General features: G+C 35.1%; 1 protein-coding gene and 1 long non-coding RNA gene across 3 annotated transcripts in view; one reads left to right on the forward strand and one right to left on the reverse strand.

Annotated features, from left to right (window-relative positions):
• Nucleotides 1–31,711: 31,711 nt before the first annotated feature.
• On the forward strand, nt 31,712–32,362 carry LOC110726141. The gene has a single exon (XM_021905607.1). It carries the CDS (start codon nt 31,712–31,714, stop codon nt 32,360–32,362), a length of 651 nt encoding a protein of 216 aa, XP_021761299.1.
• A 37,859-nt stretch (nt 32,363–70,221) lies between these two features.
• Nucleotides 70,222–72,089, reverse strand: part of LOC110726064 — an 11,180-nt gene continuing 9,312 nt past the window's right edge. For both annotated transcript variants that reach the window (XR_002512304.1, XR_002512303.1), the window contains one exon: nt 70,222–70,406. This is a non-coding gene — a long non-coding RNA (uncharacterized LOC110726064). The remainder of the gene's footprint in view (nt 70,407–72,089) is intronic.

Here is a 72,089-nt window from a genome sequence, read left to right on the forward strand (position 1 = left end):
GTCTCATAAATAATAAAATCATAAAATAATAAAAGCATTAACTCATCATAACTAATAGAAACTAGCAAGATTCGCTCTTCACTCATGCCCCGTCATGCATATGCTTCAATCACCTAAAAAGCTTCTCTCTACTTGATTCCACTACTCTCCATTAAAAATGAGTCATCATAGGGCCATGGTAAAGACAAAGCCAACAACCACGCAAAACACATAATCAGCAAAGCTGAGTACATCAGCATAATTAACACAATAACATACATTTACCTATCAACACACAACTTACCTTGTTGCGTCTGTTTACAAGCACACACAATATTCGGCAAGACTTCTCAACTAGACCACTAAATAATTTATTTAGTGTTGATTACGCATCGAACGGGTTTCCCACTCAACCTCCCCCAAATAAATTGAGGTTACTGACACGGGAGCTAACCGTGCCAGCATCAAAACCACACATAGGTGGCGGAATTCCTGCGTATAATAATAATAAAAGGAATGTACATCGACATGTACTCCAGTAGAAGTTATGATCAAATATAATGTCACATAACTCCCCTCCCCCCATATGTTCATACTCAAGGTATATACGTTCCAAGAGTTTTGCTGCTTAATCTCTTTCACTTTACGTTATTTACATATTATTAGACTTGGTGATGACTCTCAAACCATAATCATTTAATCAACAATAATTATTCAATCAATCAAATATACCAATTTAATTCTTGATTAATTAGTGACCACATAATATTTAATATTGAATCCTTTTTAATTCTACCTCGGTGTCAATGACACCTTAAACGCATAAAGCGCCACAAATCCTATCCCTCGGTGTTAAAAACACCTTAAGTGCACTAAGGCACCAACATAAAATTTATTCCTCGTGTACATAGACGCTTATATAGCTCTTTCCTCATGCTTATAACATCAATAAAAATTATATGAATCATAATAAAATTCCTTTTCAATATTCCAAACCAAATTAAACATTTAGTTTAATTAAACATGCTCTAACATGCTATAAATAAATATGTGGTTCATAAATAATATTCCAAACTATTAATTTTCATTCAATAATCCATCACAAATAAATCATATTTCATAATCCAATCACCAATAACATCCAAATCAAAATTTCTAATCCAAACCTAGCATGATACTACTTGTAATCAATCAAACACATTTATCATGCTATTATATTAACATAATTATGCTAAGTATGCGAACGTACCTCAAATAAGTCCTTAAAGTAGCTGATTACACTACACCAATTCCCGAATTAAGTCTCCTACATAAAGGGACATTAATACTATATTAATTCTCCTTGTATACACAATTTCTAGCAACTTAAATTTACTTTAGACTACTTAAAATAATCTGAAAATTATTTAAAAATCCCTAATTAAACTCCTTTTTAATGGGTAATCACACCCTTTTATTAAAATCACAATTATAGTACTTTAAATAAAATTCCAGCATTTTAAACTAATCAAAAACCCTTTAAAACTTCATCAAAATACATCTTTATACTTAAATTATCCATAGAAACATTAAATTATCTCTTACCCTTTAAACTCAAGGATAAAATTTAAAGCATAAAAAAAAATTTCGTTAAAATCAAAAACTGTCCGAAAATCATATTTAGAGGCTGGATTTGGCCACGAGAGGGTGGTGCTCACTACCATAGGTAGTTAGTCTTTCTTAAAACGTTGTTTCCACATGGAAAACACTACCATTTTTTTTATCAAAATTGGATGATTTCAGGACCTAATCGAGATTAAAACGGGATTAACATTAACGAACGAAATCTAAAAATTAAAACACGAATTTACGTGTTCAAAATAATCTGGAATTAAGTTAAACTAATCAGTAGTTATAATCACCAAAATTTCAAAACATTCATGATTGTCAATAATTAAAAACCCTAGGTTATAAAATTTACAAAATCTGAAAATTATGACATTTATAAAATCTGAAATTATAAATTTTAATCATCAAAATACAATTTGATACTAATTAAATTACTTTCAAACAATTAAATCAAAACCCATAAATCAATAATTATAATTACGCAAATTAATAAAAATAAAGAAATTAAAATAAGACTAACCTTTTTGTGTGGGAAATTTTTGGGGATTCATGGGGTATTTATAGAGTAGAGAGTTTAGGGTTAAATTTGGGCTTATAAAAATGTGGGCTTAAGTAATGTGATAGGGCTTAAGTTATGGGTTTTGGAATGGGTTATTCCAATAAGAGTATGGAGGAATAATTTAATTGCCCAATAATTAATAAAAGTTTGGCCCAAAATATATTTTACTTTTATAAAACCTTATATTTAAAATACATTAACCCTTTAAAATATTTTATTAAAATACTTGAGCCCTTAACAATACATTTTATTAATACTTACATACTTTATAAAAATACATAAAAATACGGGGTATTACAATTAGCTATTAAATAATAAATATGCAGAGTAATACAAAAATAATTTCATTTTAGTAAAAATAAAATGAAGAGAACAAGCGCTAACTATAGTACTTCCTCTGTTTTTTTAGTTGCATCCCTTTACAAACTGTAGACATTTAGGCAGTTTTTGGACAGAGAGAGATTTTTTTTTTTTCATAAAAAATAAAAATAAAAATAAAGCTCAATAATTATAAAGATAAAGAGAGTTTATCAATAACTATATACTAAACCACACACCTGCAATAACAAAGGTTAATTTCTGGTGTGTCCTTAAAATTTTTTTTTAAGTAAGTTATGTATTTTTTTTTTTGTTTTTATCAACTATATAAACAGTGTAGAAATTTTATACTATACACGCTTACTCTTCTCTTAGCTTGTGCAATATAAAGTCGGAGTAGAAAAATTATTTATACAAACCGGTTTATTTTGAAGAACCATTTTCATGCATATTTTCCTTTATCATTTTTGGCAGGTTGAATATCATAAAATCTAATCATTCTAACATTTGAAGCAGGATTTAAATAATGGAAAAGAGCATGTGAATTTGACATTCTGTAATATAAAATAAATTATTTATATTGGTTTATATAAATTAGGAATGAGGTTTATCCTAAAACATTATCCTAATTGTAATCACAAAATATAATATCAGGCGGATTAGAAATTTAGAATCACCATTTTTTTATTATCATCAAACAAACCATATAATCCATGGATTAATGGCAGATAAATTTATTTTTAAAATTGAAAGTAAAAAAGATTATTCGCCTTTTGAAGATAATGTCACTCGAAAAATAATTGAATGTCCTTGATTTTGTATTCTTTGTTGAGTCTGATGTAGTCAACCAACCAAAAAGTCAATAATTCCAGCAAATTCAACTAATTCACCTTTTTGAAGATAATGTCACTCGAAAAAGAAGCAAATGTTCATCATTTTGTGTTCTTGGTTGAGTCTGATGTAGTCAACCAATCAATAATTCCTACAAATTCAACTTATACCATCATCATCATAATCAAAATAGTGAAAATAATCAAATTAACCCAATATAAATGTATACTTGAAATAAAAGATGGCTTCTTGAAAGTGACAATTAACTTATATGGTTTATAATTAAACGAAATAATGTTTATTGGGGTTAACCTAAGGTTTTTCTTGAAACGTTAATGAGGCCAATATAATTAAGAAGTACATATGATATTATAGATTTTGAGGATTGAAGCTTATGAGATTTGTTTAGAGGGAAAAAAAACTGGGATAACATGCATATTTTAGCAGTAAGCATATATGCTTGATGAGATTTTTCTTTTTTCTTTTTTTATTTTTTTTTTTTATTTTGTTAAAAAAGAATTGAAAAGAATAACGGGTTGTATAACGTGGAAGAGTATATGATAGAGAATTTTTTTAATAGAGCAGTATTTTTCTCTTTAATGTGGAATAGAACAATTTTTTTTTAACCAATGATAGAGTAGTTTTTCTTATTTAAAATAAAATTTAATTTTTATTTTTTATTTATAAATTTTGAATATGTAAGGTAATTATGTAAATTGAGAAGGGCAATTTGGGGATAGTGAAATTTATAACCCAAGATCTAATTGTTATGCTTCCACAAATAATTGAAATTCAATTTCTTGGTCTGTATCCTCCATTTTTTGAAACTCATAAAGTTCTCCGTTAAACCCTGATCAATGAACCTCCAAAATCCTTCAAATTGTATCTGATTAAACCTAGGGATTGTAGACATTCCCCCATTTCCATCCCGTAGTATTTGCACGCAATTCCCCATTTATTGCAAAATCCTATTTTTGGCTCATTTTTCTTTGAATTATATAGACCGAGCTATCTATGATGCAATTTAAATTATGTTTACTAAATCACATAGTATTTGACACAAAAACTATTCCATTTAATTCCCTTTTCCAACTCTTTTTTTTCTCCCCCTAATGTTGGGAAAAGTGACTCATTAAAATGACAATCTACAAAACGAGCCGTAAATAAATCCCCTATTGTAGGCTCAAGATATTTAATTATTGATTGGGATTCAAATCCAACATATATTCCCAACCTCCTTTGAGGACCCATCTTAGAGCGTTGTGGTGGAGCTATTGGAACATAAACCGCACATTCAAAAATACTTAGATGGGAAATATTGGGTTCCTTACCAGAAATCGATTGTTATGGGAATAACTTGTGATAACTTGTTGGTGTAATGCAAATTAGTGTTGCTGCATGTAATATATCATGTCCCCAAGCAGAAATTAGGAGATTGGATTTCATAAGCAATGGTCTAGCAATGAACTGAAGACATTTAATTAATGACTATGCCAGACCGTTTTGTGTATGAACATGCTCTACAACATTTATCCCAATGAACATGCAATAATCATTGAAAGCTTGAGATGTAAATTCACCATCATTATCAAGCCGAATAATCTGAATAGAAGTATCTGGAAAATGTGCCCGTAACTTAATCAATTAGGCAAGTAATCTCGCAAACGCCAGGTTACGAGTTGATAACATACAAGGATACATGTGACTATGTTGTTGATGCATCATTTAAAACCAAAAAATATCTGAATGGTCCACATGGAGGATGTATGGCCCCACAAATATCTCCTTGTATGCGTTCTAGAAAACTAATTGATTCAAAATTAATTTTAGTTGGTAATGGGCGAATTATCAACTTGGCTTCTGAGCAAGCAACACATGAAAAATTATATTATGAAGAATCTGCTAGCTCTTCAAAGAATGTCCACATGAATTTGTAATTTTTTTCGCATCATTATTGAACCAGTATGGCAGTATGGCCTAACTGGTCATACCAAACAACAAAGTTATTAGTTTTTTAGTTTACTATAGCATGAGGTTCAATAGCATTGATTTTTGTGTAGTATAAACCAGTGGAGAATGTAGAAAGTTTCTCCAAAACATGTTTTGTGCCTTGAGTTATATTCGTAATTTGAAGGAATTCATTATTTTCATCATTGATTGTCTCAAGATGATAACCATTGTTGCGAATATCCTTGAAACTTAATAAATTTCTTTGAGATAGTGGGGATATAATGCATCAATCATTTTAATTTCAGTTCCCTAAGGCAATTTTATAATGGCTCTTCCAGAGCCTTCAATGATATTTGTACTACCCGATATGGTACTCACATTAATCCTTTTCATCATCAAATGAGTTTTTTTTTTTTATTATTTATTATTTTTATTTTAAAGTATTGTATGAGTAGTTACATTGTCAGCAATACATAATTCTTCACCATTCATAGCAAATTGAACTTGAGTAGTATCCATGTTTTTCATTAAATGAAATATATGTCAAAATATTAAGCATAAAAAAATAATGATGATAAAATAATAAATCTATAAAAACATTCAAATAGTTCATAAATTCATAAAACATATAAAGCCCTTATTACAACCATAGAAATTAACATAAGTAATTTACTAGATAAAGTCTAATACATAAAGCTGACACAAAACAATATAAATTTATAGAAATTTTGAATTTTGGTACCTCAAAAATGGACCTTATTGAATATTTGCACCCGTTTTAATTTTTTTTTTTGGTACCCATCAAAGTGTAAAATTATAGGTTTTGGTACCTCCATCTATGTTCTATTAACTTTTCCGTTAGTGGGCCCATTATATAATATTTATTAATTTAATTTATTAAAAAAAAATTAAAAAAAACCCAACCAGCCAGTGCCACCCCTTCCCCCTCCCCGTCTCGGCTGTCGGCGCCCAAACATTCCACCGGTGCCGGCGATCCTTCCTATCTTTTAAACCACTGCACACCGCCACACAACTGCCTTCTAAAACAACCATCGTTTGCCGAAAACAACACCCTCCCCTGTTCGCCGGCCACCTCCTGAAACAACCATCCTCCCCTTTTCGCCGTCCCTTGAAACCCTAAAACCAAAAAAAAGACGAAAAACAAAACCTGTTTAGGGTTTATAAACAAACAACAAACGAGTGGTTTTTTAGTTTGTTTTTGGTGGCTTTGCGGGGGATGTTTCGTGCAAGGGGTAATTTTGGTGGTGGTGGTGTGATGGAGCGGCGAATTGGAGGTTAATTAGGGAGTTTTGAGTTGTGGTGGTGGCGGCTAAAGTGTGTTCAACGGATTTGGTGACTGTGAGCCTAGCCGCGGCGGTAGGCTGATGTGGCTGGGCTTCGGCCTGGCCGCGGTGACATGTTGCTGTCGTGGTTGCTTGCGCACCTAATAATTGTTGTTTTTGTGGTTGGAAGGTGGTTATCGGGGTTGTCGGCAGCCGCAGAGGGAGGCGGAGAGGGGACAAGGGTGGCTGGGAGGTGGCAGGACTATGTCAAGGTCCCACTAACTGAACATGGACGAAGGGCTTGTTCTCAATGATTGAAATGAGCTAAACTGAACTTATTGATTACTGATTTTTAACTACGGATTAATGATCTTTGATTATTTATTATTATATATATATCTATATATACAAATATACATATTAAAATATTTATGAAAAATATACTATATAATTTAAATATTTATGAAAAATATATTAAAAACATGGAATCTCAAAACATTTTAAAAACATGTTATTATTATTATTATTATTATTATTATTATTATTATTATTATTATTATTATTATTATTATTATTATTATTATTATTATTATTATTATTATTATTATTATTATTATTATCTTTATCTTTATCATTATTATTATCATTATCATTATTATCGTCGTTGTTGTAATATAAGCTGAAAAGTATGAAATTTGACTTTAAATCATTAGCAATATCATTAGACATAAACTTATTAGAGCTGAACTGAACTGAATTGAACTGAAAATAATCTAATGAGAATAGGCCCGGAGGTACCAAAACATATAATTTAACACTTTGACAGGGTACCAATATAAAAATAAATTTTAAACGGGTGCGAAAATTCAATTAGGTCTATTTTCGAGGTACCAAAATTCAAAATATCCTTAATTTAATTATTTCCTTTCAGGGCAGTAAAAAAATCAACAACTTCTAAATGAGTTGTATTAAATATTTTATTTAATTATTCCTTTCGAGGGAAGTATAAAAATATGGAGTATATTAAATCTTTTATTTTAACTAATTACTATATTAATGATAATAATCATGTCATTTTAGTATAAGATATTTTTAAAATATAATAATAAAGTTTTTTTTCACACCAGGAGTGTGTCCTTGATGGTCTGTCTTTTAGTATATAGTTATTGATTGATGATTTATAAATAAATGCACATGTGACACATGCATCATCGTTAGTGCATTATATTGACCATGATGTTTATATTTGATGGTTCAATAATAAAAGCTATGGGTACAAGCCTAAAACAAGTTGATATTTTAAAAAGTACTTGTATATATATACATGGAAAAATTGATTTTATGGTCCCAACTTTCGACTATTTGCTAAAAATAGTCTCACCTTTTGATTATTCCATAATGGACCCAACTTTGGAAAATTCTTCCCAAAATGGTCCTAAACCTCAAATGACGAGGCTAAGCAGTTACTAATGTCATGTGTCGCAATAATATTGATTTTTTTTAATTAAAAAAATGAGACAAACTCCTATCCCATATTGGCAGTCGGCGTGGAGAGGAAGAAAAAAAAAAAGAGAATGTGATGCTCGTGGTGGAGAAAAAAAGGAGATAAAAGGCGGCGGTCATGGTAGCTTTACAAGCTAGGGTGGCGGATGGTTTAAGATCATGAGAGAAAAGGATAGAATGATGTGATTTGCTGATTGTGGTCAGGTAGCTAAAAGGATCAATGGTTAAGGGGTTTTTGGGAGGCAATTGGAATTGAGGGTGGCTTAGTAGGCTTAGTGGTGAAAAAGGGTGAAGGTGGGTAGAGATAAGGTACGTTCTCATTTTAGAAAAGGGAAAATTCACAAAACTTTTCAACATTTCACCTTACTCGATAATCAATGACGTGAAAGGTACTCATCACTGGGTTTGGTTTTTGGGGAGATACAATTAGGTGTCTACAATTACCATATCAGCGTTACAGAAGTTGTGGGTCACCGTTGAGAATTTCCCTTATTTAAAATGTCAGTTCGATTTAATTGACTCTAACATATGGTATTCTATATTTCATTTTCGCAAATACGTGAAGTAACAAGAAAACATATTTCTCTTAAATTGTCCACATTAAATTTAAACAATTTTTTATATTAATAATTAAATATAGATAAAAATTATAGATGGTGCGTGGTACAAAACTTAAACTAGTTTTGAACAATGTTGATGATAGAAATACATGGCTAAGTCATGCTCATCAAGAGTATATCCAATTTTATATTCAATTCCCTCATTAGATTGTTACCAAATATATTCAAATTAAATTTTGCTCTAGCATATCCTAAGAAAATCAAATCCATTTTTGTATGTGGTATCCAAAAATGATAAAAGATCAGATAAATCCTAATAGAGTAGTTAAACTAGAAAACAATGCAACATTGACAACCTCATCCAAACTAATAATTCACTTAGTTATAGCAAAGCTCATTATCGTAACGTCGTTGCCAAGGCAGAAATTCTTTATAAATACGCAACCGCGTCTATCAACAATATAGATGGATTAGTCAAAGATGTTTCGGTGTCAAACACCATATATAGTCATAGGGTGACTTTATTATGTACCACCAAATGTCGTTTATTTGACACATATATGTTAGTTAGGATATCTTGTAGTTTGTTGATCTCTTATTTTAGGTGAAGATAGGGAGGGTTTGAGAATGTGACAAAGTAGCTCTAAAAAATGTTAGGAAGATGAGGAGGGGGAGAGCGGGCTAAGTCATGGGTTACATTTGAGATTATTTTTATGTGTATATATATATAATTTGGAGCAATAAATGTTTGATATTTAGATTACAAAGCTAAGTATACAATATTACAAACAACATATAGGACCACTTCACAAAAAAAAAAAAAAAAAAAAAAAAAAAAAACCTCTTTTTGTATAGTATCATGTATCTTATTATACACGCTAAGAGTCCTATATATATTTTTAATCATAGAATGTTAAACAAATTTATATTATATGTCATATATTATATATTATATTACATATAAATATTAAGTGTAAATATATTTGACATATATAATTATACTAGTAGTTTTTTTTTTTTTTTTTGAATTATGCAGTGCAACCAGGTTCTACAACCGCCCTTAAAGCCTTCTACTCCGAAGAAAATCCAACGAAAGAGTTGGGGACGTACCTATATCAAGGGGTACTAACTCCATGAATTCTAACCCAAACAAAGACGATAATTAGTTAGAGTAATAAAATTTCATTGATCCTAAATATGACACCACTCATGTTACATTGATCAAGATATTCTATATAGTAGGAACAAGGAGGCCAGTTTTACTCTTATCAAAATCATGACTTGGCACCACATTGAGTAGAAACATCACTTAGTGTTGTTCCACATGTCACTTCTTTGACAATAAACATGATCAAAGGATTAGGAAACAAAGCGATTATAGTATGGGAAGTCACCTAGATCAAAGTAAGAGTTACAATGAAGAACTTTGGAGCCAAGGAAGGCTAATACTGGCGTCAACTAAGAGTTTAGTTGTGAGCGTGTATGGGTGAAAATGTGTTGTTTCTACCTACTCATACCACCATCATTAGTGAGTGATGGGAGATTGTGTATATATCAAGATGGATTTTTGGGGGAAAATATGTTGAAATGTATATATATGAGTTGGAACCATAAATTATTGATACTTAGATTACAAAGCTAAGAATATTATTTCAAAAAACAAATAGGACCACTTCACACACACACACAAAAAAAAAAAGACTTTTGGTGTGGTGTGTATACTATCGTGTAACTTATACACACAAGGAGTTTTGTATATTTTTAATCATAGATTAATTTATATTATATATTATATTACATATAAATATTATGTGTATATATATTTGACACATATAGATGTGTGTAATTTAAACTGATACAATTTTTTTAATCATGCAGCGCAACGAGTTTACATAACCGCGCTTGAAGCATGCTACTCTCGGAGGAGATCCAATGAAGGAGTTGGAGCATACCTACACTAAAAGGGTACGAGCTCTATGAATTCTAACCCAAACAAAGACAGTGATTAGTCACAGAAATAAAATTTCATTAATTCTATATCAGACACCTCTCATGCTACATTGATCAAGCTAGAAATTTAATATAATAAGAACAAGGAGGTCCGGTTAACTCTCATGAAAACCATTACTTGGAACCACATTGAGCAGAAGCATTAGCTATTAAATAATAAATATGAAGAGTAATACAAAAATAATTTTATTTTAGTAAAAATAAAATGAAGAGAACAAGCGCTAACTATAGTACTTCCTCTGTTTTTTTAGTTGCATCCCTTTACAAACTGTAGACATTTAGGTAGTTTTTGGATAGAGAGAGATTTTTTTTATAAAAAAAAAATAAATAAATAAATAATTCAGGTAATTATAGAGATAAAGAGAGTTTATCAATAACTATATACTAAAAGACACACCAGCAATGACATAGGCTAATTTCTGGTGTGTTCTTAATATATATTTTTAATTATTAATTACTTTTTTTTAAAGTAAGTTATGTTAAAAAAAAAGTTTGTTTTTATCAACTATATAAACTGTATATAAATTTTATATTGTACACGCGTACTCTTCTCCTAGCTTGTGCAATATAAAGTGGGAGTAGAAAAATTATTTATACATACCGGTTTATTTTGAAGAACCATTTTCATGCATATTTTCCTTTATCATTTTTGGCAGGTTGAATATCATAAAATTTGATCATTCTAATATGAGAAGCAGGATTTAAATAGTGGAAAGGAGAATGTGAATTTGACATTCTGTAATATAAAACAATTTATTTATATTGGTTTATATAAATTAGGAATGAGGTTTATATATCTTAAAACATTATCCTAATTGTAATCACAAAATATAATATCAGGCTATTAGAAATTTAGAATCACCGTTTTCTTTTATTATCATCAAACAAACAATAAAACCCGTGGATTAATGGCAGATAAATTTATTTTTAAAATTAAAAGTAAAAAAGATTATTCACCTTTTGAAGATAATGTTACTCAAAAAATAATCGAATGTTCGTGATTTTGTATTCTTTGTTGAGTCTGATGTAGTCAACCAACCAAAAAGTCAATAATTCCTACAAATTCAACTAATTCACCTTTTTGAAGATTATGTCACTCGAAAAATAAGCGAATGTTTGTCATTTTGTGTTCTTGGTGGAGTCTGATGTAGTCAACCAATCAATAATTCCTACAAATTCAACTTATACCATCGTCATCATAAACAAAATAGTGAGAATAATCAAATTAACCTAATATAAATGTATACTTGAAATAAAAGATGGCTTCTTGAAAGTGACAATTGACTTATATGGTTTATAATTAAACGAAATAATGAATTTTGGGGTTAACCTAAGGTTTTTCTAGAAACTTTAATGAGGCCAATATAATTAAGAAGTACATATGATATTATAGATTTTGAGGATTGAAGCTTATGAGACTTATTTAGAGGGAAAAAAATCTGGGATAACATGCATATTTTAGCAATTAGCATATAAGCTTGATGAGAATTTTTTTTTTTGTTAAAAAAGAATTGAAAAGAATAACGGGTTGTTTAACGTTGAAGAGTATATGATGGAGCATTTTTTTTAATAGAGCAGTATTTTTCTCTTTAATGTGGAATAGAGCAGTTATTTTTTATTTATTTATTTTTTAACCAATGATAGAGTAGTTTTTGTTATTTAAAATAAAATTTAATTTTTTATTTATAAATTTGGAATACGTAAGGTAATTTTGTAAATTGAGAAGGGCAATTTGGGGATAGTGAAATTTATCACCCAAGATCTAATTGATATGCTTCCACAAATAATGGCAAATTTGTCAAAAAAAACTTTTAAATGCACTATTTTGCGAAAAAAACCTTTTAAAAGCTTTTTTGTAAAAGAAAACCCAAACTCATCTAATTTTTGTTGAAGACAACCTAATACCTCTAATTCACCTAATTAACCACTAATTACTTCTAATTACTCTCTAAATATTTAATAATAAAATTAGTTTTTAAATAAAGAAAAAAAATACAAACCACCATGTCCACCACCAACCAGCCACCTACTCCCTTTCCCCCTCCCCTAGCAGCAGCCCCACCACCCACCTAATTCACCAGAATCGTAGCCCCATCCAAGCTAACCACAAAACCACCCCAGCCACAACCTACTACTAGCTAGCCCACTCCCGTCGTCAACCACCACCAAGAAACACACCGCCTTACTCCCATCGCCAGCCCACCACGAAAAATACCCACACCCAAGAAACCGCCTTGGAGGTTGAAGTGCTCCTCGCGAAAGAAGTCGGGGCAGGCAAAGCTTCTGCAAGGGCCCTCCTCTTCCCGTGGAAGGAGGAGAGAGAAATTCATGGTGAAATTAAAGTTTTCAATTGATAAATTAGGGTTTTTGTGAGATAATTTAAAGAAATTGAGATGAAGAAGCCATTGATAACCATTATTGAGCTAGGAGAGAGAATGATGAAATTAGGAATTTTTGGAGGAAATTGATGAAGAAGAAAGGAGGGGGTAAGGGGAAAGGGATGTAGGGCCGCCGGCCGGCGGTATGGGTTCAAGCCGGCGGCTCAAATGGGGGGAGGGGGCTGCTGTCAAGGGAGGGGTGGTTGGATGGCTGGTGGTGGGCTAGTGGTGGTGGGTTTTCTTTTTTAATTTATAAATTAATTTAATTATTAAGTAGTAAAATGAGAATTAGAGGTTAATTAGAAGAGATTAGAGGTTAATTAAGTGTATTAATAGGACAAAGTTGTTTTAAACAAAAGAAATAATTAAGTTTGGGTTTTCTTTTACAAAAAAGCTTTTAAAAGGTTTTTTTCGCAAAACACTGCATTTAAAAGGTTTTTTTGACAAATTTGCCACAAATAATTGAAATTCAATCTCTTGGTCTGTATCTTCCATTTTTTGAAACTTATAAAGTTCTTTCGTTTAACCCGATCAATGAACCTCCAAAATCCTTCAAATTGTATTTGATTAAACCTAGGGATTGTAGACATTCCCCCATTTCCATCCCGTAGCATTTGCAGGCAATTCCCCATTTATTGAAAAATCCTATTTTTGGCTCATTCTTCGTTGAATTATATATTTATTGACCAAGCTATCTCTGATGCAATTTAAATTTTGTTTACTAAGTCCCAAAGAACTTGACACAAAAATTGTTCCATTTAATTCCCTTTTCCAACTCTCTTTTTTCTCCCCCTAATGTTGGGAAAAGTGACTCATTAAAATGAGAATCTACAAAACTAGCCGTAAATAAATCCCCTATTGTAGGCTCAAGATATTAAATTATTAATTGGGATTCAAATCCAACATATATTCCCAACCTCCTTTGAGGACCCATCTTAGAGCGTTGTGGTGGAGCTATTGGAACATACACCGCACATCCAAAAATTCTTAGATGGGAAATATTTGGTTCCTAACCATAAACCAATTGGAATGGGGAGAACTTGTGATAACTTGTTGGCGTAATGCGAATTAGTGTTGTTGCATGTAATATAGCATGTCCCCAAGCAGAAATGAGGAGATTGGATTTCATAAGCAATGGTCTAGCAATTAACTGAAGACATTTAATTAATTACTCTGCCATACCATTTTGTGTATGAACATGTGCTATAAGGATTTTCAACATTTATCCCAATGAACATGCAATAATCATTGAAAGCTTGAGATGTAAATTCACCAACATTATCAAGTCGAATAGTCTGAATAGAAGTATCTGGAAAATGTGCCCGTAACTGAATCAATTGGGCTAGTAATCTCGCAAACGCCAGGTTACGAGTTGATAACATACAAGGATACATGTAACCATCTAGTTGATGCATCATTTAAAACCAAAAAATATCTGAATGGTCCACATAGAGGATGTATGGCCACATAAATATCTCCTTGTATGCGTTCTAGAAAACTAATTGATTCAAAATTAATTTTAGTTGGTGATGGGTGAATTATCAACTTGCCTTCTGAGCAAGCAGCACATTGAAAAATTATTATGAAGAATCTGCTAGCTCTTCAAAGAATGTCCACATGAATTTGTAATTTTTTTTCGCATCATTATTGAACCAGTATGGCCTAACCGGTCATACCAAACAACTAAGTTATTAGTTTTTAGTTTAAAATAGCATGAGGTTCAATAGCATTGATTTTTGTGTAGTATAAACCAGTGGAGAATGTAGAAAGTTTCTCTAAAACATGTTTTTTGCCTTGAGTTATATTCGTAAATTTGAAGGAATTCATTATTTTCATCATTGATTGTCTCAATATGTTACCATTGTTGCGAATATATTTGAAGCTTAATAAATTTCTTTTAGATAGTGGGGAGTATAATGCATCAATTATTTTAATTTCAGTTCCCCAAGGCAATTTTATAATGGCTCTTCTAGAGCCTTCAATGAAATTTGTACTACCCGATATGGTACTCGCGTTAATCCTTTTCATCATCAAATGAGATTTTTTTTTTTATTTTAAAGTATTGTATGAGTAGTTACATTGTCAGCAATACATAATTCTTCACCATTCATAGCAAATTGAACTTGAGTATCCATATTCTTCAAGAAATGAAATATATGTCAAAATAATAAGCATAAAAAAATGATGATAAAATAATAAATCAATAAAAACATTCAAATAGTTCATAAATTCATAAAACATATAAAGTCCTTATTACAACCATAAAAATTAACATAATTAAATTACTAGATAAAGTCTAATTCTTAAAGCTGACACAAAACAATATAAATTTAAGGAAATTTTGAATTTTGGCCCCTCAAAAATGGTCGTAATTGAATTTTTGCACTTGTTTAAAACTTTTTTTTTTTTATTTTTTATTTTGGTCTCCATCAAAGTGTAAAATTATAGGTTTTGGTACCTCCGTCTATGTTCTATTAACTTTTTCATTAGTGGGGCCCATTATATAATATTTTATAATTTAATTTATTAAAAAAACTTTACAAAAAAAAACCCCAACCTGCCACTGCCACCCTTCCCTAGGGGTGAAAGTTCGGTTTTCGGTTTGATTTTTTGCCCAAACTAAAACCGAACCACTCTAATTTGGTTTCTGGATTTTGATAACCACACCGCACACTTTACTTTAGAAAACGAACCAAACCAATCCATATTTATTTCGGTTTCATAAAAAAAAAAAAAACCAAACCAAACCGAATTTTCATATCAAGCACCATAAACATCAAATTTTGCAAAAAAGATGAACCAAACAAAACCGAACCAAACCAATCCCTACAAACATAATTAAACAAGTTTTCTAACATGATCAGAAAAAATTGGAATAAAAAGTACAGAAATATCAGAAAAAATTGGACATAAATTAGAAGTTTAGCATAAATTAGTAGAAAAAAGAAAAACTCAAACCAAATTAAAAGAAAGAAAAAGAGGACATACCTCACATTCCATCGATTAGAAGTTTAGCATAAATTAGTAGAAAAAAGAAAAACTCAAACCAAATTAAAAGAAAGAAAAAGAGGACATACCTCACATTCCATCGAAAAAACATCAAATTTGGCTTTTAAAGGTCAAATTCAACCATGAAAACTCTAGATCTAGAGTTTTCATTGTTGAATTTCTAGAGTTTTCATGGTTGAATTTGACATGAAAAACCTTTAGTTGATGGTAATCTAAATCAAAACCTCGAATTTAGTTGATGGTGTTCATAGATGGTGAAGGGGGCGAATTTGAAAGCAGATTTTGTTAATGTGTTCGTTAATGGTGGAGAGGAGAAAGACAAGAAAAAGGAAAAGATAAGAGGAGAGTGAAGGCGTGAAGCGAAGAAGAGGAAATGAGAGAGAAAGGGTGGAGAGAGAGAAAGAGAGAGAAGCTGAGAGTGATTAGGGTTTTTTTTTGCATTATATACCTAGGGTAATTCAGAGTTGGGATAGGGTTTAATTATATTGGGCCTATATTTCGGTGTGGTTCGATTTTTTTCGGTTTTTAATTTTCGCAAACCAAAACCAAACCACACTCCGATTTTTTTTTAAAAAAAAACCGAAACCGAACCACTTCCGAAAAAAACCGAACCAATTTTCTTATTCGGTTCAGTTTTCGATTTGGTTCGGTTTTAAACCGAGTTTGTTTCACCCCTACCCTTCCCCCTCCCTGTCTTGTCTACTGGTGCCCAAACATTCCCCCAGCGCCGGCGAGCCCACCTAGCCGTTAAACCACTGCACACCTCCACACAACTGCCTTCTAAAACAACCACCGTTCGCCGAAAACAACCCCCTCCCCTGTTCGTCGGCCTTCTCCTGAAACAAACACCCTCCTCTTTTCGTTGCCCCTCGAAACCCTAAAACCCACTGTAGGGAATATTTCAAGAATCTCACACTTGAGCCCCACTGTGATCAGACACTTAAGAATGGTGGCGTCCAAAGGGAAGGAAGCTAGAGTAAAAGATTCTCTAACAAGTTTTAGGAACTTGTAAACCGTTCACGGGGTGAAGGTTACACCCCTTCACGATCCATGAGGTCGCTAACTCCATAATGGTCTGGAACCATGACTGGATATTCGGTGATGAAGGTACAAATCCAACCTAAAAGAGATTGAACTTGCCCTAATCTTCTCATATTCATGTGTGTTTTTTTACTAACATACAATCAATATATTAATCCTAAACTTGTTTATCTATGTTGGTTGAATATTAATGCACAAATAAATCTATTATTGGAGATCACTTGAATTATAATCATATTAGCCCTAATAAGATTATTAATTGTCTTATAAAGCGTGATTACAAGTACAAATTCCCTTTAAGCATGCATAAAAGGCGTGATCAAGCAATAACAACAATAAATCAAGCAACATAATCATAACAATCATCATCATCACAATAATAATCCCAATAAATCATAATAATATTATCAAGATCCTAGGCATGATACTAACAAGATTAATAACAAATCCTAGCATGTCACTAAACAATAAAAATCAAAGTTTTATCCCTAACATGATATTTAGAAATAGGAAGCAACCTAAACATGATATTAGAAAGCAATAAATAACATCCTAACATGATACTAGAAATAATAAAGACATCCTAACGTGATACTAGGAATAATTAAAGCATGAATTCTATATAAAAATAATAACAAAGTAATCAAATTAGTTACTTGGATTCCTCGTATCTCTTTCTGATAACAAAATACACGCGTTAGTAACTTCAAGGAAAATATTAAATAAAACAATTAAGTTAAATAATTGAAATAGGGATTTGGGACCAAACCCTCAGAAATTAGCAACCTTTCACGTCTAAGGCGGAGGAAATTTCGAACTTGGCTAGGTGTGTTTAGAACTTGTTAATGCGGAATTTTGTAAAAGGGAGGGTTTAGAAAGAGGGAGAAGAATAAGCTTCTAGCTTAAAGACAAGAATTAGAATGAGATGATTGTTGATTAATAAAAACGAGAAAATACGACCCCTATTTATAAGAAAATAGTCCGGAATCGATAGAAAAGAATCAGAATTTGAATCGGAATAAAAATGACCCCTGTCGCCAGCAACAGAGCCCAGCGAGAGACGACAAGGATCACGCATGGAGACAGGCGTTGTCGTTTGGCGACAAGCTTGTCGTTTGATGCTGGTTAAAAGATAAAACGTGCTTTGTACGGAATCCTCTTCTTAATATAATTAAGCGATTTAAATTCCTTTTTAATTAATTCTAAATCAGATTTTATCATAATAAAACACTTGTTTTATTTCAAATCAAAGTCTTTATTTTTCTAAAAGATAATTGTCAATCCTAATGCCATTGGAACTCAAAATAACCTTCTAGACTATTCTAGAAGAATATAATCAATCCCAATAATTTTATGAATAATAATTAATTGGCCCTCCACTAGATCATTGGGCCATAAAACTATTTCAGACCCAATTTAGTATTTGGACCATAACTTCCTCATTATTCATCGGAATTGGGCTTATAATATATCATTGGAAAGCTCTTTGCGAGCTCGACCCAATTACACTATTAGTGGAATTTTATCATGGACCAAGATAATTTGGACGTGATATTTTCATAAATAGAGTAGATTTTTAAAAACAGAAATAAAGTCGTTTTATTAAAATGACCGCATCACAAGACTTTTCACACTTTCAATTCGTTCGATAATCAAGTGATGTGAAAAGTATTCATCAATGGGTTTGTTTTTTGGAGACGCATTTGGTTGTCTACACCCACCTGAAAAAAACGGAAAAATAAAACCCATTTAGGGTTTATAAACAACCTAGAAACGAGTGGTTTTCTGGTTTGTTTTAGGTGGTTTGGGGGGATGTTTCGTTGCTAGGGGTAATTTTAGTGGTGGTGGTGGTGTGATGGAGAGGCAAATCAGAGGTGAATTAGGGAGTTTCGGGTGGTGGTGGTGGCGGCAGAATTATGTTCAACGGCTTTGGTGACTGTGGGCTTCGTCCCTAGCCGCGACGGCAGGCTGCTGTGGCTAGGCTTCAGCCTGGCCGTGGCGGCTTGCTGCTGTCGTGGTTGCTTGTGCACTGGATAATTGGTGTTTTGGTGGCTAACAGGTGGTTATCGGGGTTGCCCGCAACCGCCCAGGGAGAGGGGCCAAGGGTGGCTGGGAAGTGGCAGGACTATGCCTAGGTCCCACTAACTGAACATGGACGGAGGGCTTGTTCTCAATGATTGAAATGAGCTAAACTGAACTTATTGATTACTGATTTTTAACTACGGATTAATGATCTTTGATTATTTATTATTATATATATATATACAAATATACATATTAAGATATTTCTGAAAAATATACTATATAATTAAAATATTTATGAAAAATATATTAAAAACATGGAACCTAAAAACATTTTAAAAACATATTATTATTATTCTTATTATTATTCTTCTTCTTATTATTATTATTATTATTATTATTATTATTATTATTATTATTATTATTATTATTATTATTATTATTATTATTATTATTATTATTATTATTATTTATTATTATTATTTTATTATTTTTTATTATTATTATTATTATTATTATTATTATTATTATTATTATTATCGTTGTTGTAATATAAGCTTAAAAGTATGAAATTTGGTTTTAAATCATTTGCAATGTCATTAGACATAAACTTATTAGAGCTGAACTGAACCGAGAATCACTTTATTATTATTATTAGACATATAATTTAACACTTTATTTGACGGGTATCAAAATAAAAATAAATTTTAAACGGGTGCTGTAACATCCTAGAAATTCCTTTCTTTTAAAATACATATTTTGTCATGATTAAAACTAGGAGTGAAAGTTCGGTATTTTGTTTGGATTTTACTCCAAACTGAATCCAAACCGAATTATTTCGGTTTCAGATTTTTGAAACCGAATCCAAACCGAATTTGGATTCAATCCAATCCAATCCAAACCGAAATAATTCGGTTTTGAAAAATGAATCCAATCCAAACCGAACTTAAATTTGGGCTGTTATTTGGGCCTTAAATTTGGGCATTTATTTGGGCCTATTGTTTTAGTCATTTTAAAGGCCTAAATTTTGTACGTTTCCTGAACAAATTTTTAAGAAAAAACTAAAGTCTTTAAGACTAATATTTGTCACATTAAGTAATAGCATAATAATAATAAAAAACATTCCAGCCATTAGAATAAAATTACAGACATAATAGAAATCTTAAAAATGAATTAACAGTCCAACTAGCAGCAACTTAATTCAATTGGCAGCAGCTTAATGAAACAATGTCAACAGCTTAATTGGTTGGCAGCTTCAACTCTTCAACCGTTCAATCAAGCTCAACCAAGTCTTGGTTATTTTGACCACCACCAATTGTGTCAAATTTCTCAAGTCTAACAACAGAAACAAAAAAACAAGTTACATAATATATATGAAATAATGAAAAAAAATATCATATAATAATTGTTGTTATTAAAACATATCAAACAGAGGCTATGGGTGAACATCAATTATCACCAAACAATCAATCTATCACCAATTCGAACATCAAATATCACCAAACAATCAATCTATCACCAATTCGAAGTTTTCGAACAAAATAAAGGAAATCTAGGGACAATTAGACAAAGGAAAATTCACCAATTCGAACTATAAAACATCAAATTCACCAATTCACAAAGGAATATTACCATTTCGAACATAGCAAAACATCAAATTCGCAAAATCGAAGAGAAGCAGGAAAAGAGAAGTGAAATCTGAAAAGAGAAGGTATTCTTACCTTTGACTAAATCATAACGTGGCGGTGACTGGTGTGCTTTGAGCGGCGGTGAGATACCGAAGTACCGGACTGGTGGTGGACAGACGGAGTGAGGTGGTGAGGGAGAGAAGAGGAAAAATCTAGGGTTTTGGTGAGGGAAAGTGAAACCGTGAAAGGGAAATGGGAAAAGAGGGGACGAAAAGATCTAGGGTTTTGGATATATATATGTCATAAAATGGGCTGGATTAGTGGGCTTATAAATTTCGGTTCGGTGTTCGGTTTTCGGTTTTTCTAATTCCAAAACCGAATCCACACCGAAATATTTCGGTTTCTATTTTTTCAAACCGATCCAATCCGAAAATCGAAAAAAACCAAACCGAATTGCTTATTCGGTTTGGATTGGTTCGGTTTTCGGTTTTTATCCAATTTACTTTCACCCCTAATTAAAACTTTAAATAGGAATATCTAAGATATTATCGCCACCGTGAAAACGGCTAAGGCAACTATCAAAGACACACAGCGGAAGACTATATTCAAAAACATTCAAAACAAGTCAACCAAACGAAAGTAAAGTCAAACCAAAGTCAAACGAAGTAAAATAAAACCAACCTACAACTTGGAACCAACATAGGCCCTTATTAAAAACCAAACCAAATTCAAAACTTTGTGTTATTCATGCACAATAATAAAATCATAAATAATTAAAGCATTAAACACATCATATACTTATGAAAACTAGCATGATTCGCTCTTCACTCATGCCCATTCATGAATATGCTCCATCACCTAAAAAGCTTCTCTCCACTTGTTTTCACTACTCTCCATTAAAAATGGGTCATCATAAGGCAAAGATAAGACAAGGCCAACAAACACACAATCAACAAAGCTGAGTACATAAGCGTAATTAAAACACTAACATGCATTTATCTATCAACACATAACTTACCTTGTTGCATCTGTTATTCAAGCATATAACATTCCACAAAACTTCTCAACTAGACAACCACATAATTTATTTAGCGTTGATTACGCATCGAACGAGTTTCCCACTCAACCTCCCCCAAATAAATTTGAGGTTACAGAAACGGGAGCTAACCGTGCCAGCATCAAAACGACTCATAGGTGGTAGAATTCCTGCGCATAATAATAATAAAAAGGAATGTATAGCATCCTGTACTCCAGTAGAAGTGATGGTTAAATATAAAACCCCATAACTCCCCCCATATGTTCATACTCAAGGTGTATACGCTCCAAGAGTTTTGGTGTGTAATCTCTTTCACTTTACGTTATTTACATATTATTAAACTTGGTGATGACTCTCAAACCATAATCATTCAATCAACAATAATTATTCAATCAATCAAATATACCAATTTAATTCTTGAATAATTAGTGACCACATAATATTTAAATGTTGAATCCCTTTTAATTCTACCTTGGTGCCAATGACACCTTAAACGCATAAGCGCCACAAATCCTATCCCTCGGTGTTAAAAACACCTTAAGTGCACTAAGGCACCAACATACAATTTATTCCTCATGTACATTAACACTTATATAGCTCTTTCCTCATGCTTATAGTATCAATAAAAACTATATGAACCATAAATAAAATTCCTTTTCAATATTACAAACCAAATTAAACATTTAGTTTAATTAAACATGCTCTCTAACATGCCATAAATAAATATGTGGTTCATAAATAATATTCCAATCAATTAATTTCCATTCAATAATCCATCACAATTAAATCATGCTTCATAATCCAATCACCAATAACATCCAAATCATAAATTCCTTTCCAAACCTAGCATAATGCTACTTGTAATCAATCAAACACATTTAGACTGCTATTATATTAACATAGTTATGCTAAGTACGCGAAGGTACCTCAAACAAGCCCTTAAAGTAGTCGATTACACTACAACAATCCCCGAATCAAGTCTCCTAAATAAAGGGACAATAATACTATATTAATTACCCTTTTATACACAATTTCCAGCAACTTAAATTCACTTTAGACTACTTAAAATAATCTGAAAATTATTTAAAAACCCCTAATTAAACTTTTCTTAATGGGTAATTAAACCCTTTCAATAAAATCATAATTCTACTACTTAAAATAAAATTCTAACAACATTACTTTGTTTAAAACTCCTTAAAAACTGATCAAAACCATATTTTTATACTTGGTTAATTAATCAAAATCAATGGGTATTCAAAACCTCAAAATAAATTGATAAAAGAACTTTAAAAATCAATACTTAAATTAACACCATAACTTTTAATACTTTATGAAAATTTTAAATTAAACACTTTATTATTTAAAATTTACAATATTTAATCATCAAAACATCACTTTTATGCTTAATTAATCAATAGAAATGCAATAGGAACAAAAGCCCCAATTTTATTAATCATAAGAACCTTAAAATCCCAATTTTAAATAAATTGAAACCTTAGGTTTTAAAATCTGAAATTTATACCAACCTTAATAATCTGAAATATTAGCTTAAAACATCAAAAACATAGTTTTGATACTAATTTAATCAATTTCAAACAATAAAAATAACAATTTAACAAGCATTAAAATTAAATAAAATAAAACTAAGGAGAGAGAGAGTGTAGGGCAGCCACGGTGGGCCGCGGCTGCTGGTGGGTTGTCAGCTGGCTAGGCGGCGCCACCGGTGGGTCGTGGGCTCCGGTGGTATCCATGGTTTAAACAACAACAAAACAACTCCAACCATGAACATTGTAGGAAGGAGGAAAAAGAAAGAAAAGAAAAGGAGAAAAAAAAAAGGGAAAAGAAAAAGAAAGGGGTGGGTTTTTACCATTTAACTCTTGGGTGGCAAATTTTAGGGATTCAATAAGTATTTATAGAGTAGGGTAAGTTAAAATTATTTGGGCCTTATAGGAAATATGATAGATGGAGAAATAACTGGCCCAAATAGATAAGTAAATAGGATGATTGATCACATTGTGAAAATGGCTACTTTTGGAATAGATATATATATCGACCCAAATATTAAGACATTTTTACTTGTAATCAATAATTAAAATAGTTTGAATCCAAAATATATTTTATAATTAAATAAGTAATTTATAAAATACATAAAAATACGGGGTATTACAGGTGCGAAAATTCAATCAGGTCCATTTTCGAAGTACCAAAATTCAAAATTTCCATAATTTAATTGTTTCCTTTCGGGGCAGTAAAGAAATCAACAACTTCTAAATGAGTTGTATTGCCAAAATCAAATTATTCCCTTCGAGGGAAGTATAAAAATATGGAGTATATTAAATCTTTTATTTTAATTAACTACTATATTAATGAAAATAATCATATCATTTTAGTATAAAGATCTTTTTAAAATATAATAAAGTGTTTTTTTTCACACCAGGAGATAACATGTGTCCTTGCTGTGTGTCTTTTAGTATATAGTTATTGATTGATGATTTATAAATAAATGCACATGTGACACATGCATCATCGTAAGTGCATAATATTAACCATGATATTTATATTGATGGTTCAATAATAAAAGCTATGGGTAAAAGCCTATAACAAGTTGATATTTTAAAAAGTACTTGTATATATATAAATGGAAAAATTGATTTTAATGGTCCCAACTTTCGACCATCCGGTAAAAACAGTCTCACCATTTTGTTTATCCCATAATTGAACACAACTTTTGGAAAATTCTTCCCAAAATGGTGAAAGGAATGGTGTCCTTCAACAAGTGCATTATTCCGATAGAGGGTTCAGAATTATTAGAAAGCTAATTATTTAGTGAGGTCAAATGATTGGAATTGTAACACCCTACAAATTCCTTTCTTTTAAAATACCTGTTTCTGCTCTGTTTAAAACTTTAAATATGAACATCTAAGATATTACCGCCACCGTGAAAACGGCTAAGACAACTATCAAAGACACACAGTGGAAGACTCTCCTTTAAAATATTTTAAAACGGCTCAACTTAAAAAGTCAACTCACGAAAGTAAAGTCAAACCAAAGTAAAATAAAGTCAAACCTACAACTTGGAACCATTGTAGGCCCTTAACAAAACAATCCAATTTAAAAACCTTCACGTTAGTCTCAGCAATAGAAATAGCATAGAATAAATAAAATCAATAACACATCATATACTTATGGAAACTAGCATGATTCGCTCTTCACTCATGCCCATTATGAATATGGTTCATCACCTGAAAAGGTTCTCTCTACTTGTTTCACTACTATCCATTAAAAATGGGTCATCATAGGGCCAAGGTAAAGACAAGGCCAACAAACATACAAACACACAATCAGCAAAGCTGAGTACATAAGCGTACTTAAACACACTAACACGCATCTACCTATCAACACACAACTTACCTTGATGCACTTGTTTTTCAAGCGTACAACATTCAACAAAACTTTTCAACTAAGTAAATAAATAATTTATTTAGTTTTAATTACGCATCGAACGAGTTTCCCCCCTAACCTGCCCCAATAAAGGGGTACTAACGCGGGAGCTAACCATGCCAGTATAAAAGAACTACTCGTAAGTAGGGGAATTCCTGCACATAATAATAAAAAGAATGTACATCGTCCTGTACTCCCGTAGAAGTTATGGTCAAATATAAAGTCACATAAATCCCCCATATGTTCATACTCAAGGTATATACATTCCAAGAGTTTTAGTGCGTAATCTCCTCCACTTTACTTTCTTTACAATTTATTAACTTGGTGATGACTCTCGAATCATAACAACATCAAACATCATGATTATTTAAACAATTAAACACTTTAATTAAATTCTTGAAGAACTATTGACCACATAATATTTAATGTTGAACCACTTTTAAATCTACCTCGATGTCAAAGACACCTTAAACGCTTAATGCGCCTAAAATCCTATCTCTCGTTGTTAAAAACACCTTAAGTGCACTAAGGCACCAACATACAATTTATTTCCTCGTGTACCTAGACACTTACATAGTTCATTTCTCATGCTTAAAGCATTAATAAAAATAATATGAACCAGAATAAAATTCTCTTTTAATATTCCAATCCAAATTAAACATTTAGTTTAATTGAACATGTTTTCTATCATGCCACAAATAAAAGTGTGGTTCATATTCAACATTCCAAACTATTATTCTCCAACCATTAATCCATCACAAATAAATCATGCTTCATAATTCAATCTTCAATAACAACCAAATCAAAATTTCCATTCCAAATCTAGCATGATAATACTTGTAATCAATTAATCACATTTAGCATGCTACTACATCATCAAAATTATGCTAAGTACACAAATGTACCTTAAATACAATCTTAATATCGCCACGACTAATAGAAATCAATCACTTCGAAGTCTCTTACAATTTAAAATAATAGAAGAGTATTAAAATCCTCTCTACACAAATTTCAAGAAATATATACTATTATTAAACCCCTCATAATTTAATTAAAATAAGTTGAAATTATATTTAAAACATCATATTTTAATCCCAATTAATGGGTAATTAAAATTCCTTTCCTTAAAGAAACTTGATTTTTAATGTACTACCAAAATTTCCAGCATTATATATTAATGAAAACTTGTTGTAATTGCTTTAAAACACTTAAATCAAAGGTTTAAACCATCCTAAATCATAATCCTTCAATAATTAATAATTTATGAATCTAGGGTTTCAAAATTGGGGATTTTTAATTAGAATTAAAATCTAAAAATTAAATTACATACTACTTATAACCAATCATAATATTAATCACAAAACCCATAATTAAAAATGAGATCTAAGGTTTCACAATAATTAAAACAAATTTTTTTTTCGAAGAAGAGGAGCAGTCAGACAGCAGGCCGACGCCATTCTCGGCTGCTGCCAACGCCGGTGGCTGCCGCTGGTGCCGGCTGGTGTTGCTGGTGGCCCACTGGTGGTGGTGGTGGTCGGCGGTGGTGAAGGTCGAAAAAGAGGAAGGGGAAAAGGAAAAGAAAAATAAAGGAGAAGAGAGAGAAAGTTTACCTCGGGTTTTCTCCACTCTGGGCAAAGTTTGATTTGCCCCAAGTGTTGAATATTTATACCCTTTCTCTAGAAAAACTTCTTCATAAACTTTCCCTTTTTAATCTTTCCTAATATCTTTCCTAATAAAAATTTACTGAAATAAAACTTCCGTAAATTAAACCCTAACTTAAATAAAATAATTAGTTAAACAAACTTTCCTTTTATAAAATATTTTCAAACTTATTATAATAAATAATTAAAATACAATAAATAAAACATTTCAAATTATTTAAATACTTCACAAAATACTTATTTTAAATAAAATACGTATAAAAATACGATGTATTATAGACTACCTTCCTCCCCCTTAAAAGAAGTTTCGTCCCAAAACTTGGGAAACGAACATAATTTTTCCTCACTTTGTATAATATTGATGTACTTTTGTCATACCTTTACCTTTTTGTATCTCTTTGAGAACACAATAACTTAAAATACTCATTAAAATTGTGCAAAAAGGACAAATAACTAAAAATATAGGGAAAAAGCGTGAAGTTCTACAACATTCTACCCGCTTAAAGAAAACAAGTTACGTCCCCGTAACTCAACAAACCTGAAACAACTCTGGGTATTTCTTTTTCATTTCATCTTCCGCCTCCCAAGTGGCATCCTCATATTCTTGGTTAGCCCATAGCACTTTTACGATCTTAACATTCTTATTGCATGTACTACGCACTTTACTGTCAAGAAATTTGACAGGCCTCTCTTCATAGGTTAAACTTTGGTATAATTCAATGGTTTCAGGTTGTAAAACATGAAACTTATCAGGGATATATCTTCTTAATTGGGACACATGAAATACATCATGCACTTTGCTTAGTTCCATGAGTAATGCCAACCTATAGGCTACCTTGCCTATCTTTTGTAGTATCTCATATGGGCCAATATACTTTGGACTAAGCTTTCCCTTCTTTCCAAACCTCATCACCCCTTTCATTAGTGACACCTTTAACAACACCTTGTCACCAACTTCAAATTCTTCTTCTCTACGCTTCAAATCCGCGTAGCTCTTTTGGCGATCTTGAGCTGCTTGAATCTTGGCTTGAATTTCCCTCACTTGTTTCACTGTATATTCAATCATTTGAGGCCCTAGAATCATTGTTTCACTTATGTCATTCCAAAAGATTGGACTACGACACTTCCTCCCATATAATTCCTCAAATGGATCCATTCCTATGCTCGCATGATAACTATTATTATAGGAAAATCCAATCAAATCCAAGCTATCCTCCCATCCTGCTTGAAAATCTATAACACAAGCTCTCAACATGTCCTCCAAGGTTTGAATGGTTCTCTAAGTTTGTCCATTTATGGCAGGGTGAAACGCTATACTCATCTTAAGTGTCGTACCAAAGTTTTCTTATACACTTTTCCAGAATTTTGAAAGAAACTTGGAATCTCTGTCAGATACAATATCCTTTGGAACTCCATGTAACCTCACAACATTTTTTATGTAAGCTTTTGCAAGTTGCTCCATCTTCCAAGTCTCCTTCATTGGTATGAACACCGTAGATTTTGTAAGTCTGTCCACCACTACCCAAATGGTGTCATTTCCACTCTTTGATTTTAGAAGGCAAGTCATAAAATCCATTGAAATGCAATCCCACTTCCATCTAGGGATTTTCAATGATTGCATAATCCCTTGGGGTCTTTTGTGCTCTATTTTCACCTTTTGGCAAGTAAGACACTTTGCTACAAATTTCGCAACTTCATTCTTCATTCTAGGCCACCAAATACACCTTTCTCAAGTCTTTGTATAGTTTATCCCCTCCTGGGTGCACTGAATAGGGTGTATTGTGTCCCTCTTCCATTAGCTTCCTCTTCACTTCCTCACACTTTTGGGGTACACACCATGTACCTCAAACTTCCACCTTCATGAATTTTGAAATCTGTAGCTTTGCCTTGTTTTATTTTCTCACGAATCCTATCCAATTTTACGTCTCCTGGTTTTCCCTTATCTCATCGAATATGGTTGGTTGGATAGTCAAATTCGCAAGAATGCTAGCTGGTACTCCCCATTCTACAACTTCTAACTTCATTTTCCTCATTTCTCTACATAACTCATCAGCCACTACTAAAGTATTTAATCCATGACTGATTATACGACTTAGAGCATCCGTGACTACATTTGTTTTTTCCCTCATGATACTGCATGTCCAAGTCATAATCCGTCGTATACTATAACCATCTCCTTTGGAGAGAGTTCAAATCCTTTTGAGTGAAAATATACTTCAAGCTCTTATAGTTTGTGTACATTCTACATTTCACTCCATACAAGTAATGACGCTAGATCTTTAGTGCAAATATAATTGCAGCAAGCTCTAAATCATGGGTTGGGTAATATACTTCATATAGGGCACCGATTTTGGACTAGAATTAAAACAAAAATTAATTTTTTTTCGAAGAAGAGGAGCAACCGGACAGCAAGTCGACGCCAGTGCCGACTGCTACCAGCGCCGGTGGCTCCTGGTGTTGATGGTGGCTGGCGGCCCACCGGTGGTGGTGGTGGCCGGCGGTGGTGAAGGCTGCAAAAGAAGAAAGGGAAAAAGAAAGAAAAAGAAAAGAAAAATAAAGGAGAAGAGATAGAAAGTTTACCTTGGGTTTTCTCCACTCTAGGCAAAATTAGATTTGCCCCAACTGTTTAATATTTATATCCTTTCTCTAGAAACCCTTCTTCATAAACTTTCCCTTTTTAATCTTTACTAATCCTTCTCCTAATAAAACTTTACTAAAATAAAACTTCCTTAAATTATACCCCAACTTAAATAAAATAATTAATTAAATAAACTTTCCTTTTATAAAATATTTCCAAACTTATTAAAATACTATATACTACCTCCGGTTCATTTTAGTTGCAACAAAGTACAACTTTACGCAAACCTAGGCAAAAATTTTAAGGGGCTTAATGCATGTGAAGATTAAGTAATTAAGGGAGTTAAAAAGGAGGGAAACCATGTGGTCCCCTTTTTTAAGAAAGTAGAACAAGTGGGAAAGTTTGGTGAGGTGGAGTTTTCCCACCCAAAAAAAAATCTGACTTTTTACATGGGTGGGAATTCCCTCCCATTTTTCCAGCCAATTTTAAGAGGGATTTCCCTTTTTTTAGTTTCCCACAAAATTCCCTCCCAAATTTTCAAGGGAAATTCAAAATTTTTGCCAAATACCCCAAAATCTGTTTTTTCTTAACATTCAAATCAATTCCCCTTATAAAAAGAGGACTTTCCAAACCACATAACAATTTGTTTTTCAAGCAAAAGGCAGATCAGGGAGGGATTGGGGGGGGGGGGTTTAGGGTGAATAATTTAATATTTACAAAACACAAGCCTACAAATTACAAAAGCCTACAATTAGTTTAAAATTAGCCTAAATTCACAGTGCTAAGTTAAACAAAAGCAGCATCCATGATCAGTTCTTCTAGGCTCCGTTGAAGACCATCCAAAAAGTTCCAGCCACCACTTCATCACCTTTAGACAGCCTAAAAAAAAGGTAAAGGACTCATGGCAGAGTTCTTTCAAGAACTCTTTTTTAATGAAAATCAACTGTACAATGAGGAGCAGACAATGGAAGCATGACATCATTTCACAGAAGAAGAAAGTGAAGAAGACAATAGCAACTCAGAAGAAGAAGCTGGTTATGATGCAGATGATGATGGTGAGCAACATGGTCCACTGCATATGTATGGAAGACAAAGCAGAGAAATGACAGTGGAAGAAAAGAGCCAACTAGTTGATGAGATCATGCTTAATATGGAGGGGGACTCTTTGCCAAGAGGATTTTTATCCAGTTTGGTCAGAAAGCATCATGTGCATAGATCAACAAAAACAAGACGATTTAAGGTAATTAAGCAACACATGTTAGATGGAAATGTTGTAGATGTTAGGACCAAAAAAATAGGTATTGTTGGCAGAAAACAAAAAGATTACACTGATGAATTCTTAACATCTGTGCCTTTGTACAAAAGATAAACTGAAAGAGGATATGTTGCAGCTAGGGGTGAACATGGTCTAGTTTGGTGCGGTTTGAGTCTAAACCAAACCAAAGCCGCAAAATACGGTTTGGTCAAATTTCCAAACCAAACCATATTAGTATTGAAACCAAACCAAACCAAACCGTAATAATGCGGTTTGGTGCGGTTTGGTTTGCGGTTTATGATGAGACGACATTTTTTCCTAAAAATTGTCAAATATTAATAAACTTACAATAAAGTTCAAATAATTAGCCCAAAGGGATTGAATTATACTACAAATTTTTAATAAAAATAACAACCAACTAATTAAGTGCTAGGTGCTAACACAATAACACATAATAAAAATAATTCATAACAAATTAACAGTGGAAAAAACATAATACATTTGTCCAAAAAAAAAAAATTCATACTACATTATAGTTATATTACCTATTGAATTTTAAGTATTGATATTTGAGATTGAGTATAAAATACTGACCTTATAGTCTTCTAATGATTTTTCATTTTTTTTGTTTTTTATTTTTTTTATAATATATAATAACTATTTTAATTTATTTAAAAATTATATAAATATTAAAATGCGGTTTACTGGTTTATGGTTTGGTTCGGTTTATAATTTTTGAAAAAACAAACCAAACCGCAAACCGTATTTCCCAAAAAATCGAAACCAAACCGTATTTTTCCAAACCGTAAACCAAACCAAACCGCTAAAATGCGGTTTGGTCTGGTTTGGTTACGGTCCAGACCAAACTGTGTACAGCCCTAGTTGCAGCACTTCATGTGTCTAAGTCAGCTATTCACAGGTTAAGGAAATGGGGTAGACCGAGAACACACACAAGCACAAAAAAACCAGCACTCACTGAGCATCATAAAATAGCAAGACTGAAATGGGTTCTTAGTCACATTACCCCAATTCCTGCATAAGGGGACCCTTCATTTGAAGACATGAAACAATGGATACACATTGATGAAAAGTTGTTTTTTATAAACCCAGAAACAAGGACATTTTATCTTCTACCAACAGAAGACAATCCATACAGAGCACAACAGTCCAGAAGGTTTAAGGTGAAGGCTATGTTTATGGGCATGATTGGGAAACCATTGTATGATGCAAACAAACAATTATTACACGATGGGAAGTATGGTCTTTTCCCTTTTGTCAAGTATGAGGAAGCAAATAAAAAGAGTAAAAACAGAGACAAGGGAACCATAGAGGCTAATGCATTCCAGAGTATTAACAAGGAAGCAATAAGGGACATGCTACTTAATCATGTGTTGCCAACAATACATGAACAATGGCCCCCACAACTTCCCAAGGACATAACTATTCAATGGGACAATGCTAGGCCTCACCAAATACCACAAGATATTGAATTTCAAGAAGCATGTCAAGCATATGGATTCAACATACAATTTGTTTTTCAACTAGCTCAATCACCAGACATGAATGTTCTAGACTTAGGACTATTCAATGTCATTCAATCACTGCAGTATCAGTCATTCCTTCAAAATTTAGATGATCTCATCAAAGAAGTTGAAATAGCATTCAAAGGATTTGATCCAGAGTTGAACAAATATATTTGGATTACACTTTAGCCATGCATGATTGAGGTATTAACAATAAAAGGAGGAAACAACTATACACCACCACACATGAAAAAAAGAAGTCTAGACAGGCAAGGTATTTTACCAGATTTGCTTCAGGTAGACAAGGAATTGATTGCAGAGGTTGTTACCTATCTTGATTCAATCACAATCCCAAGTAGTAGTGGAAATGAATTTCAAATGGAAGCTGATGCATATTGAAGAATACAAGGAAGTACAATCAAACCAGCCGAGCCAAAGACTGCCACACATAACCAGTACAATCTTAACATGTTTTTTTGTTGGTATTGGTTAGGTGTATTTTGGTACATACTTAAGTTACACATTCTTAGGTAGTCTTGTATGCTTATTTAGTTTGGTTTTGTAAAAATCACAACCTTTTGTTATTAATGCAAACACAACCTTTTTGGGTACTAATCATCCATCAGAAAGGTTTAAGTTCTCTTTCAAGGCATCAATGAGTTATGGTACCTCAATATAAGCCTTAAACAGAGGTAACTAGAGCAGCCATGACACTCAAATAAATAGCTATCAGATGAGTCCCTTCATCATTTGGATGGGATTCAATTTGATGCAAGTTGTGGGGGGGGACTCAATGTATCACACAAAGGGGACTCATCAACAAAATCATAACAGCAGTCCACCGACACAACTACTCAAGTCAACCAACAAACCAATTCATATCCAAACAACAATTCATACCCAAACAACCAACATCTCATACCCAAACAACATATCCAAACATAACAGGGGACTCATCAATTCATATCTAAAACAACAATTCATACCCAAACAACCAACAACTCATAACCAAACAACATATCCAAACATAACAGGGGACTCAACAATTCATAGCCAAACAACAATTCATACCCAAACAACCAACAACGCATACCAAACCACATACCCAAACATAACAGGAAACTCATCAATTCATACCCAATGAACCAACACTATCAGAAATAGCATAACAAAGAACAGGGGTCTCATCAATAGCATAATTAACCACAAATTGGAACAAAAGAAGAAGATTAGGGTATTAGGAATTATGCTGCCCATTTAGTATGGGGGAAGGGACTATTAGGGGTAGTAGATCTGGAGGTAAGCCTCCAGTATGTCATCTGGATCCTGCCCCCCTGGTAAGCCGGCTCTCAAGCGCTTAGTACCAGCGCTAGGCCTAGAAGTACTCCCACCCATCATGGATGGGAAGTAGGTGGCTGAAGGACTTCTCCAACAGCCAGCTCCTGGAACAAAGAAGACCCAGTTCAGAATTGGCATCTGGTGGTGGTGAAGTAGCTGGAACAGCCACCACAACTGCAGATCCACCCTCTTTGGTGGAAATGACCTTCTGATCTGGGTTGTGAGGTGGCGGAACAGGCCTTTTAGACCCAGAACACTTTGTTGGTTTCTCATCCTCGTCGCTTGAGATGTATTCAGCAAGATTTGCCCCTACAATGTTTCTCCGAGCAATTACAGAAGCACGACGGAGTGGCTTCATCACACCATAACCACGACGAGGTATGTACGTGGTTGCCTCGGGTTTAGGTGGGGATCGTGTGGATCTAGAAGAAAGGGACTCATGGCTTACCAAATCTATAATTTTAGGTTGAGAAGAAGACATTTGAAAAGTGAATTAAGGTGATTCGTAGTAAAAAAAAACCCAGAAAATGAAGAGAGAGAAAGAGGAAAGAACCCATTTTTTTTAGGAGAAAGAGGAGGCGAAGTGGAGAGAGAATAAGAGAGTACGAAAGTGAGAGATTTAAAAAGGTAGGGTTTGAGAGGGGGGTGTGATTTCTGGAAAAATATTCCAGAATTTAATTCTCTCAACCATTTTCCAGAATTGAATGCAGATTCAATGAAGGTGGTTGGGAGGTGAAGGAATTTAAAGGGGAAGGGGTAAATTTGGTGGGGATAGTTAAATTAATTAATTAAATCACCAAACTAAGAAAATGAAATTAGGAGTGTTAATAAGATAGATTAGGAAAAAGTAAGGGCATATATGTCATTTTAAAGCCCAAAAGTTACCAAATAAGGAAAAAAAATTGTTGCAAGTAAGTTGAACAACCCCAAAATGGAAATTGTTGCAAGTAAAATGAACCGGTGGTAGTATAAAACATTTCAAATTATTTAAATGCTTCACAAAATACATATTTTAAATAAAATACGTATAAAAATATGGGGTATTACAGGAATGCCTGGGTAGAGGCCGCTTCTGATCAGAATTATTATTGTATAATTAATATTACAACTTAATTTGACTGAACCCTTCAGGTCACACCCAAGCAACTAACGAACCGACACGACGAATTAATTTGGAAGGAATTAATGAGTCGTCCGAGTAATTAATATTTAAACGTCGGAAATTTGAACTTGGAGCGTCAAAAATGAGCTTCGGAAGTCGAGTCGAAAATAATAAAAGACAAGACGATAACATTACTAATAAATCAACAAAATTACCAAAATACCCCTAGCATCGGAATGCCCCGAGCAAATCGAGTGCTAGAGGCATATGGCCTGGCAAGGTGGCTAGCAATGCGTGATAGCGCACCTTGGTAGCAAGAACCGCACCATGTGCAACATGCTGGGAGCTAGCCGAGGCTAACAGCCTGCACCAAGTGCGTGGAATGCCAGCAAGCCGAGGCTAGCAGCCCGCACCAAATGCGAGGCCTGCTAGCAAGCTGTAGCTAGCAGCTTGCACCAAGTGCGAGGCCTGCTAGCAAGTTGTAGCTAGCAGCCTGCACCAATTGCGAGGCCTGCTAGCAAGCTGTAGCTAGCAGCCTGTACCAAGTGCGAGGCATGCTAGCAGGTCGCACAAGGTGCGTGGCATGCTAGTAGCAGGCCTCGATCGAGCAGCCCGCACACTTAGTGTGTGGCCTGTTGGGCTGAAGGGCATAGCAGCGGCTGGTAGCCCACACTTGGGTGACTTGGTGCCCAAGTGTGGTGGTGCCACATGGCGCACTTTGATTGGCTTGATGGAATGTGTTGGCCGGCTATAGGAGAGGAGTGGGGAGCAAGTTTGGTCCCCCCCTTCTCCAAATGGTCCTCACCTAACCTCTCTTATGAGCATGCTACTTGTTGATTTATTACTAGCTTGATCATTAATTTTATTTTTGATTTAATATAAAATGGAAAAATCAAATCTCCCATATTGATGGGAGAGATTTTCTCACTTTTGCCTTTCCCTATAAATACCCAACTTGGGGTATTGGGAAAAGCACTTGAGTAAGTGTCGAAAAAGGCATCACCATTGTGAAAACCTTTGAACACAATTCATTGCTCGGGTTTAGGTCGAGCTTAGCTAACTCCTAAGCAATAGACCATTTTCGGTGCTCAGGTCGAGGGTGGACTTCGTTCGAGGTCAGGTCCTCGTGTGAGCGGGGCTTAGAGCTTTTGAAGTAAGAGCTCTATTAGTGAGCGATGCACACGCCAAAGGTATTAATCTCTTTCTTAATCTTGTTGTTTAAGTTAATTATGCTTTATGGTTATAATTATTGTGAGTGTGGTTTGGCTCGGGTTTCCTTCCGCGGTGAGTCGGACTCACCAAAACCCAACACTGGTATTAGAGCCTTGCTCATTTATATTTATAATCATATTTTTCAAGGTGTTTTTTTGGCTTAATTTTTCTGGTTTTATGTTGCTAATTAAATTAGTAGTTCGGTTTTCTTATTTTTAAGCCCGTATTATAGCCGATTTCAGCCCCGAACCCAGATTTTTGCCCAAAAATAGTGAATTTTGGGTGGAAAAGGTGTTCTGGAAATGGTTTAAACTTTTAGGACTGTGTTTTTACCAAAAAAAAAAAGGACCAAAAAAGCCTTTTGGCGGGGGATTTTTCGTTTTGACGAAAATTTTAAGTATTTCGAACCTTGAATCTTAATGGGATATTTATGGTGGTTATGTATTTGGTTCTTTAATTAATTTATATGCAATTTAAAACCTCTTTAAGCATGGTTACTTGGTAGTAATTGGTGCTTGAAAGTTTGGTTTTTATTTTTACATAATTGCAAATTCATTGCATTAAGTGTGAAAAATTTGTTCTTTGTTGCTTCCAAGTACTAAAGATTCAATCTTTAATTGTTTTAAGTGATTGAAACTTTGAGTTACTAAATTCCATGAATTTTTGGTTGAACTTTTTATTTAATCATGTATTAAGTTGATTAGAATCATAAAGTTTGAATCTTGTGATAGAAATTTCATTTATCTTTATATTGGAAGATATAATTTTTCAAGGATTCACAAGTGTTAAAGTTAGAATCTTTAAATTGAACTTTGTGTTCATATTTCTTACTCCCTTTTTATTTGTCAAAATCTCATGATTAATTTAAATTAATTAAATTAATAGTGAGTTATTTCCCTTATTTTTATTTCACCAAGTTAAATCAATTTTATTAAAGAATGGTTCTTGGAAATAATTTTGGTCATATGCACCTTAATGAATTTTTAATTTAAGTTGGACTTGTTTAATTTTTCATTTTTTACTCAATAATTTCTGCGTCACTAGAATCAGAGGGAGGGTCTCTTCGATTGTTGTCTTCCTCATAACCCGCCAGAATTTGTCTATAAATTTTCCTTTGCCTATGAGGATCGAATGGAATGTAACCTGGTCTGGAACACTTGGGCATAAACAAGGAGCTAAAAGACAAATATGAGAATTGCCTCAAAGAACTAACGTTCTCTGAGACAAGAGGGGATAATCTAGACTACAAAAAATAATCAGAAAATAAAAATAAAACCGTTTCCCCGGCAACGGCGCCAAAATTTTGACAGGATCAAGTCGTATTCACCTAATAAAAAATAAACTTAAATCCACTAACTATGTAGATAGGGAAGAAGGGTCGAACCACAGGGAAACAAGTCAATTTACTCCTAATTAATTAAATGCAATCTAAATTATCAAGTAACAATTTATTGTAAAAAGGTAATTAAATACTAAAAGTAAGAGTAGGGGAGGAATAAAAAGCGTATAAATCAACGAAGGGAAACCTAGGGCATAGGTTCACTAATAAACAATATTCCAGGGCTTTTTCTACGTATTATAATCACAGAGTTAATTTACCGGTATTAAATCTCATCTGTCGAATCTCGACTTAACCATTTATAAATTAGTCCGCCTATTGAAACTAAGCCTAAACATCAATTCTCATCTGTCGAATCTCGAATTAATATTGCTAAACTCATAAAATTAAATTTAGCCAAACCTAATTGCATAACATTAAATCAGTCAATAGGAAATTAATCAAGAATTGATAATCAACAATCACAAATTTACCCCTTCATATTATTTATTAGATCCCCATAAACCCTAAAAATAAAACTACTCAAGCATAAATAAATATAAACTAATCAAATCAATAACGCAAGACATAATGAAGGAATTAAATAAAATTACTAAAATTAAAAGAGAAGAAATTGTTACCAAAAGAAATCTGGATTAAGGAATGGAATTAAGAATAAAGTTGAGAGAATTTAAGAGAGAGAAAATATTCTAAGTAGAGAGAGAAAATCTAAAAAAGAAGGTAATCTAAAATTACGTACAAAAATCGTACTTAAACATCCCTAAAACAAATCCTTAAACGAAAACTAATCATGTCTCTAAAAAACATGCGCCTTTTTTTCTATGCTCATGCTGGTGCGCCGCGCCCGATCGAGCCTAAGCTCACCCGATCGGGCGCGCCTTTCTTCTTGGTGCTGCTTTGTGCGTGCCCGCCCGATCGGGCGTATGCTTGCCCGATCGGGCCCGACTTCTTCTTCGAGGCTTGGATTTCGATTGGGTTCGATTCTTCGGCCCAATCCGGATTTCCTCTTTGGGTCTTGAATATTCGATCCATATGCCCCGGTATCACATACCGAGCCCTTAATCATCGACTCTCACCGGTCCTGGGCTTCAAAAACGGACATGTCATCCTAATGCTCGTAGTTGCTTCGTGGAAAACCCGAAAAACGCTCCAAATGTGCAATTTCCTACAAAACTCAAGCAAAACTACAAAAACACTAGAAAACACAAATTAGTAATAAAAGTGGCTCTAAAGAGCCAAAAACACCACTAATTATGACAATGGGACGGGGGTAAAACACTATATAAATTGGACATATCAAACTCCCCCAAGCCAAACCTTTGTCTTGTCCCTAAGTAAAGAGCTCATCAATGAACATATAAAACATGCTTTATCCCAATAAACAAAATCAAGCACAAACGATTCAAGGTAAATCTAATGAACATGCTTCAATGTCAATCAATCTCTTTCATCTAATCATTCTTCCTCCCCAACAATTGTCAAGTAGAGCAAACCACATGAGCATATAGAATTCAAGACTAGTGCTCACACAATCAACTCTCATTTACGTGGAGAGTAAAAGATGTACTCAATCGCTCTCTAACCAACCCCTTTATTTGTGAACAATGCCCTCCCAAATCACACCCTCGTGTGTTTAAAACAATGAACGCTCAACCTACTAGTCGACTCGAAATATGTCAAATCATAACTTGCATTGATAAACAACACTTTCACATTCATACAACTCTTATGCACAAAGGTCGGAAGGTCTTTAAAGCTTGTAATGTAAGGCTAGGGTAAAGGGTAGGATACATTTAGGAAAATGTGAGAGTAAAGTCATGCTTAAGGGATCCATATCCTAATAAAACTCAAGGTCACAACAAGTGATGACCAAAACATCTCCAATCACAACTCAACTCCACAAAAGTTCAACAAACAATCATATACACAACACAATCCCAACACTTACATATTCACTCACAAAGTATGGTAATATGAAATAGAGTGAATTAAACAAACTTTGAACTACTTATTCTTTTTTTTTTCTTTCATTTTTCAAACTTGAACTTTTTTTGTCTTTTTTTTTTCTTGAGCAACCTTCAAATAGAACATTTGAACATATGAAACAACTTTTTTTCCTTTGCTTTTTTATCTTTTTAACTCATATTGGAAATTTTCAACTTTGAAACACAAAACATCAATATTTTCCAATAAAAATATCAAAGAACAAACTCTCTTATTTTATTCCCACATTGTGCAAATAATATGCACACAACTCCCTCACCTCACCAACTAATAGCTCCCTCAAGCCAAGCTTGGGACTAGTAACCAATGGGGCTCATATAAGCTTGTAATATGGCTAAATAAACAATAAAAGGGCACAAGCAACAACATGGGTAACAAGAAGGGAACAAATGTATCTAATATCGTCTGAAGGCTACCTAAGAAAACAAATGCCTTCGTCCTCCTCAATGTGCATAATATTGAGACATATAAACATTACTAATGGTTGCAAACCAATACTCAAATTCCTTGACATACCTGTAGGGAATATTTCAAGAATTACCCCTAGCTTGAACCCCACTATGATCATACACTAAAGTACGGTGGCGTCCAAAGGGAAGGAAGCTAGAGCAAAAGAGTCGCCAACAAGTTTTAGGAACTTGTAAACCGTTCACGAGGTGAAGATTACACCCCTTAACGATCCAGGAGATCGTCAACTCCAATAGGTCTGGAACCATGACCAGTAGTTCGGGGATGAAGGTACAAATCCAACCTAAAAGAGATTGAACCTGCCCTAATAATAGACCTCTACTTTATTCTGATCGTATTCATGTGCGCTTTCTGACTAACATGCAATCAATCGGATTAACCCTAAACCTGTCTATCTATGTTGGTTGAATATTAATGCACAAATAAACTATTATTGGCGATCACTTGAATTATAATCATATTAGCCCTAAACAAGATTATCAATTATCTTATTAAGCGTGATTACAAGTACAAATTCCCTTTAAACATGCATAAAAAGGTGTGATCAAGCAATAACAATAAATATAATATATCAAGCAACATAATAATAACAATAATATTTATAATAATTATAATAATCATAATCATAATAATCATGTTAAAGCATAATAGCAAGATCCTAGGCATGATACTAACAAGATTAATAACAAACCCTAGCATCTCACTAAGCAATAAAAATCAAAGCTTTAACCCTAACATGATACTATTATGAATATTAGGAAGAGAATAAAAGGCATCGCAGGAATCATGATTGATATAAGAAAATCACCCTAAATATCATACTAAAGAAAGCATCCTAATATGATACTAGGAACATCCTAAACATGATACTAGGAATCAATAAAACATCCTAACATGATACTAGGAATCAAAATAACAACCTAAGCATGATTTATATATCATAATAACAATGCAAACAATTAAAGCACTTACTTGGATGCCTCGTACCTCTTTCTAATAACAAAATACACACGTTAACTTCAAGGAAAATATAAAATCAAACAATTAAATTAAATAATTGAAATAGAGCTTTGGGGCCAAACCCTCAAAAATATCAAACATTTCACGTCTAGGGCGAAGGCAACTTCGAACTTGGCTAGGTGTGTCTAGTGCTAATGTATGAGGAATTGTGTTTGTAAAAGGGTTGGCTTAGAAAGAGAGAGAGAATCAAGAATTTCTTAATGAGAGTTGATAAGAATTGGTGATTGAAAACAGAATTTTAAGAGGCTATTTATAGAGAAAATAATTCGGATGGATAAAAAAAGAATCAGAGTTTCAACAAGCATAAAACTCGATTAGCACCAGATTAGCACCAGGCGCTGAAGGTTAGCACCAGGCGCCAAGCCTTAGCGCCAGACGCTAATTCTTAGCGTCAGGCGCTAATAATCAGTTTCACGCGTTTTTGTTTTTATCATATCTTTAGATCCAGAAGTCCAAATAAGGCATATAATATGTCGTTGAAAAGCTGTTGAAGTCTACTTTCTAAACCAATATGAATCAGATTAAAATATTTTGTAGATAAAAAGATACGTTTAAAATAGTGAAAGGGTATCACTTTTGGATAGAGTTTAATATCTAATTCATATCTTTTTTGTTATAGCTCGGATTTTATATTATAATATATCATTGGAAAGATAATTTCAAGATCTATCCAACCATATAAAATTTGGATAAATATTATGAGGCACAAAAATTAAATCTGAATATATTCCACTTCGTACAAAACAAGGATTCTAAAAAGGAGTAGTTTTATTCAATTTCAAACTCTTTGAAACATAATTATCAATCCAAACTCCATTAGGATTTAAAAGAACCTTTTAGAGTATTATATAAGACTATAATCAATCCTAATAGCTTTAGGAATGATAATTAATAATAGGCCATCCTCTAGATCATTGAGCCGCATATAAAAACCAAACCGGACCCAATTTAGTATTTTGGCCATAACTTCCTCATTATTCATCGGAATTGGGCTTTTAATATATCGTTGGAATGATCTTTTAAAGCCCCATCCAACTAAACTATTATTGGACCCTTATCATGGACCAAACTAAAGTGGAATGCACGTTTTTTAAAAATAAGGTAAGAAAAGAAATATTTTTAAAAACAGAAAGAAGAAATATTTTAATAAAAACATCCTCATCACTAGACTTTTATCACTTTCGCTTTTTTAGATATTCAAATGACATGAAAGGTACTCATCACTGGGTTTGGTTTTGGGGAGACAGATTTGGGTGTCTAAAAAAGCCTCCACTTTGACTGAGTTTGGAGAAACGCAAGTTTCGAAAACGAAAGTCAAAGTAGCGATAGGGACGGAGAATGATTCAGAACGTTCTGCGATCCTAATGTAACGCCGATACCTGCAAAACTAGCGTTAGTTAAAACAGATAAAAGAGTTAAGAAACGCGTATCTTGCACCGTCGAGCACACGTCTCTGAAGTAACCGATTTGCTGTTGTATTGCTGTTGTGACAACCTTCCGCAAGCTAGGAAACGTCATCTTGTTGTTTTTTTTTACGATCTTCCGCAATCTAAGCAATCTAGGGAATGCCGTCGATCAATGCTGCTACATCTCGAGCCTCTTTCTTGAATCATAGTGACAATCTTTCTAATCATAGAAAAAAGTCGTCGAAGACCGCCCATCTCGTGCTATCTTCTCAAATCTTGGTGATAACCTCCACAATCTTAGCGAATGCCATCGAAGACCGCCTATCTTGTGCTATCTTCTCAAATCTTGGTGACAACCTCCACAATCTTAACGAATGCCGTCGAAGACTGCCCATCTCGTGCTACTTCTGAAATCTTGGTGACAACCTCCACAACCTTAGCAAATGCCGTCGAAGACCGCCTAGCTCGTGCCATCTTCTCAAATCTTGGTGACAACCTCCACAATCTTAGCGAATGTCGTCGAAGACCGACCATCTTGTGCTATCTTCTCAAATCTCAGTGACAACCTCCAAAATCTTAGCGAATGTTGTCGAAGACCGCCCATCTCGTGCTATCTTCTCAAATCTTGGGTGACAACCTCCACAATCTCAGCGAATGTCGTCGAAAATAACTTTACTTGAATTCATCCTCAGCTGTTACGATAATATTCCGAAGAAAATCACTGAATACCAATGCTTGTCGATCTTTATAGCTCGCTTAAACTTTCTTTAGCCAGTGCGTCGGCGCTTCTACTGCTTATAAACCAGTATGTCGGTACTTTGAATTGTGAACCTGTGTGTCGGTGCCGTGAACCATTACGTCTTTGCTTCTGAACCAGTATGTCGGTGCCTTTGTGATGAGCTAATGTTTAGGCGCTTTAAGCTAAGTGAGACGATCTTTCGTCAGGTTGATCACTTATTTGCGGTCGTAATCAAATCGACTACTTAATCATGTCAAATTGCTTATAGGGGCTAACTGGCGTACCAAGGAACCCGAAATTGATGTTCTGAGAGGCTTCGAGCTCTGTCGCTACTGAAATATCTCTGGCGGCGCGATTTTGCTCTGCCAGATGCTGGGATCTAGCGCCAGGCGCTGAAATCTATTGTCAGACGCTGGATGTTGTCGTCTGGCGCTGGAGTCGGGTCTTCCCTATTCTGCTTTTTCTGCCGCTGTTGCTCGGTTTCGCTTCGAACTTTGAGCTTGGTCGTTTCCTTTCAACCAAATCTGCTCAAGTCTTTTGTAAATTAAAGCTCTTCATCTCTAATTTACCGATCAATGTAACTCCTCTTATCTTGGAGGAATCTCCTGTGGTCATATTCGCGGTTTTTTCGAAAAAAAATCCGGGAATGTCCTCACTTGCTAGGGTGCACCTGCATTTAATCTTTGACTATAGGACTTTGCTTGTCTTTCTTTAGGGTTGACCTAAGACTTAGTCTTGACTCAACTCATTGACTTGACATGACTCAAGGTATAAAATTGACTCGCTGTGATTGGCTCGAGATTGACTCGACTCGAAGTGAAATGACACATGTGACTCATGACCCGTGTGTGCATTGTAATATGATTGTGCGACTCGAAAATGCAAAAAAAGCAAAAATTTTCCGTCATTTTTGTGGAGGGTACCGACTTTCTCCCGAAAAGGAAAGACGCGAAAAAAAAGAATCGAAGTGAAGTTTTTGAAGGTGCATGTTGAATGAGCTTAGTCAAATGTTGTTTGATACTATCTCTCAAGGTGCAAGTATTAATCCATCCTAGTCTATCTCAATGGTTGACTCAATGATGAAAGTATTTAGGTAATTTAGGCGCGGAGGCTAAGCACTTCATACTTCGATGCAATGATGATTATGATTGATGAGTGATTTTGTTATGACGAGGCATGCTTCAATGTCGTGTTAAGATCTCATGACAAAGGGTTCCTAAGGGAATGTATATTTGGTCATGTATATGTGATGTGTGTAAAAGTGACACTAAACTAGGCTGCAAGGGCTAAGTGTGTGGAAAAAGATATTATTTCAAGAAGAGCCAAATGATGGTGACTCTTAGGTTAGGTAAGCTAATGATGTAGGGATCAAGCCCCCAAGTCTAGCTCTAAGTGAATAGGGATGAGCATTGGAGATCCCTTGATATGATCATGATGTGTGAATGTGAATGTGAATATGAATGCATGTTTATTACGGTCGCACCTCGATGTGAGGTTGCCTACGTATCCGTTAGGAATCAGGCCGAACGTAGCTTTAGCCAAACCTCGCACAGGTATGTGTATACCTCAAAAAGGGATTTTTAAGGGTTGTAACATGGTTAGGCTCAAGGTTAAAGAAGAAGGGGATAAAAGGCTCAAGACCCTAGATAAGCTCCCAAGGTGTGCAACTTTGCTTTTGAATATTTGTATTTTTATGCTTGAGTTTCTACTCTTTTTTAGCTCTCTTTTTTTTTTTGCTCTCTTTTTTTTTTTTTTTGCTTTTGCCCCTTTTTTTTATTTTGTACCTTTTTTTGATAAGTGTGGGCAATCCCGATCATGCGGTCTATCACTCACTTGGCATTCATGTTTCTCAGGCACGGTACCGAGCACTCAATAAGAGACGCAATATGAGACGTGTTCTTATCAAAGACATTTTCATGTCAAAGACATTGGAACACTTGCCCTTTTATACACTTTTATTTTTTTATTGCTTAGTTTTTTCTATTTTAATCTTTTGAATCACTCAAGTTTTTTATGAAATTGAAAATTGCATAAGTTGCACACAATCCCATCCCAAGGTTAGGTAGATGTAGGTTGAAAACTGAAAGGTCTATCGTTAGACGAGGCTCAAAGTGGTTTAAAAAAATTGTATATTTGAAGGGTGAAAGGTGATATGATGTGGCTACAAAGGGTGCCTCAAATCATTGGTATACCTTGTGCTTAGTTTGACATGGATTTTTTTTTATTAATGCAAAGCAATGATCATATGCAGGAAAATAAATGCTTATTTTATTAAAAGGGAAAAAGAAAAAAACCTACAAAATAAATCTAAAGGAAAAGAAAGGTGCCTATGATAGACTTATTAGGGAAAGGGTAAATAAAAAGAAATAGAAAAAGAGGTCACGAAATCTTGTCGTTGAAGCTCGCCTCTTGTCTTGTGTCGTTTTCTTTATCATCACTCGCTCTTCTTGTTAGCTGGAGGCATGGGAAGCTTGTTATTATCAATCAAACGTTGGATAGCCTCCTTTAGCTTCCAACATCTCTCAGTAGCATGACCCCTACCTTGATGGTACTTGCAGTGTTTCATCTGGATTCCAAGTAGGCAATCTCTTTTTAGGTGCGGGATCTTGAATAAGTCCAATGGGAGTAATGAGTCCCTTAGCATGGAGTCGATCGAAGGCAGTATCGTAACTCATCCCAATGGGGGTGAAGTCTTTCCTTAGTTGCTTCTTAGATCCTTGGTTATCCATGGCTAAAACTTCACTGAGATCAAAGGTACTAACATTGTTACTAGAGTGGGCGTTTTCGGAAGAAGAAGGATTATCGTTCTTCTTTCCTTTCCAGCCACCGTGGTTACTATTGTTAGTAGCTTTTTGCTTTGCGAGGTCGTATTCGATCTCGATACCTATGCCATAGACGGCTTTGAAAGTATTTAAGTTGTGTTGATATTTTAAGTGCTTTGAATACTTTTCTTGGAGATTCTTGATAAACATCCTCATAGAATCTTTTTCGGTGGGGACCTCAATCATCTTAGCGGAAGTTTCCCTCCACTTATTGAAGAAAGAAGTAAAGCCTTCATTCTCTTTTTGTCTTAGCATTTCAAGTTGTCTATAATCAGTTTCGACTTGGATATTGCATTTATACCTATCAATGAAAGCGTTCACCATTGATTCCCAGGTAGAGGTTTTCTCTTTGTCCAGGGAGAAGAACCATTGTTGGCAAACGGTTTCAAGAGATAGAGAAAATATAGAGGGAAACGCTTTCTTATCAATTCCCTTAATACTCATTATTGTTTCAAAAGCTCTTAGATGAAAATAAGGGTTGTCAATTGCCTTGAATTTCGGGATGTCGTTGGCATTGAACTTCTGCGGAAGAAGCTCCTTGTTCACCGAGACCCCTTGTGAACTAATGCCTTGAAATTTGTAGTCACTAGATAGCTTGCTCAAGCTCTCTTGCATGAGGTCCATCTGTTGTTGCTTCATAGGGTCATTAATTTTGAGGGCTAAAGCCTTCAATGTCTCAGTCACGTCAGCCAACTGCTTCTTGAGTTCATTGACTTCTTCTTGACTTGCCATTATCTTCTTAGCTTTTCTTTTTTGACTAACTGGTTTATCAAAAAGTAGAACTTGAACAAATATGTTATCCTTGATTAATCTCCCTTCTTTTCTTGACCAAGTACTGTGGAAAGGGAAATTAGGGATATTCACTGTTAATTATTTGACTCAACTCTATTCAACATGCATAGATGAAAGAAGGCAAGAATAATGAAGGTTGTGATATGGAGAAAGCATGTAGAGAATGGAAAGATGATGTAGATGGAGAGATCGATATGAAAAAATTAGGAATAGAATGTACCCCCAACTCAAATGACGGAAAACGACTCATGCATGAACCTAATACATGGTCATGGTGACATATACAAAGTTTGTACTAAGACTAGTGAGTTTAGTGACATGTTAAGACTCGTGTCATGACCATGTGGCTAGACTCAAGCAATGACTAAGTTAAGACTTCACGTATATGCATTAAACTGGATAGGTTGTGGTGTTTTAGTCATACCTTTTGATATGTGACTTTTATTGGGATGAAACCAACGCCAAATTAACGATAAAACTCAGGGCTACAGATCCATAGGTTGTACGACTTGTAGTTCTTCCTAGAACTCCGTCTATGACCAAAACCAGTTGACGCTTGTGCAGTATACGGGAGTAAAAATCCGGGTTGACTTAAAGAAACTATGACTCGATTTTAGGTATATTTATTAGCTCAAATTAATTAATCAATTAATTAAGCAAAGTCCTTTATTCTTTAATTAGTTTATTTAGTCTTAACACAAGTCAAACAAACGGTTAGGAAAAATCACATAGAGTATGCACAACAAATAATGCACAATTAGTCAAGTAGGCACAATATGATGCATAGTGTTTGAAACCTAACCATGACTCTAGTTCTCTAATTTTCGGGATATGGGTTAGTCAAAGAGGGTCCATGGTTAATTGTCCGGATGCATCGCGCGGAAGCCTAACCGTAAAGGGTTGGCGCGAGCGGATGGGACACCGCGAATTTAGAAAAAACTCGCTTCCATGGTTTGGTGAATTCAACATTTTCGGATGTACCCTTTGCTGCACAGAGCATTCAATCAGGTATATGGAGCATGAATTCCCAGAGGGTTATTTCCATATGTAGAACACATATGGGTTTCAGAAAAGTGAGAAAAACTCAATCAGGAAGTAGGATCGAGCAAACAGTGCTAAAAACTGGTCAAAATTAGAACGCATATTTCTGGCTAGGTATTGGAAGAACTTGGCGCCAGCAAACAGAGGCTGGCGCCAGCTTTTGGCTTTAGCGCTTAGCGACAGAGCTGTCGTCTGGCGCTAAAGTCAAAATACTGGCGCTAATCTCTGTTCGCTGACGCTAGTTCCTACATGCCTCAGCAGCTTTCTGTGCTCTATAAAATTTTCCAGTTTCGCGCATTGTTATTTCGATCCTAGTTGTGAAAGATATTCCTCAAATTTCCTACGTGTAAAAATCCTATGTTTTAACTCATTACGGATGGTCTTTCCAATGAGATCTTTTTTATGCATATGACAATAATGTTAATAAAAGTTACGCACAAGAAATACTTAGAACTTTTCGAGTCTCATCCACTCATTCTAAATCATTACCGAAATAAATTTCAGGAATTAAAATAGAAATCCTCCCAAGCAGAGTCGCTAAAACCTGTAGGGAATATTTCAAGCATTACCCCAAACTTGAACCCCACTGTGATCATACACTAAAGTACGGAGGCGTCCAAAGGGAAGGAAGCTAGAGCAAAAGAGTCGCCAACAAGTTTTAGGAACTTGTAAACCGTTCAGGAGGTGAAGGTTACACCCCTTCACGATCCAAGAGATCGTCAACTCCAATAGGTCTGGAACTATGACTGGTAGTTCGGGAATGAAGGTACAAATCCAACCTAAAAGAGATTGAACCTGCCCTAATAATAGGCCTCTACTTTATTCTTCTCGTACTCATGTGCGCTTTCGGACTAACATGCAATCAATAGGATTAACCCTAAACCTGTTTATCTATGTTGGTTGAATATTAATGCACAAATAAACTATTATTGGCGATCACTTGAATTATAATCATATTAGCCCTAAACAAGATTATCAATTATCTTATTAAGCGTAATTACAAGTACAAATTCCCTTTAAACATGCATAAAAAGGTGTGATCAAGCAATAACAATAAATATAATATATCAAGAAACATAATAATAACAATAATAATAATAATTATTATAATAATCATAATCATAATAATCATGTTAAAGAATATATAATAGCAAGATCCTAGGCATGATACTAACAAGATTAATAACAAACCCTAGCATGTCACTAAGCAATAAAAATCAAAGTTTTAACCCTAACATGATACTATTATGAATATTAGAAAGAGAATAAAAGGCATCGTAGGAATCATGATTGATATAAGAAAATCACCCTAAATATCATACTAAAGAAAGCATTCTAACATGATACTAGGAACATCCTAAACATGATACTAGGAATCAATAAAACATCCTAACATGATACTAGGAATCAAAATAAAAACCTAAGCGTGATTTCTATATCATGATAACAATGCAATCAATTAAAGCACTTACTTGGATGCCTCGTACCTCTTTCTAATAACAAAATACACACGTTAGTAACTTTAAGGAAAATATAAAATCAAACAATTAAATTAAATAGTTGAAATAGAGATTTGGGGCCAAAACCTCATAAATATCAAACCTTTCACGTCTAGGGAGAAGGAAACTTCGAACTTGGCTAGGTGTGTCTAGTACTAATGTATGAGGAATTGTGTTTGTAAAAGGGTTGGCTTAGAAAGAGAGAGAGAATCAAGAATTTCTTGATGAGAGTTGATGAGAATTGGTGATTGAAAACAGAATTTTAAGAGGCTATTGATACAGAAAATCTGTCGGATGGATAAAAAAACGAATCAGAGTTTCAACGAGAATAAAAAAACTCGATTAGCGCCAGGCTGCACATTAGCGCCAGGCGCTGAAGGTTAGTACCAGGCGCCAAGCCTTAGCGCCAAGCGCTAATAATCAGTTTCATGCGTTTTTGTTTTTATCATATCTTTTGATCCAAAAGTCCAAATAAGGCGTATAATATGTCATTGGAAAGCTCTTGAAGTCTACTTTCCAAAACAATTAGAATCAGATTAAAATATTTTGTAGATAAAAAGATACGCCCAAAATAGTGAAAGGGTGTCACTTTTGGATAGAGTTTCATATCTAATTCATATCTTTTTTGTTATAGCTCGGAATTTATATTATAATATATCATTGGAAAGATAATTTAAAGATCTATACAACCATTTAAAATTTGGATAAATATTTTGAGGCACGAAAATAAAATCTGAATATATTCCACTTCGTACAAAACAAGGATTCTAAAAAGGAGTAGTTTTATTCAATTTCAAACTCTTTGAAACATAATTATCAATCCTAACTCCATTAGGATTTAAAAGAACATTCTAGAGTATTCTAGAAGACTATAATCAATCCTAATATCTTTAGGAATGATAATTAATAATAGGCCTTCCTCTAGATCATTGGGCCGCATATAAAAACCAAATCGGGCCCAGTTTAGTATTTTGGTCATAACTTCCTCATTATTCATCGGAATTGGGCTTATAATATATCGTTTGAAAGATCTTTTCAATCCCCATCCAACTACACTATTATTGGACCCTTATCATGGATCAAACTAAAGTGGAATGCACATTTTTTTAAAATAAGGTAAGAAAAGAAATATTTTCAAAAACAGAAAGAAGAGATATTTTAATAAAAACATCCTCATCATTAGACTTTTCACACTTTCGCTTTGTTCGATAATCAAATGACATGAAAGGTACTCATCACTGGGTTTGGTTTTGGGGAGACACATTTGGGTGTCTACAATACCAGGAACTATCACACATTCCTAACCAAATCAACTAGTCAAGCACTATATTCACAAATAGTTGGCAAAATTGACGCATGTTTAGGAATCCAAACAATTAAACTTCAAATCATGATTAATAAATTCACAGATCTCATTATCATATACCAAGAATCAAAATAATATTTTCCAACTATGGGACATAGGGAAGCATGATTTACAATTCATTGGAACATATTTTTGAATTTTTTTTTTTATTTTTCAATTTTTTTTTGTATTTTTTTTCATAGAGGAAAGCAATAAAAACTACACTAGAAATCAATAAAACTATACTAGAAAAGCAATAGATAGAGAAAAGAGAGAAAGAGTTACCATATATACAAGAAATCTCCCCCCAAGACAAATCAAGCAATGCCCTCATTGACTTGGGAGGGTAGCTAGGAGAAGCTACTCCTCATCATCATCCATCCTCTCGTAGCCTCCTCCATAACTCGAGTCGGCACCACCCTGGCTCGTTCCAGCACCACCGTAGCCAAACCACCTGCAAAATAGTTAGGGTCTACATTTCCCCCCATACCCCCAAAAGAAGCATCATTCCCATATCCATGGACTGAAGAGTAGTCCACATATGTACCAAAACCTCCGGGGGTGGAATACCCTCCTTGGGAGTATTGGAACCAGTCGGGAACTAATGCCTCGGGAGGATAGCCCCTCGGCGTGCATAGTCATCGTACATTGGGTATAAACCCCTCCCGAGGTTCCTCTCTACGTCACCCACCCGCCTATCCAAAGTGCCTAACCTAGAGTCTTGGGTTTGCACCATGCCCTCAACTCTACCTTGCCCCCTCTCTATACGGTCAAGTTGGCTCCAAAAATCCAACAAGTCATAAGGGGCATGGGGGTTGATGTTATGATCTACGGAGGAGGTGGGCATGCCATAGGTGAAGGGTTGGGGTGGTGGTTGGTAGTGTGGTGTATGGTGGTTGGGGGAATGGTGAGGTTGTGGTGAAAGTTGAGGTTCTTGAACCTCGCCTTGACCGTTTATCTCGAATGTGTAAGAAGGCTTCCCCTTCTCAAATTTGGTCAAGGCGGGGTTGGGTAGGGTAAATGCTTGGTCTCTCCTACCGATTCCCGGTGGACTATCCACCAAGTCTCACCGCCCATGGATTGCACCCAATTTAGGCTCCCTAAGTAAGCTAGGTCCATGAGGGTTGGGCCCCTTACTTTCCTATGCCCGATTGGGTTCCATCCTAGGTTTTTAATAGCAATATGGGTCACCAACCCCCCAAAGTAGATAGGCGCCCTAGACCTACCCGATTTGGCCGCGTTGGCCGCCCTTTGAAAGTGTTGGGCTATCCTATGTGGTATGTTTAATTTCTCAGCATTAGGAACCAAATAGAATGCCAACAATTCAAGTTTATCCCTCCTCACGTTTGTCGGTTCATGCCTCCCAAAAATTGTGAGGTCGACAAACCTTTGCCAAAACTTTGGGACGGGATGTTGAATCCACGTCCCTTTGGCGTGTTGGGGGTTAAGCAAACCCTCCCCGGTGAGTCTCTTGTAGACCACAACAATGTGGTCTTGGGAGGGTTCGATAGGTTTGTCCGATTTTAGCTCAAACAATTTACTAAATTCTTGTAGAGTTAATCCCACATCATTGTTTAGCAATCAGAATTGTACATGAGTGATTAAAGCATTCATTTTAATAACATTAAAACTAGAAGAATTCTAATGTCAAGTAATCATAAGTATCATGATGCATTTGGAAGAAACCACTCATGCCTATACCCTTAAATAATTTCTCTACGGGTTTATCAAGACCTAGTCTAGACAATGTAGGATAATGAACGAAACGAGTGGAGATTACCTGCCTCTGGATGAGGTTGAGCATCCTTGCCCGTTGTTCCATTGAGGTGATAACAACCTCCTCCCATCCCGGTATTTGAAGCTCCGGGTCGACCGTTAGTTGTTGTTGCCTCGAACTTTCGCCCCTTTGTTGTCTAGATCGTTTGGAAGCCATTTGTAGTGAAAATTTTTGGTAATGAAGCTTTCTCTCTCTAAGGGTTTTAAGTAATTTTGAGAAAAAGTGAGAGAAAGTGGGTGGAAAATGTAGAGGAAGATGTGAGGATTAAGAATATGTTAAAAAATTTGGATTTTGATGGATGAATTTGAGAAGATCTTGGAAAGAAAGTGAGTTTGAAGGTTTGAAAATGGAGGTTTTAGAGAGAGAAAGTGTGAATAATAAAGAAGAAGAAGTAAGAAAGAAAAAGAAAAGAAAGGGGAAGAAGGAGGATTAAATCCTCCGGATTTAAGGCGCGCCCGATCGGGCGAGTATGGGTTTGCTAGATATGTGAAATGTGCGCCCGATCGGGCGAGCTTCGCCCAATATTTCTTTTCGTGGCACTCGATTTCTCCAAATTTCCGCCCGATTGGGCGAGAATTCCCTTGATTTTCTACCTGATTTGCACGCCCGATTGCGCGTGCCTCGCCTGATCGGGCGAAATTATGCTCCGATAAAATCCATATTTCGCGCCCGATCAGGACTCCTTGCCCGTTCGGGCGAAATTATGCTCGATTCTGACCTTCAGGTGCGCTCCCGATCGGGCGAGCCTTGCCCGATCGGGCCTATACCCAATCCGGAACTTCTCTTTTCTTCACCTTTTTCTCTTGAAAACTCCGTACTTTATGTTCTTAAACCTGTACAAAACACTCATGAAAGGTAAGATTTCACTCTCCTCACCTCTCTAAAAAAAATAAAGAAAAACTAGTCTAGAAAGAAAGAAAGAAATACGGGTTGCCTCCCGTAAAACGCTGGTTTATCTAGGTCCCGCACGACCCTCTTACCACATTGAAGCTCAAAATGAATCGGAACCGCCTCATGATATAGCTTGAGTTTTTGGCCATTAACCTTGAACTCGTTACCATGTTCATCAAAAACCTCCACAGAACCGAATTTATTGGCCCTTTTTACAGTAAAAAGACCCAACCACCTTGACCTCAACTTTCCTGGGAATAGTTTAAGTCTAGAGTTGAACAACAACACTTTATCACCCTCTTTGAATTCTCTCGGAAGGATCATCTTGTCGTGCCATCTCTTTGTCTTCTCCTTGTAGACACGAGCACTATCATATGTCGTCAACCTAAACTCATCGAGTTGGTTAAGTTGAAGTAACCTCTTTTCTCCCGCTAATTTGGCATCCAAATTGATCTCCTTAATATCCCAATATGCCTTGTATTCTAATTCGACCGGGAGATGACATGTTTTACCGTACACGAGTCTATATAGAGTAGTGCCTATAGGGGTCTTGAACGCAGTTTTGTACGCCCAAAGGGTGTCATCCAACTTATCACTCCAATCTTTCCTTGACTTTGCTACCACCTTCTCTAGAATGGCCTTGATCTCACGGTTAGAAACTTCAACTTGGCCACTAGTTTGGGGATGGTAGGCTAAACCTGTCCTATGATAGACACCATACCTTTTGAGGAGAGTGTCTAACTTCTGCTCATGAAAGTGAGATCCTCCGTCACTGATTATCGCTCTAGGCACGCCAAATCTTGGAAAGATGGTCTTCTTGAAAAGTCTATGGACCACCTTGGCATCATTAGTAGGAGTAGTGATGGCCTCAACCCACTTGGATACATAGTCGACGGCGACAAGTATATAGTGGTTCCCTTTTGAAGAAGGGAACGGTCCCATGTAATCAACACCCCAAACATCAAAATTTTCAACTTCTAAAATTCCGGTTTGAGGCATCTCATGCCGCCGCGAGATGTTGCCAGTCCTCTGGCAAGAGTCACAAGCCTGCACAAAAGTGTTATCATCCTTAAACATTGTAGGCCAATAAAAACCCGACTCATTAATCTTGGCCACCGTTTTAGTGGGGCCATGATGTCCTCCATATGGTGAGGTGTGGCAACTAGTAAGCACACCATGAACTTCCCATTCAGGAACACACATGCGAAATAATCCATCTGCACACTCACGAAACAAAAAAGGATCATCCCAAAAATAATGTTTAACATCAGAAAGGAATTTCTTTTTTTGTTGGTAAGACAAGTCAGGAGGTAGAGTACCACCCACTAAATAATTAGCGAAGTCGGTATACCATGGGTGTTGCTCTACAACTGCATATAGATTGTCGTCAGGGAAAGAATCATTTATAGGAAGAGAATCCTTACCCTCACCATACTTGATACGTGACAAGTGGTCTGCCACTACGTTCTCTGCTCCCTTTTTATCTTTTATTTCGATATTAAAATCTTGGAGAAAAAGAACTCATCGGAGTAGCCTTGGCTTTGATTCCACCTTAGCTATCAAGTACTTCAACGCTTCATGGTCAGTAAAAACAATGACTTTAGAACCAACAAGATATGATCTAAATTTTTCTAAAGCATATATAACAGCAAGAAACTCCTTCTCCGTAGTGGCATAGTTGACTTAGGCTTCATCCAAAGTTTTGCTTTCATAATAAATAGCATGCAAAATCTTGTCCTTTCTTTGTCCGAGCACGGCTCCTAGTGCCAAGTCACTTGCATCACACATTATCTCGAAAGGGAGATTCCAATCGGGAGCACATATGATGGGTGCTGATATCAAAGCCTGCTTAATCCTGTTAAAAGCCTCAAGACACTCTTCAGTGAAAAAAAAGAGCATCCTTGAGCAAAAGCTGAGTCAGTGGTTTAGAAATTTTAGAAAAATCTTTGATAAAGCGATGATAAAACCCCGCATGACCCAAGAAACTTCTAACTCCCTTAAAATTAACTAGGGGAGGTAATTGCTCAATCACTGAAATCTTAGCTTTGTCTACTTGTATGCCCTTATCAGATACAATGTGACCTAGAACTACTCCCTCTGTCACCATAAAGTGACATTTCTCCCAATTTAGAACTAAGTTGCATTCTTCACATCGTTTTAAAATTTTAGCGAGATTAATTAGACATGAAACAAATGAAGAACCATACATGCTAAAATAATCCATAAAGACTTCCATAATAGACTCTATGAAATCAGAAAAGATGCTCATCATACAACGTTGAAAGGTAGAGGGAGCATTACATAAACCAAAGGGCATTCTACGATATGAAAAAGTGACATAAGGGCATGTAAAGGTTGTCTTTTCCTGATCTTCAGGGTGAATCGGAATTTTGGAAAAATCCCGAATACCCATCTGTAGGGAATATTTCAAGCATTACCCCTAGCTTGAACCCCACTTTGATCATACACTAAAGTACGGTGGCGTCCAAAGGGAAATAAGATAGAGTAAAAGAGTCGCCAACAAGTTTTAGGAACTCGTAAACTGTTCACGAGGTGAAGGTTACACCCCTTAACGATCCGGGAGATCGTCAACTCCAATAGTTCTGGAACCATGACTGGTAGTTCGGGGATGAAGGTACAAATCCAACCTAAAAGAGATTGAACCTGCCCTAATAATAGGCCTCTACTTTATTCTGATCATATTCATGTGCGCTTTCTGACTAACATGCAATCAATAGGTTTACCCTAAACCTGATCAATCTATGTTAGTTGAATATTAATGCACAGATAAAACTATTATTGGCGATCAATTGAATTATAATCAAATTAACCCTAAACAAGATTATTAATTATCTTATAAAGCGTGATTACAAGTACAAATTCCCTTTAAACATGAATAAAAGGTGTGATCAAGCAATAACAATAAATTTTAAGTAACATAATTATCATCATAAAAATAATAATAGTAATAAATCATAATCATGTTAAAGCATAATAATAATAATAATAATAATAATAATAATAATAATAATAATAATAATAATAATAATAATAATAATAATAATAATAATAATAATAATAATAATAATAATAATAATAGTAAGATCCTAGGCATGATACTAACAAGATTAATAACAAACCCTAGCATGTCACTAGACATCAAAGATCAAAGATTTAACCCTAACATGATACTAACATGATATTAGGAAGAAAATAGGAAGCATCACAATTGTCATATTTGATATTAGAAATTATAGTTGTTACCCTAAACATGATACTAGGAAGATCAAAACGCCCTAACATGACGCTAGGAATCATAATAACTACCTAAGCATGACTTCTATATCATAATATCAATGCAAATAATTAAAGCACTTACTTGTATGCCTCGTACCTCTTTCTAATTACAAAATACACGCGTTAGTAACTTCAAGGAAAATAATAAACAAATAATTGAAAGAAAGATTTGGTACCAAACCCTCAGAAATATTTAACCTTTCACGTCTAGGGCACCTCTTTTTAATAACAAAATACACGCGTTAGTAACTTCAAGGAAAATAATAAACAAATAATTAAATCAAATAATTGAAAGAGAAATTTGGGACCAAACCCTCAGAAATATCAAACCTTTCACGTATAAGGCGAAGGCAACTTCGAACAATGCTAGGTATGTCTAGTGCTAATGTATGAGAAATTGTGTTTGTAAAAAGGGTTGGTTTAGAAAAAGAGAGAGAATCAAGAAATTCTTGATGAGAGTTGGTGAGAAAGAGAATTAGAGAATTGATGGAAATTGATGAAAATTGATAGAGAGAATTGATTATTGATGAGAATTGATGATTGTAGATGAGAATTGGTGATTGAAAATGGAGTTTTTAGGAGGCTATTTATAGAGAAAATCAGCCAAAAAGATAGAAAATCGAACCAGAAATCTGACGCGAAAAAACGGAGTTAGCGCCAGACACTGACTGTAGACACCCATTTGTGTCTCCCCAAAACCAAACCCAGTGATGAATACCTTTCATGTCATTTGATTATCGAACAAAGAGAACGTGTGAAAAGACTAGTGATGAGTATGTTTTTATTAAAATATCTCTTCTTTCTGTTTTTTAAAATATTTCTTTTCTTACTTATTTTTAAAAAAACGTGCATTCCAGTTTATTTTGGTCCATGATATGGGTACAATAATAGTGTAATTGGATGGGGCTTGAAAAGAACTTTCCAACGATATATTATAAGCCCAATTCCGATGAATAATGAGGAAGTTATGGCCAAAATACTAAACTAGGCTCGAACCGGATTTTACCTACGACCCAATGATCATGTAGAGGGTCCAAAGGTTTAATCCTATTCCTAAAATAATTAGGATTAATTAGAAACTACCATAAGTTTTTAAAAGATATTAGTTATCCATTTTGAAAAGATAAGATTAAAGAATTTGAGTTAAATAAAAACTTTCCTTTTTTTAAAACTTTCCTTTTCTTAAATCCTAATTCTATTTGAATTTAAAGATGTTCAAAGATAGTCAGATTTTATTTTCGTACCTCATATTCTTTATCCAAATTTTATATGGTTGGATATATCTTGAAATTATCTTTCCAATGATATATTATAATATTAAATCCGAGTTTGAACGAAAAAGATATGAATAAGATATGAAACTCTATCCAACACTGACATCGTCCTACTATTTCGGCCATATATTTTTATCTACAAAATATTTTAATCTGATTCTAATGGGTTGGAAAGTAGACTTCAAGATCTTTCCAACGACATATTATATGCCTTATTTGGATTTCTAGATCAAAAGATATGATAAAAACAAAATCTGCAAAAACTGTTATCCATCGAGTTTTATTTCGATTCGAATTCGGATTCTCTTCTTATTCTTCGACCCTCTTTTTTCCTATAAATAGAGGTCATATCTCCCCTTTTTTGCAATCACCAACTCTCCTCAAGAATTTCTTGATTCTATCCCTCTTTCTAGTCTAGCCTTTTACAAACAAAATTCCTCATACATTAGCACTAGACACACCTAGCCAAGTTCGAAGTTGCCTTCGCCCTAGACGTGAAAGAAAGAGGTACGAGGCATCGAAGTAAGTGCTTTAATTAATTTATTGATATTATGATATAGAAATCATGTCTAGGTTGTTATTATGATTCCTAGTGTCATGTTAGGATGTTTTGATCTTTCTAGTATCATGTTTAGAGTAATAACTATAATTTCTAATATCAAATATGACAATTATGATTATTATGATGCTTCCTATTCTCTTCCTAATATTTTTGTTAGTATCATGTAAGGGCTATATATTTGATTTTTATTGCTTAGTGACATGCTAGGGTTTGTTATTAATCTTGTTAGTATCATGCCTAGGATCTTGCTATTAATATTATGCTTTAACATGATTATGATAATTATGATTATGATTATGATTATGATTATTATTTTTATGATTATTATTATTACTATTTATTATTATGTTGTTATATTTATTGTTATTGCTTGGTCACACCTTTTATGCATGTTTAAAGGGAATTGATACTTGTAATCACGCTTAATAAGATAATTAATAATCTTGTTTAGGGTTAATTTGATTATAATTCAAGTGATCGCCAATAATAGTTTGTTTGTGCATTAATATTCAACCAACATAGATAAACAGGTTTAGGGTTAATCCTATTGATTGCATGTTAGTCAGAAAGCGCACACGAGTACGATCAGAATAAAGTAGAGGCCTATTATTAGGGCAGGTTCAATCTCTTTTAGGTTAGATTTGTACCTTCATCCCCGAACTACCAGTCATGGTTCCAAAACTATTGGAGTTGACGATCTCCTGGATCATTAAGGGGTGTAACCTTCACCTCGTGAACGGTTTACAAGTTCCTATAACTTGTTGGCGACTCTTTTGCTCTATCTTCTTTCCCTTTGGACGCCGCCATACTTTAGTGTATGGCCACAGTGGGGTTCAAGTTTGGGGTAATACTTGAAATATTCCCTACACTAACATTAACGCCAGACGCTAACGCTAGAGCCAGGCGCCAAGCTTAGCACCAGGCACTAATGTCTGGCGTTAGGTGCTAATCAGGATTTTGACGCATTTTCTAAAATCAGATAGAATTTAACCGTACAGGAGGATAAAATCGTATTTTCCTCAAAAATACTCTTTTATTCTGATTAAAATTCCAAAAAGTCAAAAAAATTCAATTTATCAATGCTAATTGAATTAGGAATGGTAGATCCATATTAGGCTCTCCTCTAGATCATTGGGTCACATATAAGGTTCAAACCGGACCCAGTTTAGTAATTTGGCCATAACTTCCTCATTATTTATCGAAATTGGGCTTATAATATATCGTTGGAAAGGTCTTTTCAAGCCCTATCAAACTACACTATTAATGGACCCATGTCATGGAGCAACCAAACTGGATTGGTTGTTTTCTTAAAATAGGTTTTCAAAATCAGAGAGAAGAGAAAAGAAATTAAAACTATCCGCAACACTAGATTTTCCACACTTTCACCTCATTCGATTATGGTTCGACGTGAAAGGTACTCATCACTGGGTTTGGTTTTGGGGAGACATAAATGGGTGTCTACAGAAGCCCCCACTTTGACTGAGTTTGGAGAAACGCAAGTTTCGAAAACAAAAGGCAAAGTATCAATAGGGACGGAGAATGATTCAGAACGTTCTGCGATCCTAAATCATTCTTGTAACGCCGATACCCGCAAACTAGCGTTAGTTAAAACAGATAAAAAAGTTAAGAAACGCGTATCTTGCACCGTCGAGCACACGTCTCTGAATGTAACCGATTTGTTGCTGCATTTGTCGTTGTGACAACCTTCCACAATCTATGGAACGTCATCTTGCTGTTTTGATGCTCACTCGTCTCTGAGCAATGGAGATTTTTTTTAATGATATGTCCACGCGTCTCTGAACATAGAGCTTTGATGATATGTCCACGTGCCTCTGAACAAAAGTGCTTGAAAGAAATGTCCACGCCTCTCTGAACAAAAGAGTTTGAAAGAAATGTCCACTCGTCTCTGAACAAAAGAGCTTTGATGATATGTCCACGCGTCTTTGAACAAAAGAGCTTCTATGCTTGAATGTTTGTTGCGATAATATTCCGAAGAAAAACTTTTGAAGACCAACGCTTGTCGATCTTTAAAGCTCGCTTGAACTTTGCTTCCGCTATGCTAGTACGTCGGCGTTTTTGATGCTTGTAAACCAGTATGTCGGTGTCTCTACTGTTTATGAACCAGTATGTCGGTGTCTCTACTATTTATGAACTAGTATGTCGATGTCTTGTGATGAGCCAATATTTAGGCGCTTTAAGCTAAGTGAGACGATCTTTCGTCAGGTCGATCACTTATTGCGATTGTAATCAAGCCGACTACTTAATCATGTCAAATTGCTTATAGGGGCTAACTGGCGTACCAAGGAACCCGAAATTGCTGAAAGAGGTTGAAATAATTGCTCTGAGTGGTTGAGCGTTCTGTCGCCGCTGCAATGCCTCTGGCGTCGCGATTTGGCTCTGTCGCCAGACGCTGGGATCTAGCGCCAGGCGCTGATATCTGTCACTAGACGCTAGATGTTGTCGTCTGGCGCTGGAGTCGGGTCTTCTCTATTCTGCTCTTGCTGCCACTGGGATGCACCTGTATTTATCTTTGACTATAGGACTTTGCCAATTTCTTTAATTATTTTAGGGTTGACCTAAGGTTTAGAGTTGCTTGACTCATTGACTTGACACGACTCAAGGTATAAACTTGACTTGATGTGTTTGACTCGACTCGAAGTGAAATGACACGTATGACTCATGACCCGTGTGTGCATTGTATTGTGATTGTGCGACTCAAAAATGCAAAAAAAAAAACAAAAAATTTCCGTCATTTTTGTGGAGGATACCGACTTTCTCCCGAAAAAGAAAGACGCGAAAAAGGATCGAAGTGTTTGAAGGGACATGTTGAATGAGCTTAGTCAAATGTTGTTGATACTATCTCTCAAGGTGCAAGGATTAACCCATCCTAGGCTATCTCAATTGACTCAATAATGAAAGTATGTAGGTAACTTAGGCACGGAGGCTAAGCACTTCATACTTCGATGCAATGATGATTATGATTGATGAGTGATGTTGATATGACAAGGCATGATTCAACGTTGTGTTAAGATTTCATGACAAAGGTTTCCCAAGGGAAGTACTATTTGATCATGTATCTGTGCAGTGTGTGAATAGTGACACTAAGGTTAGGCCGCAAGGGCTAAGTGTGTGGGAAAATATTATTTCAAGAAGAGTCAAATGATGGTGACTCTTTAGGCTAGGTAAGCTGATGATGTAGGGATCAAGCCCCCAAGTCTAGCTCTAAGTAGATAGGGATGAGCATAAGAGATCCCTAGATATGATCATGGCGTGAGTCTGTGAATGTGAATATGAATGCATTTTTATTACGGCCGCACTTCGATGTGAGGTTGCCTACGTATCTGTTAGGAATCAGGCCGAACGTAGCTCTAGCCGAACCTCGCACAAGTGTGTGTATACCTCAAAAAGGTCTTTTTAAGGGTTGTAACGTGGTTAGGCTAAAGGTTGAAGAAGAAGGGGATAAAAGGCTCAAGACCCTAGATAACCCCCCAAGGTGTGCAACCTTGCATTTGGATCCTTGTATTATTATGCTTGAGATTTCTCACTTTTGAGCTCTTTATTTTTTTATTTTTGCTCTCTTTTTTTTGCTTTTGCATTTTATTTTATTTTGAACCTTTTTTTGATAAGTGTGGGCAATCCCGATCATGTGGTCTATCACTCACTTGGCATTCATGTTTCTCAGGCACGGTATCGAGCACTCAATAAAAGACGCAATCTAAGACATGTTCACATCAAAGACATTGGAACTCTTGCCCTTTTTGTACACTTTTATTTATTTTTTTGCTTATTTTATTTATTTTGATCTTTTGAAATCACTCAAGCTTTTGAAATTGCATAAGTTACACACTATCTCATCCCAAGGTTAGGTAGATATGGGTTGAAAAATGAAGGGTCTATCGTTAGACGAGGCTCAAAGTGGTTTATCAAAAAAGGATTGCATCTTTGAAGGGTGAAAGGTGATATGGCTACAAGAAGTGCCTCAAATCATTGGTATACCTTGTGCTTAGTTTGACATGGATTTTTTTTAAATGCAACGCAATGTGATGATCATATGTAAGGAAATAAAATGATCATTTTATTAAAAGGAAAAAGGAAAAAACTCTACAAAATTAATCTAAGGAAAGAAAGGTGCCTATGCTAGACTTAATGGGGAAAGGGTAAAAAAAAATAGAAAAAAGATCATGAAATCTTGTCGTTGAAGCTTGCCTATTGTCCCTTGGCTTATCATTACTTGGTGTTCTTACCGACTGGAGTATTGGAAGCCCGTTATTGTCGATCAAATATTGGATTGCTTCCTTTAGCTTCCAACAGCTCTCAGTAGTATGACCCCTACCTTGATGGTACTTGCAGCGTACATTTGGGTTCCAACTAGGCAATCTCTTCTCAAGTTGGGGATCTTGAATAGGTCCAATAGAAGTAATGAGTCCCTTTGCATGGAGTCGATCGAAAGCATCATCGTAGCTAATTCCAATAGGGGTGAAATCCTTTCTTAGTTGCTTTCTAAATCCTCGATTATCCATGGATAAGATTTCATTAAGGTCGAAAGTACCAACACTTTTACTAGAGTAGGTGTTTTCGGAAGAAGAAGGATAGTCGTTCTTCTTTCCTTTACAGCCACTTTTGTTATCGTTAATAATCTTGGTCTTCTTGTCGCGCGGAGGAACATGAAGGAGATTTTAATAAATGAGGTCTTGAACACGATCTTTGAGGGCGAGACATACTTCGGTGGTGTGATCACGACCTCTATGGTATCGGCAATAAGATTTTGGGTCCCAATTGGCATACCGTTTTCAAGCGGAGGGTCTTGACTGGGACCAATGGGGTGGATGAGACCTTGATCGTGAAGACAATCAAAAGCTTCATTGTAAGTCATTCCTATTGGTGTGTATTCTTCAATGGTCTGTTTTGCCCGTGGATTAGGAGCATTGAGTTCTTCATTAAATCCTTGGTGAGAATTTTGTTCGATAACCATCACCCGATTTTCTAGTCCTTCTACCATATTCAAGAGCATGGCAATGACATCTTGCAGTTTTTGAACGTCCTCTTTTAGACTTGACGAGTCTTCCCTGGTATTATAAATGAAAATACTTTCACCCTCCTCAATCATGGCCACTTCATCAAGAGAGGTTATATAAGTTGTCTCGATCATGGGCTCACCTAAAGGTGTGATAAGAAGTGATGGATCGAAGGATGTTTGATCTTCTTCGATGGCTAGAATCTCGGAAGTTTCATTGTTGTCGATCAGATCTTGAATAGCTTCTTTGAGTTTCCAAAACTCTTTAGTATCTTGACCCTTTCCTTGGTGATATTTGCAGTGTTTATTAGGATCCCACTTAGGTGGCCTCGATTCTGGAACCGGGTCCTTGATAGGTCCTATGGGCATGACTAGTCCTTTGTGGTGTAGCTTTTCGAAAGTTGTTTCATAACTCATACCAAGTGGAGTGAACACTCTTTTCGACCTTTGTATTCGTGATTTAGAGACGTTCATAGCATGTACTTCATTAATGGGATAGGAAGAAGAAGGATGGTCGTTCTTCTTTCCTCTCGTACTATTATCTTTCATAAGGTCATCTTCAATGTCAATGCCTATATTATACGCAACCTTGAAAGTATTCAAGTTGTGTTGGTATTTTAAGTGCTTTGAATACTTCACTTGGAGATTCTTGATAAACATCCTCACAGATTCTTTTTCGGTAGGAACCTTAACCATATTAGCAGAAGTTTCCCTCCATTTGTTAAAGAAAGAAGTGAACCCTTCGTTTTCTTTTTGTTTTAACATCTCAAGTTGTCTGTGTTCTGTTTCGTCTTGAATGTTGCACTTATATCTATCTATGAAAGTGTTTGTTATCGACTCCCAAGAAGAGGTTTTCTCTTTGTCAAGGGAAAAGAACCATTGTTGACAAACGGTCTCAAGAGATAAAGAAAACAAAGAACGAAAGACTTTCTTATCAATCCCCTTAATGTTCATTATAGTTTCAAAAGCTCTTAGATGAAAGTAAGGGTTATCTGTTGCCTTGAATTTTGGGATGTCGTTGGCATTAAACTTATGCGGAAGAAGTTCCTTATCCAGCGAGACCCCTTGTGAACTAATGCCCTGAAATTTATAGTCACTAGATAGCTTGCTTAAGCTTTCTTGGATAAGGTTCATTTGTTGTTTCTTCACATGGTCATCAATTTTTGAGGGTTAAAGCCTTCAATTCTTCATTCACGGTAATCAATTGATTCCTAAGTTCATTGACTTCTTCTTGAGTTGCCATTATCTTCTTAGCTTTCCTCTTTTGACGAATCGGTTTATCAAAAATTAAGACTTGAACAAAGGTGTTGTCCTTGATTAATCGCCCTTCTCTCCTTGACCAAGTACTGTGGAAAGGGAAATTAAGGATATTCATTGTTAATTATTTGACTCAACTCTATTCAACCTGCATAGATGAAAGAAGGTAGGAAGAATGAAGGTCGTGATGTGAAGAAAAATGATGTAGATGGAGGGATATGAAGAAATTAGGAATAGAATGTACCCCCAACTCAAATGACGGAAAACCGACTCATGCATGAACCTAAGACATGGTCATGGTGACATGTACAAAGTGTGTGTTAAACTAGTGAGTGTAGGTGACATGTTAAGACTCGTGTCATGACCATGTGGCTATACTATGTGACTAGACTCAAGCAAAGACTAACATATTGTTTGGATAAAGAAAAGGGAAGGAAAAGAAGGGGAGGGAGGAGAAGAGGAGGGGAGGGAAAGGGAGGGGAGGGAAGGGAAGGGAAAAATGATAAGTTTTCCTTCCAAATCTCTCCATTGTTGGAGGGATCAATTTCCTACAATTTAATCCTTCCATTTCTCTCCCCTCCAATTCCCTCCCTTCCTCATTTGCTATCCAAATGAAAGATACTCCATCTCTCCATTTCTCTTCCCTTCCTTTCCTTCCATTTCCTTCTATCCAAACACACCGTAAGTTAAGACTTCACGTATATGCATTAAACTGGACAAGCTATAGTATTTTAGTCTAACTTTTGATCTGTGACTCTGATTGGGATGAAACCAACGCCAAATTAAAGATAAAACTCATGGCTACATATCCATATTTTGTACCTCGTATTTCTTCCTAGAACTTCGGCTATGACCCAAACAAATTGACGTTTGTGCAGTATACGAGAATAAAAATCCGGGTTGACTTAAAGGAACTATGACTCGATTTTAGGTATATTTATTAGCTCAAATTCATTAATCAATTAAGAAAAATCCTTTAGTCATTAATTATTTTATTAAAACTTATTTACAAACACAAGTCAAAACAAACGGTTAGGAAAAACACATAGAGTATGCACAAGCAAAGAATGCACAAGTAGTCAAGTAGTCACAATATGATGCAATGAGTTTGCAACCTAACCATGGCTCTAGTTCTCTAAAGTTCGGGATATGGGTTAGTCAAAGAGGGTCCATGGTTAATTGTCCGGATGCACCGCACGGAAGCCTAACCGTGAAGGGTTGGCGCGAGTGGATGGGACACCGCGAGTTTAGAAAAACTCGCTTCCATGGTTTGATGAATTCAACATTCTCGGATGTACCCTTTGTTGCACAGAGCGTTCAATCAAGTAGATGGAGCATGAATTTCCAAAGGGTTATGTCCATATGTAGAACACATATGGGTTTCAGAAAAGTGAGAAAAACTCAATCAGGAAGTAGGATCGAGCAAACAGTGCTAAAAACTAGTCAAAATTAGAAAGCATATTTCTGGCTCGGTATTGAAAGAACTTGGCGCCAGCAAACAGAGGCCAGCGCCACAATTTGGCTTTAGCGCCTGGAAACAGAAGTTGTCGCCTGGCGCTAACGTCAAATAATTGGCGCTACACTTTGTTCGCTAACGCTAGTTCCTACATGCCTCAGCAGCTTACTGTGCTCGATAAAATTTTCCAGTTCCTAGTTGTGAAAGATATTCCTCTAATTTCCTACGTGTAAAAATCCTATGTTTTAACTCATTACGGATGATATTTCCAATGAGATCTTTTTTATGCTTATGACAATAATGTTAATCAAAATTACACACATGAAATACTTAGAACTTTTCGAGTCTCATCCACTCATTCTAAATCATTGCCAAAATAAATTTCAGGAATTAAAATAGAAATCCTCCCAAGGGAGTTGCCAAAAACTGTAGGGAATATTTCAAGCATTACCCCTAGCTTGAACCCCACTGTGATCATACACTAAAGTACGGTGGCGTCCAAAGGGAAAGAAGATAGAGTAAAAGACTTGCCAACAAGTTTTAGGAACTTGTAAACCGTTCACGAGGTGAAGGTTACACCCCTTAACGATCCGGGAGATCGTCAACTCCAATAGGTCTGGAACCATGACTGGTAGTTCGGGGATGAAGGTACAAAACCAACCTAAAAGAGATTGAACCTGCTCTAATAATAGGCCTCTACTTTATTCTGATCGTATTCATGTGCGCTTTCTGACTAACATGCAATCAATAGGTTTACCCTAAACCTGTTTAATCTATGTTAGTTGAATATTAATGCACAAATAAAACTATTATTGGCAATCACTTGAATTATAATCAAATTAACCCTAAACAAGATTATTAATTATCTTATAAAGCGTGATTACAAGTACAAATTCCCTTTAAACATGCATAAAAGGTGCGGCTATTTCACCAAATGCCACTAACAAATTTAAAAATTCATTAAATGCCATCGCACTTTTCAGAATTCACCAAATGCCACTCAGTTTTTTAAAAATTCACCGAGTGCCATTAATGACCAACGGCCGTTAACTCCGTTAGTCATTAGGGGTTATCACGACACATGTCATGATATTATTGGTCCATTTATCTTTATTAATAAAAATTAAAAAAAAAAAGCTGAAAATATAAAAAAAAATCAGAAAATAAAAAAAAAACCCCCTAAATTATTTCAAAAACCCCGACCAGCCAAAACCCCCATCAGCCACAACCACCCTCCCCGCCGTCGTTCCCGCCGTCCCAGCTACTGGATTCTATTGTCCCACAGCACCGACGCCGCCCAAGAAGCTCTCCCGCAGCGCCGACCACCTAGAAGCTCCCTCGCAGCGCCGACGCCGTTCCTCCCCCTCCCCTCCCACGAAACTCCCTCCCCACCACCACGAAACCCAGTCCTCAACCCTCAAAATCCTTTCTCTGTCCCGATCCCAGCACCCTTCCCTTCCCCAATCCCTTTTCCGGCTACCTCCCCTTCCCCACGCTCTGATTTCGACCCTTATCCCCTTCTAACTTGGCGATTTTGGACCTCCTCCTCTTCACAACCTTGATTTCGTTAATGGGTGTGGTGGGTAAACGGGTAGGGGAGGGTTGGAAAGCAGCTCCGAGTTGGAGAACGACGCGGCAAATCTGGCTGCTCTGGGCCTCGTCTGGCTGGTGGTAGGGGTGGCGAGGTGGTTGAGGTCACGGTGGGGCTAGGGTCTGGGGTTAATTTTAGGTTTTACAGGGTCAGGGAAGTTTGTGTGGGTGGTTTTTGGGGTCGACGGTGGGTCAGATGCGGCGCAAAAGGGTCGGCCGGTCGATTTTCGGTGGTTAAGGTGGTGGCCGACCGTTTTCCGGCGATATAAGGGGAGGGGCTAGGGTTTGGCGGTGGTAGGGGTGGCTGGGAAAATTTTGGGGTTTTTTTTTATTTTAATTTTCTGTTTTTTTTATAATTATTTTCTAATTATTTTCAGCTTTTTTTTAATTTTTATTAATAAAGATAAATGGACCAATAATATCATTACATGTGTCATGATAACCCCTAATGACTAACGGAGTTAACGGCCGTTGGTCATTAATGGCACTCGGTGAATTTTTAAAAACTGAGTGACATTTGGTGAATTCTGAAAAGTGCGATGGCATTTGATGAATTTTTAAATTTGTCAGTGGCATTTGGTGAAATAGCCGTAAAAGGTGTGATCAAGCAATAAGAATAATTATCAAGTAACATAATTATCATCATAAAAATAATAATAATAATAATAATAATAATAATAATAATAAATCATAATCATGTTAAAGCATAATAATAATAGTAAGATCCTAGGCATGATACTAACAAGATTAATAGCAAACCCTAGCATGTCACTAGACATCAAAGATCAAAGCTTTAACCCTAACATGATACTAACATGATATTAGGAAGAAAATAGGAAGCATCACAATTGTCATATTTGATATTAGAAATTATAGTTGTTACCCTAAACATGATACTAAGAAGATCAAAACGTCCTAACATGACGCTAGGAATCATAATAACAACCTAAGCATGACTTCTATACCATAATATCAATGCAAATACCATAATATCAATGCAAATAATTAAAGCACTTACTTGGATGCCTCGTACCTCTTTCTAATAACAAAATACACGCGTTAGTAACTTCAAGGAAAATAATAAACAAATAATTAAATCAAATAATTGAAAGAGAGATTTGGGACCAAACCCTCTGAAATATCAAACCTTTCGCGTCTAGGGCGAAGGCAACTTCGAACAATGCTAGGTATGTCTAGTGCTAATGTATGAGAAATTGTGTTTGTAAAAAGGATTGGTTTAGAAAAAGAGAGAGAATCAAGAAATTCTTGATAAGAGTTGGTGAGAAAGAATTAGAGAATTGATGGAATTGATGAAAACTGATAGAGAGAATTGATTATTGATGAGAATTGATGATTGTAGATGAGAATTGGTGATTGAAAACGGAGTTTTTAGGAGGCTATTTATAGAGAAAATCAGCCAAAAAGATAGAAAATCGAACCAGAGTTCTGACGCGAAAAAACGGAGTTAGCGCCAGACGCTAACGCTAGCGCCAGGCGCTAATGTCTGGTGTTAGGCGCTAATTAGAGTTTTGACGCGTATTCTAAAATCAGATAGAATTTAACCGTACAGGAGGATAAAATCGTATTTTCCTCAAAAACACTCCTTAATTCTAATTAAAATTCCAAAAAGTAAAAAAAAGTCAATTTATCAATACTAATTGAATTATGAATGATAAATCCATATTAGGCCCTCCTCTAGATCATTGGGCCGCATATAAGGTTCAAATCGGGCCCAGTTTAGTAATTTGGCCATAACTTCCTCATTATTCATTGGAATTAGGCTTATAATATATCGTTGGAAAGGTCTTTTCAAGCCCTATCCAACTACACTATTAATGGACCCATATCATGGACCAACCAAACTGGATTGGCTGTTTTCTTCAAATAGGTTTTCAAAATCAAAGAGAAGAGAAAATAAATTAAAACTATCCACAACACTAGATTTTCCACACTTTCACCTCATTTGATTATGGTTCGACGTGAAAGGTACTCATCACCGGGTTTGGTTTTGGGGAGACACAAATGGGTCTCTACACCATCCAAATAGCAAAAGATCTTATGATTAGCTAACCTCTCAAGCATTTGATCTATAAAGGGAAGGGGGAAGTGGTCCTTTTTAGTGGTGATATTCAGTCTACGATAATCAATACACATACGCCACCCTGTTACAGTTTTAGTGGGAATTAATTCATTTTTTTTCATTAGTGATCACAATCATCCCACCTTTTTTAGGCACTACCTGCACAGGACTTACCCACTTGGAGTCAGAAATAGGATAGATAATACCTGCATCAAGTAATTTCTTAACCTCTTTATTGACTACTTCCTGCATGTTAGGATTCACTAGGCGAAAATTGCTAATGGCCACCGGTTGAAAACCCCCCATTGCCACCGGTTTTGAACCGGTGGTCATTTGGGGGGTGGAAATAAAGCATCGCATGGCCACCGGTTCAAAACCGGTGGCAATAGTCTTCATGGCCACCGGTTAACCGATGGTAATAATAATTATGGCTACCGGTTAACCGGTAGCAATAAAAAATGGCGCGGTTTTTTTTTGCTGTTTAAGGCTGACTATTGCCACCGGTTTGAACCGGTAAACTGGTGGCAATAAAAGGATCTAAATTTTTTTTTTCCTGCAATTATTCCTACAACTGATCCTACTATAATATTCTGCCATATTATTGCTATAAATTCTGCCATAATATAATTATTATTAATAATCATAACAAGAATTAAAAATATATATTTAGACTTTTATAATTAAAAACCAAATGCAATACAACAAATTAAATAAAGTGTGATATATAAATAAATACAAACAATACTAATAAGTAGTCAATATTGTAGTTTAAAAGTTAACAATTAACAAAGTATAAATTCAAAATGATGCCACATTTACAAATTGAAGGTGATGAAAAATGCCAATATGTCTCGAACTTCATTAAGCTCCTTGATTGTTAACGGATCTCCCTTTTGCACCTTGCAAAACTTAGAATATATATAAATTATGTTAGAATAAATTATATTAATATGTAAACAATTAAATACTTGGGAAAATTAAAAACAGTCGTATTTTCATCCAAAATAGCCAAAATAAGGCCTATTTGACTTCTACTTGCCCATTTTCTACATTTTTAAACAAATGACCAAGTTCTTTCCCATAACATGTCAATTATACTTAGTTATAGGTGGCTAAGCCTTGAAATCACAGAAAAAGGGCATTTTACTAAGTTTAAGGTCGCATTTTCATCCAAAATACCCAAAATAAGGCCTATTTGACTTCTACTTGCCCATTTTCTACATTTTTAAACAAATGACTAAATTCTTTCTCATCACATGTCAATTATACTTAGTTATAGGTGGCTAAGCCTTGAAATCACAGAAAAATGGCATTTAACTAAGTTTAAGGTCACATTTTCATCCAAAATAGCCAAAATAAGGGCTATTTGACTTCTACTTGCCCATTTTCTACATTTTTAAACAAATGACCAAGTTCTTTCTCATTACATGTCAATTATACTTAGTTATAGGTGGCTAAGCCTTGAAATCACAGAAAAATGGCATTTTACTAAGTTTAAGGTCACATTTTCATCCAAAATAGCCAAAATAAGGCCTATTTGACTTCTACTTGCCCATTTTCTACATTATTAAACAAATGACCAAGTTCTTTCACATAACATGTCAACTATAGTTAGTTATAGGTGGCTAAGCCTTGAAATCACAGAAAAAGGGCATTTTACTAAATTTAAGGTCGCATTTTCATCCAAAATAGCCAAAATAAGGCCTATTTGACTTCTACTTGCCCATTTTCTACATTTTTAAACAAATGACCAAGTTATTTCTCATAACATGTCAATTACACTTAGTTATAGGTGGCTAAGCCTTGAAATCATAGAAAAAGGGCATTTTACTAAGTTTAAGGTCGCATTTTCATCCAAAATACCCAAAATAAGGCCAATTTGACTTCTACTTGCCCATTTTCTACATTTTTAAACAAATGACCAAGTTCTTTCCCATAACATGTCAATTATACTTAGTTATAGGTGGCTAAGCCTTGAAATCACAGAAAAAGGGCATTTTACTAAGTTTAAGGTCGCATTTTCATCCAAAATAGCCAAAATAAGGCCAATTTGACTTCTACTTGCCCATTTTCTACATTTTTAAACAAATGACCAAGTTCTTTCTCATAACATGTCAATTATACTTAGTTATAGGTGGCTAAGCCTTGAAATCACAGAAAAAGGGCATTTTACTAAGTTTAAGGTCGCATTTTCATCCAAAATAGCCAAAATAAGGCCTATTTGACTTCTACTTGCCCATTTTCTACATTTTTAAACAAATGACCAAGTTCTTTCCCATAACATGTCAATTATACTTAGTTATAGGTGGCTAAGCCTTAAAATCACAGAAAAAGGGCATTTTACTAAGTTTAAGGTCGCATTTTCATCCAAAATAGCCAAAATAAGGCCTATTTGACTTCTACTTGCCCATTTTCTACATTTTTAAACAAATGACCAAATTCTTTCTCATAACATGTCAATTATACTTAGTTATAGGTGGCTAAGCCTTGAAATCACAGAAAAAGGGCATTTTACTAAGTTTAAGGTCGCATTTTCATCCAAAATAGCCAAAATAAGGCCTATTTGACTTCTACTTGCCCATTTTCTACAT

The sequence above is a fragment of the Chenopodium quinoa genome, unplaced genomic scaffold (assembly GCF_001683475.1).
Source record: "Chenopodium quinoa cultivar QQ74 unplaced genomic scaffold, ASM168347v1, whole genome shotgun sequence".
Taxonomy (NCBI): domain Eukaryota; kingdom Viridiplantae; phylum Streptophyta; class Magnoliopsida; order Caryophyllales; family Amaranthaceae; genus Chenopodium; species Chenopodium quinoa.

Bases quoted from the DNA above. Each gene is read 5' to 3' on its own strand.
- LOC110726141 (XM_021905607.1), top strand. From the start codon at position 31,712: ATGAAACAATGGATACACATTGATGAAAAGTTGTTTTTTATAAACCCA.